The sequence below is a fragment of the Arachis hypogaea genome, chromosome 8 (assembly GCF_003086295.3).
Source record: "Arachis hypogaea cultivar Tifrunner chromosome 8, arahy.Tifrunner.gnm2.J5K5, whole genome shotgun sequence".
Taxonomy (NCBI): domain Eukaryota; kingdom Viridiplantae; phylum Streptophyta; class Magnoliopsida; order Fabales; family Fabaceae; genus Arachis; species Arachis hypogaea.
In genome coordinates, this window is record NC_092043.1 from 50,747,236 (window position 1) to 50,819,324 (window position 72,089).

At 31.4% G+C, this 72,089-nt stretch overlaps 6 protein-coding genes, 1 long non-coding RNA gene and 1 pseudogene across 9 annotated transcripts; 5 read left to right on the forward strand and 3 right to left on the reverse strand.

The window, feature by feature from the left end:
- Positions 1-6,914: 6,914 nt before the first annotated feature.
- Positions 6,915-12,332, reverse strand: LOC112708175 (F-box/kelch-repeat protein At3g23880). 2 transcript variants are annotated; one of them, XM_025760346.3, is made up of 3 exons: positions 12,069-12,323; positions 8,422-11,998; positions 6,915-8,349 (listed from the first exon to the last, which is right to left on the reverse strand). In XM_025760346.3, exon 2 carries the CDS (start codon positions 11,993-11,995, stop codon positions 10,715-10,717), a length of 1,281 nt encoding a protein of 426 aa, XP_025616131.1. In that variant the 5' UTR covers positions 11,996-11,998; positions 12,069-12,323; the 3' UTR covers positions 6,915-8,349; positions 8,422-10,714. The 2 variants fall into 2 exon arrangements, with proteins under 2 accessions (XP_025616131.1, XP_072057902.1); XM_072201801.1 differs by having other exon boundaries at positions 8,422-12,332.
- On the reverse strand, positions 7,099-8,346 carry LOC140174764 (F-box/kelch-repeat protein At3g23880-like). The gene has a single exon (XM_072200277.1). The coding sequence runs from the start codon at positions 8,344-8,346 to the stop codon at positions 7,099-7,101; it is 1,248 nt and encodes a 415-aa protein (XP_072056378.1).
- Positions 12,333-12,645: 313 nt separating the features above from the next.
- Positions 12,646-18,480, forward strand: LOC140174915 (uncharacterized). Its single transcript, XR_011865060.1, has 3 exons — positions 12,646-12,823; positions 13,170-13,254; positions 16,586-18,480. It is a non-coding gene; the product is annotated as an uncharacterized lncRNA (long non-coding RNA).
- On the forward strand, positions 14,791-16,461 carry LOC112705492 (U-box domain-containing protein 9-like; annotated as a pseudogene).
- A 179-nt stretch (positions 18,481-18,659) lies between the features above and the next one.
- On the forward strand, positions 18,660-23,344 carry LOC112708173 (arginine-specific demethylase JMJ20). 2 transcript variants are annotated; one of them, XM_029288687.2, is made up of 9 exons: positions 18,660-19,465; positions 20,003-20,166; positions 20,870-21,032; positions 21,120-21,237; positions 21,393-21,462; positions 21,551-21,631; positions 22,107-22,163; positions 22,264-22,375; positions 22,515-23,344. In XM_029288687.2, the coding sequence occupies exons 2-9, from the start codon at positions 20,056-20,058 to the stop codon at positions 22,979-22,981; spliced, it is 1,179 nt and encodes a 392-aa protein (XP_029144520.1). In that variant the 5' UTR covers positions 18,660-19,465; positions 20,003-20,055; the 3' UTR covers positions 22,982-23,344. The 2 variants fall into 2 exon arrangements, with proteins under 2 accessions (XP_029144520.1, XP_029144519.1); XM_029288686.2 differs by having other exon boundaries at positions 19,009-19,465; positions 20,008-20,166.
- A 1,610-nt stretch (positions 23,345-24,954) lies between these two features.
- On the reverse strand, positions 24,955-31,463 carry LOC112708174 (protein neprosin). The gene is made up of 7 exons (XM_025760345.2): positions 30,878-31,463; positions 30,691-30,777; positions 30,120-30,332; positions 29,015-29,179; positions 28,418-28,471; positions 28,154-28,300; positions 24,955-25,889 (listed from the first exon to the last, which is right to left on the reverse strand). The coding sequence occupies exons 1-7, from the start codon at positions 31,193-31,195 to the stop codon at positions 25,512-25,514; spliced, it is 1,362 nt and encodes a 453-aa protein (XP_025616130.1). The 5' UTR covers positions 31,196-31,463; the 3' UTR covers positions 24,955-25,511.
- A 9,399-nt stretch (positions 31,464-40,862) lies between these two features.
- Positions 40,863-45,204, forward strand: LOC112708178 (uncharacterized). The gene is made up of 5 exons (XM_025760347.3): positions 40,863-41,335; positions 42,265-42,331; positions 42,831-43,235; positions 43,830-44,173; positions 44,470-45,204. Exons 1-5 carry the CDS (start codon positions 41,234-41,236, stop codon positions 44,683-44,685), a joined length of 1,134 nt encoding a protein of 377 aa, XP_025616132.1. The 5' UTR covers positions 40,863-41,233; the 3' UTR covers positions 44,686-45,204.
- Positions 45,205-50,502: 5,298 nt separating this feature from the next.
- Positions 50,503-54,893, forward strand: LOC112708180 (uncharacterized). The gene is made up of 2 exons (XM_025760348.3): positions 50,503-53,201; positions 54,270-54,893. Exons 1-2 carry the CDS (start codon positions 50,885-50,887, stop codon positions 54,857-54,859), a joined length of 2,907 nt encoding a protein of 968 aa, XP_025616133.1. The 5' UTR covers positions 50,503-50,884; the 3' UTR covers positions 54,860-54,893.
- The last annotated feature ends 17,196 nt before the right edge of the window (positions 54,894-72,089 follow it).

The following is a 72,089-nucleotide window of genomic DNA, read 5'->3' on the forward strand; positions in this document are numbered from 1 at the left end:
GTGAATTAATACATAAATATAGTTGCTGATTTAGTGATTGATTTTTAGTATATTTTAAAAATTTGTATACTTCATTTAGTACTAAAAGAAACAAAAATAGGATAATGCAAAATTATTAATTACTTGTTCTCTTCCCTTTTGCCTATTGTGATATTTTATTTAGATAGATTAATTTAATGATTTGTATTGCTTGCATTGTTTCTATACTTCATGAGTTGCCATGAATTCTATTAACAATGTTCAATTTGTTTTTCCTTTCTTGGTAAAATGTCTTACTTTAAGATGGTTGTTTGTCATTATTGATAAAACAATACTTAATTTTGTTAAGTAATATTTATAATAATTTTCATAATTACTAAGTAAAGAAAATACTAAATACTTATTATTAATTTATTTATTTATCATGAGTAGTAAAAAGAATATATTTTTTTCTAAAGTTAAAAGTGAAATTCGAACCCGCCATCTCTAGGTGAATATGGAAAGACTATGTGATTTGAATTATAATTCGTTGACAATAAAAAGAGTATAGTTGATCCAAAATATATTAATTAAAATAATATTAATGAAACATAAGGATAGTAAAAACTAAAAAGCAATGTTCTGAAAATCGGTTTGAACCGGACAGTCGAACCGCGAACCGCTATCAATTACGGTTCGGATAGAAGGCAAAACAGGCACATTTGAAAACCGCCATTGGATCGTTGAACCGGCCAAAAACTGGTCAGTCGAACCGAACCGTGACCCGGCCGATTTTTGAATCTTAACAAAAATGCTGCGTTTTGTTGTGCAGGGATGGCAACCCTAAGGTAGCGTTTGTTTTGAGGTACTGAGACTGAGTCTAAGAGACTGAGACTCAGTATCATGTTTGTTGGTTCAGATACTGGTATTAAAATTTCTGTCTCTGTCTCCAAAATTTCAGTATTTCAGTACCTCCAAAAAGTAGGGACACAGGGGACTAAAATTTTTAGAGATGGAGACTAAAACTTTAATAACATTTTAAACCTAAAATACCCTCATTTCAATTAATTAATTCCAATTTTATCCTTTGTGCAAATTAAATTAGAGTTTCATTCTTGTTTCAATTTCTGTCTCCCATTTTACACCAAACAGAATACTGAAATTTATTTCAATCTCTGTCTCTTAGTCTCTGTCTCTCAGTCTCAGTTTTTTTGTCTCTGTTTCTCCACCAAACACTACCTAAGTTCCCTAACCCCTCTTCCTTCTAGTCTCCAGCCTCCACAACGCGAAGCAGCCGTCCAGAGTCCAGACTGTAGCCCCAATTCGTCTCAACCTCATCGAAGCCGCCGGCGCATGTCCGTCCAGCCACCGCCGCCGTCCCAACTTCGAGCTTCGAAGGCAACGGCGCAACGTCCGTCCAGCCACCGCCGTTTGAGCTTCGAAAATCGAAGCTACCGTCGCCGGTCTCGCCTATTGCCTCCGTCGCACAGGCACTTCTCGCCGGTGCCAGCTCTGTTCCACACCACCACGTCGGCCACTGTCTTCCTAGCCACTGTCCCCAGCCACTTCCACACCCTCGCCAGCTCTGCCCTGTTCCAGCCTTCCAGGATCCAGCTTCTAGCCTAGGTATTAATTTTTTTTTTGTAATTAATAATTGATTTTTGTTACTCTGTTGCTGTTTTTTTTAAATTTCTGAATGTGAAATTGTGAAGGAAAATCAAATAATTGATTGTGTTGTTGAAATTATTGCTAAAAATGGATTTGATACTCTGTTGCTGCTTTTTTAATTTCTGAATGTGAAATTGTGAATGGAAATCAAATAATTGATTTTGTGTTGTTGAAATTATTGCTAAAAATGGATTTGTTACTCTATAGCTGTCATTGGAGCCATTCACATAACCACTTTGGCCTCTCAGTCGGTGGCCTAAGATAAGCCAACTTACAAGATCGGATTAGCAAATCATGAAACCTGCCAAAGAAGAGCTTTCAATCGCATATTGCGCCCATACTAGTACCTTTTGTTGTACCTACTTAGGCCACATCTCCTTTCTTTTCCTTCCCAGCATGTCTGTCGTCTTCTTTCAAAGAGGCCATTCTTGGTCTTTCGTTGTGGGAAATCTTCCTCCTAAAAAAGAGAAATAGTAAAGTGAAGGAGACCCACATGCTCTCTGCTAAAAGGCAAGAAGTTCTTTCTCCAGTAGGCAACATAGGTCAATAATACACCCAAGTATTAATCTTGGGAGCTTTTTTTAACTTTTTTTCATCTCGGGTGGTGTTGTGATTGTTTGATTGAATCATTGAATAACTGTTGCATGTCTTTGTCTCCTGATGAGTTTGATTAAGTAGCTCTTTGATTTTGTGACATGATGAACTCTGAACTGATCCTGCTAAACTGAACTGGATTTTGTGACATGATGAACTGATATAGTTTGTCATTTATTTTCTTTTAAATTAGTTCTTATAGTTTGACTTTTGACATGATTAAGAAAGATCCATTTTGGTATATAAAGATAAAGAGTGCTATAAGATGTTTCAAGATTGAGTCAATATACCAATGAATTATCAACTCAATCTGCTAGAGACGCTAGGGCAGCTCTTTGGGCCTAATACAACTATCTTTTTGGCTGGCGAGCTTCGAAATGGTGAAGGATTTGTTTCTTTTAACTTCATTTTTGGACCCTAATCCTCACAAGTATTATAAGTTCTGAGATCTTTTTTTCTTTACTGGTTTCAGATACCATTCTTGAGTACTTCCTAGAAGCTGCAATGAACAATTTCAGAATTGGTCGCATTGATCAAAATCTGTGGCATCCTGATTATCGCAGCAACCGAGTTGTTCTTTATGTTCTTGTGAATAAATGAAGGTTTCAGAATTAATGAAACTATGTTACTTTATTGTTTATACTCTACTAGAGTGAGACCCTCCTACGCTAGGATTCATTGTAAAAGTTATTCTCCTTCCATGTATTATTTTTTGATATCATGCTCATTTTGAGAAGCCTAACAATTTTGTTTTGACAGATAAAAGTGGATTATGATCTGTGAACCATTTTCAGTGAATTCATTCACAACCACTGTTAAGAAGACACAATATTGTAATGGTTGATGGAACAACTAAAACTCCAATTCTTGCTTGGTTATCATCAAAGGATAATCTCTAAATCCAAAATATTTAATATAGAACAAAGGCTACTTAAATTCTAACATGTAAATTGTAATACAAAGTAAAGTCCAGTGTTGATCAAATAATTCCTAAAGCTAGATACATATGTACTTTCTAAATTATCTATCAAAAAGATTTTAAAATTAAAAGTTAGTCACAAAAATGACTAATTTATAGTTCAAATAAATTTCATGTGTTTATTTATATTTTATTTATTATTTTATTATAAAACAGTTTTTTTGATTCAACCACGGTTGAACTGGTTAAACCTATAAATCAGTGAACCAGTAATTAGAGTGGTTCGATAATTGGTTCAGTTTTCAGAACCTTGGTAAAAAGTAGAAATGATGAGAAAAAGAAGAATCATTGGTCAAGTTTTATAGCTTTTTTTGGGAAGCCAGTTACAGCAAAGACCATAAGAAAAGCAAAGAAAATCATGAACTATTGCTTTAATAAAGAAAACTAGAAAAGCAAAAGACATGGATGGTCGACCCCATTAAGGTTACAAAAGGAATCTTCCATTTCAATAACATATAGAAATATGCAAAAGGTTAGGGAAAATAAAAGTAGTAAATAGATTATCGAAAATATTTAGTAAAAAAAAAGTTAAAAATAGTCTAAATTTATCTTATTTAATATTTATTAATTATTATTATAAAATTAATTAATATTAAATAAAATAAATTTATATTTTTTTATTATGTATTTACAAGTTAGGGAAAATAAAAGTAGCAAATAGATTATCGAAAATATTTTAAAAAAAATTAGTCAAAAACAAAAATAGTCTAAATTTATCTTATTTAATATTTACTAATTATTGTTAGAATTAATAAATATTAAATAAAATAAATTTATATTTTCTATTATGTATTTACAATTTTTTTCTTAGTTTCTAATATATATCACTGGATAATGGTGACGGTCATTGTTTAAGGTTTAAACTTTTTGTCAGAACATGGTATGTGTACTATATTATTTAGGCTATGGATTTCTTACTCCTCATTTGATGTGGGAGTACTATTAACCCACTTAAAAATATTTACAAATTGAATTCCGTTTTTTTATTTTTAAAAAAATTAATAATTAAAATTTTGCCTCTCTGGTTTTGTTTTTTACACTTTTTTCTTTTTCTTTTAATCATAATTCCATAAATGAGAGAGATGACTCTACTAAAACTTTTTCTCTAATGTTTGTGTTCTTACTACAGCTACTACCGTTGTTGTTGCTGCCTGTACTTAGCACCGCCACCACTCCTTCTACTGCCGCCACACCATACTTCCGGTCCCTTTGCGTTGTTGTGCTTCGTCTCTGCCCCTGCGAACTATTCAAATTTCATTTTAATCATAATTTCAGAGATAAAAGAGATGTCTCTGCTAGGGCTTTTCCACTAATGTTCATATTCTTGTCACATCTCTGCAGCCTACACCGTCGCGCTGTTGCTGCCTGCACTCAGCACCGCCACTACTCCTTTTTCTGCCGCCAAACCACACTTCCCAGTCCCTCTGTATTGTTGTGTACTTCGTCTCTGTCCCTGCGAACTACTCAGGTTTCATTTTACGTTATTTTGTTTTATTGCTTTTTCTATGGCAATTTTTGTGTATTTGGAGATTTTCTGCCGTCTTCGCACCGCAATGTTTATTTTAAGGGTGGAAAAGAAAATAAAACAACTACTTCACTTCAATGGCAGATTAAGGGTGTAAAAGAAAATGCATTGCCTTAACTAAACATTGCAATTGGCAACAAGCACAATGAATTTTTCTTTAAAATTTGTGATTATTAATTGGTGTCTGATTGTGTGAAGATTTCATATCTGACTTGACTTAGAAAACTTTTTCTGAAAAAAAAAAAAGACTTGTTCCTTTGATTTAACCAAACCAACACAATTCGAATAGGAATTGCAATTTTTCCTTCCCTTTGTTTTTGATTGAATCAGAACTTTGCATCATATCATATGTATAATTTATATGCCTTTTTGAGCCCATGTAACAACATTGGTTCCTGTTCCGTCCAGAAAAAATGTGATTGTAAGCATCCCCTGGTGATAAAATATACAGAAGTGGTACCCTGTCAATGTTTGAGGTATACTTACAGTAATGTTTTTGTTATTATTAATATAAGTTCATCATCTATTCATTTTTCTCCTCTTATGGTAAGTTTTATCCTAGGCCACTATGATTGATATTTTTTATATCCAAACTCAATTCCTTAATTCTTGCAACGATGTGATTACTTTTAATTATTGTTCTATGTCTAAACAGGTTGACGGGAAGAAGAACAAGGTTTATGGCCAGAATCTGTGTTATTTGGCAAAGTTGTTTCTTGATCAAAAGACCCTCTATTATGATGTAGACCTATTTCTGTTCTATGTTTTGTGTGAATGTGATGATCTAGGATGCCACATGGTTGGCTATTTCTCTAAGGTAAATAATACTTGGCTCTAATCATAGGCCATGAATTTCTTACTCCTCATTTTATGTGAGAGTACCATTAATCCACTTAAAAATATTTACAAATTAAACCCCGTTTTTTTTAAATTAATAATTAAAATTTTGTCTCTCTGGTTTTGCTTTTTACACTTTTTCTTTTTTTTTTAAATCATAATTCTATAAATGAGAGAGATGACTCTGCTAGGACTTTTTCTCTAGTGTTACTAACATTTTTAAAAGGGTCAATAACTCTTTTCTCCTTAATTGTCGTTGGATTGAATCAAAATTTTGAATTCAAGCATATATAAAATCAATCTTCGACATGCATTAAAGTTTTGTGGGTCAAACTAAAATTAAAGTTTGTTTACTTTTAATATTTTACTAGTATAACATCTAGATATTAAAAATTAGAAAAAATTACCAAAAGTACCTATGAAGTTTACGAACACTAACAAAAGTATTCATAAACTAATGAAATTAATGATATATCCATGGAAAATGTGTTACGTATGACAAAAGTATCCAAATCCTAATTTTTTGTTTATTTTTTTAATAAAATTCCCAAACTATCCCCACCCTCAACCTCAACTCACTTTTTTAATCTTCCATAACTCAACATGCACCTTTAAAACTTGCCATAAAATCCAAAACTACTCCTACATCAGATGAAATGAATCTTTTATGGTGGAAATTTTGGATAATAACACAACAGAGGATTGCAGCGCCGAGATTAACAAAAGAATCAATCAATATCGATGAAGAATCAGAGAAAGAATCATAAAGGAACATTTTTTAATCGTTTCATTTGTTTTTTCCTTTTTTTTTTCTTAATTTGAGGAGTTTTTAATCGTTTCATTTGTTTTTTCCTTTTTTTCTTAATTTGAGGGCTTTCTTTGTGTGAAGGGATTGGTGAAAAAAATGGAAAAGAGCTCATCATACTAAATTTATCTGCTAGAAATCGGTCGAAGTCCTCTACCACCACCACCACCATTGATTTTGGCCTGGTCTATTATAGGAGAAGTTTTAGATTCCATGACAAAGGTTTTAAAGGTACAAGTTGGGTTATGGAAGGTTGAAAAAGTGAGTGGAAGTTGAGAATTTTATTAAAAAATTAACAAAAAAATTAGGATTTAAATACTTTTGTCATACAAAACCCATCTTCCATAGGTACATCATTAATTTCCTTAGTTTATGGGTACTTTTGTCAACGTTCGTAAACTTTATGGATACTTTTGGTAATTTTTCTATTATTATAGGAAAGTTATCAGATGTACCTGAAAATATCGGTATTCCAATTGTTTTAACAGTTAATTTTAATTAATATATATTATATATTTTTTTTATAATTCAGATCAACAATTAAAATATCATACCTAAAACTCTTCCATTGTTATATAGCATTTCATGATAAATACATATTCTAATATTCTAATTAAATTGATGACAGAGTCTATAAAAAAAATACGAAAAAACAAGGCATTAATGATAATAAAGTTATGGATTCAAGAGACAGTATAGGATATTCCTCACCAAATGAATAGGCTTAAGAGATTATAGGCTGGGCTTAACTAACCGCATTTCAGACGAGCAAGATGGAAGACCAAAGTGCCAGGGTGAAACTAAGCTTTCATGATAGATGTGAAAGATCCTTGGGCCTGAACACCGAGACAAAGGACGGAGTTTGGTCATGCCATCACCGGAGCTGTCAATATTAGGAAAATTTATGCTGCCATCATTTAAGTTACATAAAACAAACTTGCCATTAGGAGAATTCACCAGTAGAACATCATTTTTCAACATGTACATAGGCTCTAATGCAGAATTTAAAGGAGGATCAAGGAGTAGTGGGTGGCAGGGGATTATGGCCAATTTAGTCCAAGAATGAGGAAGTCCATACTCCTTCATGATCCAGAGAGTCCAATGAGTTTTCTTAGTCTCATAACAAACAGCAAGACAACCCCTCAAGGTAGCCAGTTCGGGAAACACACTGAGATCATCATCTGAATCCCTACTGGGAAGGCAAATCTGACTATAAGTCTCTTTCACCAAGTCAAGCGAAAGAACTGCGACAAAACTAGTAAGACCGCTGCAAAGAAGCCAATTAAGGGTGCCAGTGCCACTTACAAAATGCCCTACCGTATTCATCAGAATAGCCTTGTTATTGGGGTCATGTAGTCTATATGGGAAATCCTGAATTGTTCTCCAGGTAGAGTTTGGGCCGAATGTGAAAATTCTGGTGACAGATCCAGATTTCTTTTCCTCAATGAGGAAAAGCTTATACTTGTCGTTCACATGATCATAACCGAATCCAGAGACGTAGAAGATACCACCAATTTCAAGCGGCTGAGATGTGAATCCGGTGCAGGGGTTCCACAGCATGGCACGCTCGTTATCGTGCAAGCACAGCAATCCATTACAAGAGCCAATGATGAGACGGTGGCGTCGTCCCTCATAGGCAACTACTTTGGTGGGTTCATGGGGACGGTTCTCGAACACAGATCGGATGGAGAAAACTCCGATTGTGGGGTATGAGTACCTGGAGCTATAATAGGCAATACATGGGTGGGTCAAGGCTGGATCCGCCGCCATTGAACGTCGAAGGTGGTCCTTGGCAAATTGGGAGCTGGAAATTAGGGTTCTCCATGAACTACAGACGCTGTTCCTTAATCGAACAAGAGACCTTGCCGGAATCCTCAGCAGGATTTCCGCTATGAGCTCGTCCAGAAGGATAGGCGGTGGTTTTGTGGTGGTACAGCGGAGCAGTTCCGGCCACCCCTCGGGAATGGGAGCGCTCTTCATTCTCTACAACAAAGCAGAAATAAGAAATCAAAAACAATATAATTCTAACAAATCTACTCTCAACATAAAACATACATTGAGATGAGATAGAGGAGGAGGAAGACGGCGGTCAGCAGGGAACAAGGGAAGGAGGCACGGGGCTGCCGCAACTTCTTCGATGAAATTTTGGAACTCCCGACGAATCCAGATCTATCCAATGTTTTTTTTTTTTTTGTCACTATCCAATGTTATTTAACTAGTTAACTGGTTATCTTATCTCTCCTTCTGATATATTCCAACATATTTTTCTTTTTTCTTTTCAAAAAATAATTTTGAATAATTTATTTCTTAATTATTTAATTTTCATAATATCTTATTACAATTATATTCCTTATTCGGTTCTGATTTTCCTGTGGTTAAAGTGACCATCAAAGATTTTATCTTTGAATTAAACATAGACAATACTGACTTGATCAAATTGATAAAGTCTATAAAAAAATATTTTTTCAATAAAAAAAATTTTGCTTTTCATTTATTTTTAGTGTATTTGTTAACTTTTAATAATAAAAATAAAATGTTAACAAAACAATTAAAAAATAATAATTTTTTATTAGTAGATTGTAGATGAAGTACTTCCTGTACTACTGGTAGGAGACTCTTCACATATAGAAGACACAAGGAAGCGGTTATTTCCTTGGTTATTATCTCCTTCAAATCAGAGGAGATGATGATTTAATTATTATTCACCAATCTTTTCAAATGATTAATAAATCAAATCTTAAGGTAAACTTCTGTTTTATGATTAAAATAAAATAAAATTTAAAAATAAATAATAAATATTTTTATTGAATATAAGGATAATTTTTTTATATGAATAAAAGGAAAAAATATTTTTTAAAAGAAAAAATCTAAAAAACAACACTTTTATTAAAATCTGACTATTATTTTATCAGGAAAAGAAAAATGAGTAATGTTATACGATTAGATATAATTTTACACTATTAAAAATATTAATAATAACTAATTAATTACTACAAATCACAAAATCTACTAACTCTAGTACTGTTCAAAAAAACCTAAATAAAAAAAAGTTAATTTTAATTTTAAAAATTAGATTTTTAATTAATAAAATATAATCAGTTTTTTTTCAGTTTTGTCAACATTTACCCCAATTCTATTTGATTAAGCTGAAATGGCTAACAACAAATATTTGTATTTTACCATAGATGTGCTTTCACTTGGAAACTCCACACACATAGATGGGCGATGCTTGGAACTCCAGAAGAAAAAGAAAAATGAAGCTACAAGAGTGAAGGTATATCCCTGTTTTTTTGAAAAATGGCACATAGAAACTTAATGTTGAGAATGTCTTCATTCAATAAGGCATGCTTGGCTAAGGATTCAAGAGAAATAGTTTTATTTAGAAGTATAAAATTGAGATGAAAATATAAGCAATACTAACTTCTATGCTTAATGTCTAATTGTGGAACTAAGTTTCCTATCTATTAGTCACTGCTTGGCGTTGGTACCTTTTCTTTTGTGGCAAGAATAAATAAGATAGAATTGTCTAGGCACTAATGTCTCTTGAACTTGCAGAACATAAGAGTAGGTGCACACACACGCAGAACAAAGACCCCTTCTGGTTGCCCAATGCTTAGAAAACAAAAACTACAACATGAATTCAAGAATGAGGTATATGAACGAGGACCCTTGGATATTGAAGATCTTGCAAACCTTGGGAACCTGTCCGTACTACGGCTCTAGAAGCATGGTTGTGAGAGCTGATCTTGTTGTCCTATTTACTTCTGAATTTAATTGTTCTGTTCCCTATTTGTGCAGCTGGAGAATGTGCATTGCGTAAGAAGAGGCCTCCTTTATGAAATGGTCTAAAAGCTAATGTGGTTGCCTCCTTTTAGAATCAGAATTGCTGCTATACCAACCACAAGAGATTAGAACAATCCTGCAAAGGGAGGCATTCTGGCAGCATAGGAGGCAAACTGAGAACAGCTGGGGACTTATCTATTCTGTGTGGTGTTAATTACTATTTAATGTGAAGTCCAATACCACCCGAAGGTAGTCTTGCGAAGTTTGCACAACTATAAGCTTTTGACACTCGGAAAGAGATTCAAAATTGTAACTTAGAATTGGGGGTTGTCCAATCCATCAACAAAAAAAAAAAAGTTATTATATTGAAACAAATTTTCTATTTTAAGTCTTTTAACTTATACAGGCGGTATATGTTAACAACATATTCTAACTAAATCGAAGCCAGAGTCTATCAGTCTATTAAAAAAATACCAAAAAACAAGGAACCACATTAATGATAATAAAGTTATGGATTCAAGAGACCGTGTAGGATATTCTTCAGCAAATGAATAGGCTTAAGAGATTATAGGGTTGGCTTAAATAACCGCATTTGAGATGAGCAAGTTGGAAGACCAAAGTGCGAGGGTGAAACTAAGCTTTCATGATAGATGTGAAAGGTCCTTCCGGCTGAACACCAAGACAAAGGAGGGAGTTGGGGCATGCCATCAGCGGAGCTGTCAAAATTAGGAAAATCTATGGTGCCATCATTTAAGTTACACAAAACAAACTTGCCACTAGGAGACATCACCAGTAGAACATCATTTTTCAACATGTACATAGGCGCTAATGCATAACATGAAAGAGGTTCAACGAGCAGTGGGTGGTGGGGGATTATGGCCAATTTAGTCCAAGATTGAGGAACTCCATACTCCTTCATGATCCAGAGAGTCCAATGAGTTTTCTTAGTCTCATAACAAACAGCAAGACAACCCCTCAAGATACCCAGTCGGGGTAACACTCTGAGAGCATCATCTGAATCCCTACTGGGAAGCGAAAACTGACTATAAGTCTCTTTCACCAAGTCAAGGGAAAGAACTGCGACAAAACTAGTAAGACCGCAAAGAAGCCAATTAAGGGTGCCAATGCCACTTACAAAAAGCCCTACCATATTCATCAGAATAGCTTTGTTATATTGGAAATCCTGAATTGTTCTCCAGGTACATTTTGGGCCGAATGTGAAAATTCTGGTGACAGATCCACCTGATTTCTTTTCCTCAACGAGGAAAAGCTTATACTTGTCGTTCACATGATCATAACCGAATCCACAGACGTAGAAGATACCACCAATTTCAAGCGGCTGAGATGTGAATCCGGTGCAGGGGTTCCACAGCATGGCACGCTCTTTATCGTGCAAGCACAGCAATCCATTACAAGAGCCAATCATGCGAAGGTGGCGTCGTCCTTCATAGGCAACTACTTTGGTGGGTTCATGGGGACGGTTCTCGAACACAGATCGGATGGAGAAAACTCCGATTGTGGGGTATGAGTACCTGGAGCTATAATAGGCAATACGTGGGTGGGTCAAGGCTGGATCCACCGCCATTGAACGTCGAAGGTGGTCCTTGGCAAATTGGGAACTGGAAATTAGGGTTCTCCATGAACTGCAGACGCTGTTCCTTAATCGAACAAGAGACCTTGCCGGAATCCTCAGCAGGATTTCCGCTATGAGCTCGTCCAGAATGATAGGCGGTGGTTTTGTGGTGGTACAGCGGAGCAGTTCCGGCCACCTCTCGGTGGTTGTGACAACCTTGCCCTTCCTCGCAACACTATCATCATCATCATCAGGAATGGGACCCCTCTTCATTCTCTACAACAGCAGGAATAAGAAATCAAAAACAATATAATTCTAACAATTCTGCTCTCAAGATAAAACATACATTGAGATGAGATAGAGGAGGAGGAAGACGGCGGTCAGCAGGGAACGAGGGAAGGAGGCACGGGGCTGCCGCAACTTCTTCGATGAAATTTTGGAACTTCGGAATCCGGATCTATCCAATGTTACTTCACTAGTTAACCAGTTATCTGATCTCCTTCTAATATATATATATATATATATTGAGAATTTTTTTTTCTTCTTTTCAAAAAAGAATTTTAAATTTTTTTTTTCTAAAGTTAGATTCGAAATCGCGATCTCTGAAATAAATATCGAGAGACTTTATAACTCATTCTCTAAATAATTTATTTTTTAATTAATTAATTTTCATAGTATATTATTACAATTATATTCGTTATTCCGTTCTGATTTTACTATGGTCAAGTGACCATCAAAGGTTTTATTTTTGAATTAAACATAGACAATATTATATTGATCAAATTGTTAAAGTCTATAAAAAAATATTTTCTCAATAAAGAAAGATTTGTTTTTCATTTTTTTTATCAAAGTTGTGTAATTTTATTATTGAAAATTGGTCCAATTTGGACTACAGGCAGAATTATAATAAAGAAAATAGGAAGTTCCAACTTTAATAAAATGACTTAAGCATAAAGAAACTGAAAAGGTAAAGTAAAAATTCAAGGGTCTCATATTCTCTCATACACACTTTTTCTGGCCATCTCCACCATAGTTCTTGAAGGGGTGATTTTACCTTCAAATACCCAGGCGTTTCTTGCTAACCAGATTTTGCCATAAGAGGTTTGCTGTTACTGCTCTTTTTTCATTCGGATTTTTCTCTATTCTCAATTCTTTTTCCAGCTGAATCCACCACTTCCATGGTTCTCGAGCTTGAATCTGCATGGCAGATTTGAACATTTCCAAGCTTCAGTCACATTTGGGCACTCCCAGAAACAATAAAAAACGCTTTCTTGTGACCGATTACATTTTGGGCACCAGGGTTCGATGGATTGTATTCGGGCGTTCAACCTTGATTTCACAAGGAGTCCATCGTGCATCAGTTTCCAGAGCAAATTTTTTATTTTCGGTTGACAATTAATTTTTCATATGCTCCTCATAAGTCCTTTCTTTTGCATTGTTCTGGCAGGTATTCAGTTGGTGGGTGGTAGAAGTTAAAGGCTAATTTGTATCTTGAAGCCACAGTGAAGCCGCCCCCTTTCTCCAGCATCCAGGTAACTCTATCCTCTGTCTCATGAATTGGAGTGTTGATTATTGCTGTAGCTATTTCTGGATTGAAATTGGACTGAATTAAATTTTGGTTCCATGTTCTGTTTGAATGCTGTAATTGTGAAACCCATTCTATATTAGCAGTCATTGTCGTGGTAGTAGTAGGAGTAATTAAACCATAATCCTTCACCCATGAGTCTTCTCTGATGTTAAATTTCCTTCCTACTTCTCATAGTATACCTTTTTTCTAGCACCTTTCTTCCCTCGATAATACTCTTCCAACCCTATGATGAGTTATTACCAACCTCTGCTCTTAGGAAGCTTGAATATCTATAATATTTGCTCTATAACACTTTATTGATGAGAGAAGTAAGTCTGGAAATTAACCTCCAACCTTACTTTGCGAGCATGGCAAGATTAAAAGCTTTCAAATCTTTAAAGTTTAGTCCCCCTTGCATTTTTGGTCTGCAAGAAATCTTCCATCCGATTTACTGCATCCTGTTTTCTGATCTTTTCTGCCCCAACCAAAACTGGAGTATAGCTATCTGAATCTCTTCAATTAGTGTCTCCGGTAACTTGAAGCAACTTAGTGTGTATATGGTATCGCGGTTGCCACCGCCTCGCGTCAATAGAGCCCTCTTCCAATGGTTAAATTTCTGACACACCCTATCTTTAATGTAGTTAAATGTTACTTTCTTTAATCTCTGAACCACTGCCGGTAAACCCAAATATTTTTTTGATTGCCAACACGAGGGACAAGGAGAATCTTCGCCAAATGGTCTCGGACTAGAATTGGTGTGTTCTTATTAAAGAAGATTGATTATTTGTCCAAGTTTACTTTTTGGCCATTAAGTTCTTCTCAACACATGTGGTAAAGAAATGAGGGTAAAAAGAAGGTTCAGATTTCAGGAACGATGGTGTGAAATAAAGAGGTAATTAATTTAATCAAACAGGTATGAATAATAGATATTTAAGGGTGTTCAATGTTTAAGCTAGATTTATTTTTCATTTATTTAGTGTATTTGTTAACTTTTAATAAAAAAATAAAATATATTCAAATTCTGCATTGCCATGTAGATCGGTACTTTGTGAGACTCCGCAATCATTTGGGACCAGCCAACCGAGATATATTCAAACTCTGATGGTTCTGACTCAAGAATGGAAATCTGATGGATTCTTACCATCATCACATAGAATAGGCTTCTGAAAAAAGTAGAACATCTGATTTTACTATGGCCATCAATGATTTTATCTTTGAACTAAATATAGACAATATCAACTTGATGAAATTGTTAAAGTATATAAAGGAAGGACGTTTTTTTGGTAGGAAAAGTATTTTCTGATCCTTAATGGACCAAGTAACGAAGTAAATTAATGAGAAACATGGGATCGGTTCACAAATAGGCAAAAGTAGCGATCAGGGATAAATTTCGGAAAAAAAAAAACAAAATGACAGGGAGGAAGCGAGAATCCATTAAATGTTTTATCCACGATTCATGCCCACAAGCACGCATCTCCTTCAGCATATTGATGGCTCCTGAAACATCCTTCCTTTTACACAAGCGGCGGAATTGAAGGAGAAGCTGAGGGGGCTGGTGAAGGCCATCGTGGAGGATGATGACTACACCACGCGCCACGCTGAAGACGCCATCGCCACTCTATCGACTCTTAGGGATTTGAAGAGAGCATCTCCCTCATCCTTCGATGATTTCAGCTTCCCCGTTCCTCCTGAATTTCGATGCCCCATTTCCACCGAGTTGATGACGGATCCTGTTATCTTGGCCACCGGACAGGTCACTCTTTCCTCCTTTCCCCTTCAATTTTATTTACTTTTTTTTTTCTCTTCACGTTGTTTTATTTTTATTTTTTTTATGTTCTTCCTTTTTAGGCATCTAACCGCTTCCACATGTTCCTCGCCTCTCCGACAACCCAATTGTTCTGTTCATTATTGTTCTGTATTTTTTATTTTATTTGTTGGTAAATTTATTTATTTTTATCTGCTAATGGTAAATAGAACAGAGTGGTTCCAATTATTGACGTAATACAGAATTATGGATTGTGCCTTGGAATCAAAATCATCCCTTTTCAACTCATTCCTTGAGTTTTGATCCATTAGTGAGATCAATTTCATATTTTTTTTGGGGTGCACTGGCTGCATGTTTAGTTCTTGTTTGGATTTGTTCATAGATTGAGACTAGGTTATTGTGTGCATTGGGAGAATAATGGCTCTGAGGCTGAGCTTTCCAATAGTTGTAACAAGAGAGTAGAAATCTGGGGTGGTGTTTTCATTCATTGATGTGTTGTTGCCAAATGCAGACTTATAATCGGACATACATTCAGGGGTAGTTGGATGAAGGGCACAGAACATGCCCTCAAACCCAACAAGTCCTTTCTCACACTAATCTTACTCCAAGTTACTTGGTCTGGGACATGATTGCGCAGTGGTGTAAAGAGCATGCAATTGAGATGCCAAAGCCGGTTCAGGACATCAACCAAGTAGTAAGTAATGCGGATAGAGACCACTTGGATTCATTACTTCATAAGCTATCATTGTCTGTCCCTGATCGGAAAGAAGCTGCAAGAGAGCTTCGCCTCCTAACAAAAAGAATGCCTTCCTTTAGAACCCTCTTTGGGGAGTGTGATTCCGCAGTTGCTCAGTCCATTATCGCCTAATACGGCTCATGTTCACCCCGATCTCCATGAGGACTTGATTACAACTATTCTAAATCTCTCGATTCATGACGATAATAAGAAAGTATTTGGAGAGGATCCAACTGTCATTGCTCTTCTCATTGATGCCTTGAAATCCGGAACAATTCAAACAAGGAGTAATGCCGCAGCAGCCATTTTCACATTATCGGCTCTTGACTCCAACAAGCACATCATTGGAAAGTCTGGAGCCATCAAACATTTGCTTGACCTTTTAGAGGAGGGACAGCCATTAGCTGTGAAAGATGCTGCCATTATGTTTGTAATATTAGTCCAATAATTTAGAAGTTCGTTTTCCCTATGAATTTGTCTATTTTTAAGCTTCTTTGAGATTAAGATGAATTTGTCTATTTTTAAGCTTCCTTGAGATTAAGATACTATAGCATGGCCTTTGTTCATGTCCTATAAGATCTTTATTTTAAATATTTGGGTTTTTCTCTTTTGGAACAATGATCACTGTAATACTTCAATTACCTTTATGCCATACCATTTTTGCTTTTCAATCTATTACTCTGCTTTATTAACATTGAAGTGAGTTATATATAGTTACATTTCTAATATATTGAATTATTTGCTACTTCCACAATTGTTTATAACTTTGTATAAACATCATTTTCATTCATGCAGAGAAGAAGCAGTGCTGGGGATCCTGGTGGTGCTGCAGATAGAGTTCTGAATTACTCATTTAAGGCTTCTAATTTTGTGGAATAAAATTTTGTAATAACATCAAATTTTACAACCCTTATTACATTAAGCCTCTTGATTGTTTAACAAAATTACCAATTACACTTCAGTCAAAGGAGAAGAAATTTATACACCTGAATCAAACAACAAAGGAAAATCCAAAAAGGGATAGAAAGTCACAAATTTACTTAAACACAACATCCTGTATTTGCAAGTTATGTTACACAATTGACTCAAGAATGTAGAAATCCGGCAAACTGAGAGAGGGAAACAGAATTTTGACTCGTGTCTACGAAACTGAGATTGATTCCAATAAAGCATCCACATAGTCTTTAAGTTTAACTTTGGTGATTGCACCTTCTCTCATGCTTTCTGGAACTTCCTGCCCATTCTTAAAGAGGATCAATGTTGGTAGGCCATAAACTTTGTATTTTTCGATTAGCCTAGGGTTCGCATCATGATCAATCTTCACCACTGTTAATTTGTCTTCATATTCCTACAATTTATGATACAAAACATTTCCGTTTGAGAGAATATCCTTAAGAACATTCAGCAAGAAGCTCTGTTCATTGAACTAAAAATCACCACCTCATATGTAAAGAGATCACCATGACAATATGTTGTATTTCTTAAAAGGTGGCTTCTGTGGTGGCCATGTATCCTATAACTAAAGGTAGCTAAGTATTGACTATCCAACCAAAGCTTGACATTTGGCAGGAGTGTTTGACTCCCTAATCAATAGTTACATTGCATAGTGTGCGGTAAAAATTTTTCAATAACCATAATCAAATCCAGGCACACATTCTCAAGTGATCTTTGCATTATTGTGCCACCGTTTCGGTTCTATCCTTAGCACTGCCATCACGTATTCGGTTGCTGCTTTTCTTGCCTTCGCCAGTCTCTTCACCACTACCGCAGCACACGAAATATCTCTGTTCATCGCTGTCTTACCATCAGCACATGTCGCCACCACTGTTAGCACTCTCAGGCACTTTCCCGCCATGAAATTGATGGAGGCGGTGCTTTGCAATGTCTTTGAAACTGTCTTGAAAATTTTCGAACGGAAAAGCTCGGCTTTCGCTGACTGAGACATCGAAACCGAAGCCAAAAGTGACAAAATGACACCATTAAGCTCCTCAGCTCCGTCGTTCAGAAGCTTCACGAGCTGCTACAATAATAAGCCTAGCATTTCTACTTGCACGCTTCCACCGTTTGGATTGAAAATTGCCGGCGAGAAACTCCAAAACTCTAACCGATGTGACCTTCGATTTCAAAGATCCCTTCTCAAGAGTAAAAGCAATATCAAAAATGGAATTTTAATTTTAAAATTACAAAATTGTCATTGGAACACTCAAACTTACCGCATATTATAATTATTAATTAGGGAGTTGAACCGGTTTGCAATTTTAACACTCAAATTAAACCAGACCAAGTCCAAGTTAAACCGATTAGTAATTTTATCAAACTTTGATTCAAATACATAATTTCTAATAAATGTCGTACGAATATCATCTTGGCCGTTGAAATGGCATCCTTCCATCTGGTCTACCAAGGTCTGAAAAATACTTTTTCCAACAAAAACAAAGCCTGAGATTTATATTGCTCATACTAAGTGCTTGTTCTTTTTTTTTTTAAAGCATCCAATTTATTTTATTCATCTGAAGAGGAATAAACAAATATTGTCCAAAGTGAAGGACATAAGAGCGAACAAAAGAAAGAGAAGGTTTTCTAAGGTATTTCACTCACAGATGAGATAAGATAATTAAATAAACTAAAGAAGATTGAAAAAGTTGAAGACGGAGCTAATATTGAAGATGCAGCGGACCAGCAAGAATTTCTTGGTGATGTTTGGCAGCGTTGGTGACAATCAGAGGAGTAGCTCGTTGCTCAAATACTCTTTGATTTTGTTCCTTTCCGTGAGCAGGAGCTTGCTACCTTGGTTTGGTTGGTGTTCTAGAAGACTCACTATTGAATTCTAGAAGACTCACTTTTGTCATATCAACTTCGCATTTTCAAAAAAATATTTTCATCTTATTTTATCCAAACATAATTTAATAAATAAAAAGATTTTTTATATAAGATATATAAACATAAAATTACTTTAATTTTTATAAAAAAATTTAAAAAAAAATATCATTTAAAAAAATATTTTTTGAGAATAACACCCAAATAAGTTCTAATTATATTCACTAAATTTTAATATATTTTAAATATTACAATTTCTTCTTTATAAAAATCAGAAGTCTTTAACAAAAAATATTGAATATCTTTGACATTAAGGAAATAAGGATTTAAAAATTTTCTTTCTAAATTAACTTGTAACTTATTTTTCTCTATTAAAATTAACTTTACATAAAATATAATATAATTTTCCATAAGATCTCATTACTTTTGATTTTTACCAAGAAAAAATATTCTTAATCTTCTTATCAGGCTAGGCCTGTTTTTAAATTTTCATGGCCCAATTTTCTGAAACCAGACTAAAAAAAAAAATCATCTTCTTCTCCGAAAATTGACCTAAAAATAAAAATAAAATTTTTAGTTTACCAGCTGAAAGAAGCAGGTTGTGAAATTGATATTTGATTGTGTGAATTGAATTGTTTGATAGGGATGAACATAAAAAAGGGTGAGATTGAGAAGGTGAATTGGAAGAATTTGAGTTACAGTGAATTTGTTGAGAGATTCATGCAAAAAAACCAACCTTTGTTGCTCAATGGATTCTCGGAACATCACAATTGGAGAGCTTCAGTTGATTGGGTCACCCCTCTTGGCCACCCCAATTTTCAATTTTTCTCCACAAATTTTGGGAATTCCAAAGTTCAGGTACATTATCCATTGCTTCTCTTGTTCAGTGCAATGTTTTCAAATTCAAACCCTAGAACTAATATTAGGTGCCCAATTTTATTTATTTTTTACTTTACAGTTGATTCAAGTTTTATCTAAGTTTGTGGAGTTTAGGTGAACTCTTGAATTTGATTACCTTGATTATTAAATGATTAGTTGATTGTAATTGGGTAGCAAGAGGAGTTTGTGTTGGTACTTTGGAATATGTAATGTTGTGCTTTCTTTTTTGTGTTTTTTTGGGAAAGTTAGTTTTTGTTGGATGTAATATAGTAAGGACTAAGGATGATTGTAATAAAAATGGAATGAATTTGATTCCTAAAAGTAAAAATGGTGAATGGCTATATAATCTTTCGTGCTTTGTTTTGTTGTTTGAGATTTGGTTTCTTAGATATGGTTGATTATTGATTAGTTATTATGGATGATTATAATCAAATGGTCTGAATTGGATTCCTTAGAGTGGAAAAAAAAGGGTTGTTGAATAGCAATAATGAGTCAATTTGTTTGTGCTTGTCAAAGGGAAGGTTGCAGATTGTGACACAAGAGAGTTCACCGATCAGAAAAGGGAGGAGATGCTTGTTTTGGAGTTTATAGGACGTTGCCTTCAAGATGTTGAAGGTTCTGCAGTCCAATGTAGCAGTAATCACTCTGTACCATATTTGAAGGATTGGCATTTTGTAAAGGTATGCCCTATGGAGCTGGAGCCTAGTCTATGTTTCTGATATGCATGTCGTCATTGAAGTTTCACCGTGTGGGTTTTGGTCCCTCCTCAAAAATTTAGAGATAAACTTTGTATAATAACCTGAATTGGAATTCGGAAATACATGCATGAGTCTTTTTATCTCACCCTATTTTTGAGGGGACACCAAACTCTCCAGAAAAGTTAGTATTTTATGTTGTCTCATTCACAAACATGGCATCATTCATATATCAATATGAGACTCTGATTAGTGAATGAAATAAGGAAGCCTTTCAGCAGGGTTCGTCATGCATTTTGTATGACAAAAATTAAGTGTTTATCATTCTCGTTCACTTTGTATCTTTTCATTAAGGCTCTGGTGCAATTAAATAGGATTGTCACCGTTGCTTTCCTTGAATTGCAGTCAATAAAGTTTTTGGCTGTTTGTTTTACTATTTATTTATAGTGCAACCTTCCTATATATCAAGTTGCAAATCTGTGTTCTGTGACCTAGTAGCTTCTTTATATAATAAACACACACCATTAGCAAGAACAAACAGAAGTTAACAGGAGACTATTTGTCTCATTGGCATGGAGAATCCTCTCCTTACATCAGATTCAGAGGCTCAGAGCTTTTATGTGTTAGATATTCTTGCTTTTGCAGATGACATTTTCCTCACTGGTTTCGTCTTTTCTCTCTCTCGCAGGAGTATCCAGAATATGTAGCTTATAAAACTCCAATGTTCTTTTGTGATGATTGGCTTAACCTGTATCTTGACAACTACAGAATGCATACTGATTCTGACACATACCAAGAAAATAACGAAATATGTTGCTCTGACTATCGTTTCGTATACATGGGAGTTAAAGGTTTGATTGGTCTAGTAGCAACTAATGTCAGATGATTATGTACTAATCTTACCACTATTAACCTCTAGCTTTTTATTCTTCTCGCAGGATCTTGGACTCCTCTTCATGCCGATGTTTTCCGGTCATATAGCTGGTCGGCAAATGTTTGCGGAAAAAAGAGATGGCTTTTTCTAGATCCTTCCCAACATCATCTTGTATTTGACAGGTATGAATGCATTTCTTTTGCCAAATACAAACTAATGATGTTGTTTCAGAAGACATTGATCCCAATGAGACAACGCTTGGTTGTTGTTTCAAAATACTTTATGAATTGTTTTGTACATAGTTGTCCGAGCTAAGTTGCTTTCAACTTTTATTTAGGAATATGAAAAATTGTGTATATAATATCTTTGATGAAGTATCTGACTCAAAATTTCCTGGTTTCAAAAAGGTAAATTTTAGCTCTCCATCTTGTCGTAAATCCTATTTATTCCGAGAAACTTCTGCATTAGCCTTCAGCAATTTGCCCATGTATGCAGGCTATCTGGTTAGAATGCATGCAAGAAGCAGGTGAAATTATATTTGTTCCCAGTGGATGGTACCATCAAGTTCATAATTTGGTATGCCCTAGCTTCTTATGTTTATCCATGTTATACAATTACCCTCTTGCTTTTGAAATCGTTTCCTACAATCCCTTTAAAGTTGGAATTTTTTATGGACCAAATAAAGTAATTCTTCTGTTGGGATCACTTAGCTCACATTGTTTACTCCCCTGTTTAAAAGATGTCGATTGCATTACATGGTAGAGGCAGCGATATAGCTAGCTTCTGAAAGATGGAGTTTTGAAGCATATTATGGTTTCTTTTTAGCTTTTTTTTTTTCCCCGGTTTTTTCAATTTTCAAAGTTTGTGAAGAAAAATGCAAAAAGAATATAATCATGTTTTCTTAACAAAATCCTAATACCAAAATCACTGAACATGAAAGCAGAAACAGAATATGCCTCAGATTTTTTATTCTAAACAAGAATCATCAGTTGAACCTATCAAGGATATTTTAGATGATGTGATCATTAAATGGTATTTCTTAACATTTCAGGAGGATACAATATCTATAAACCACAACTGGTTCAATGCGTATAACCTTTCATGGGTGGTAAGTTGAGCAATGTGATCAACTACATGTGTGGGAGTCAAATTTAAAGAGAAATATATAATTGACTAAATTTGCATCATAATTTTCTGTACTATTATAGTGGAATTTACTTTTGAGGGACTACAATGAGGCCAAAGAATACATAGAAGACATCAAGGATGTATGTGAGGATTTCGAAGGTCTTTGCCAGCGCAATCTTGCTGCTAACACGGGTATTAATGGCATAATCAGTTATCATTCAAAGATTGATTTATTTCATTGAAAAAGAAATTTCTGATAATTCAATTACGGATAAAGGGACATATATTTTATGATTAATAGTAGTGGTGTTGTTATTATTATTTGAAACAGGGATGAACTTTTATGACTTCTTTACTTTCATATCACGCTTCACCTTGGCCAACATTGTCTTGCTTTGTTATATAAATGGAAGACATGGAAATATCACTCAAATCTCATCAAGAATAGCTCAGCATTTATTGATGAATCTTGGATCCATAAGGAAGGTTGCATCGGAGATGAAAGACAGGCATGCTCTAAAAGGGAATCAGGATCGCGCTGTGGACATTATAGAAACACTTGAAGATCCTAGGTTTTGCAAATTGTGCATGGATATAGGAAGAACATATGCAATGATACATGAAGAGTCTCATTTGTCCTTTGATTTTGAGAGCGCTTCGGCTGGTGAAATAGCGGATCTCACTATTTTGAAAGCATACACTTCATCTGAGTTCTACACACCTGAAGATCTTGTTGAATTTATAGACAATGCTGTTGCAGAACATGGTGACTGTTACATCAACTCATCTGTAATATGACCATGATGGCATGATCAATGCGTTCCAAAGTTCACATTTGATAAGTAATACCATGTTAGATTTTCCGTTTAGAAAGCTGCAAACCATGGTTGGGCAAAAGCTACACTCTTCTCAGAGTCCTCACTACTGTTGCGAGGACTCCTTTGATCAACAATCTATAAGAACTTCTGTAAGCGCTCGTTGAGCCTATCGCATCACTAGCCTCTTTCTACATGCCATGGTTTTGAAGTTCTAAACGGAAAACGATGTTACGGTTGCACTTGAAGTAGGATCCAGCAACTGCATTCTTACAATTTTTAACTGACCCTTTTGGAACTTGTCCATGTTTGAGTAATCTATACTCATTACTGTGTTTAACTGACCCATCTTGCTTATTCCGCATTTCATGCTACATTTAAATTCTTAATAGTTTTTGTTTGTCTTTCATGAGTTACCCTGCTTTCTTATGTGGTCCATGTTTCAGAAACCAATGCTTCCTTGATGTCAAGCTCTCAATGTTTCTGTAATGAGAGAGAGAAAAAGAGTTGTTTGGTGAAGTCCTAGAAAACTAGGGAGTTGAAGCCTATTATGTGTTTCCTGAAGTAGTGTGATTTTGAAGGAAGGTTAGTAAGATTCTCACCCCAATATCTCATAGGGATACCTACACATTCGGTGTTTTGTTATTAATTATTAAAATATTTGCACTGTAGCATCAAAGATATGAATTTAATTTTGATACACTATCAGTATAAAACAGTTTTACACGTGCATCCAATTACATAATGCCACATCAGTAAAAGATAACTACTTTTCACATTAATCGCGTGAATAGTGATACAAAAGAATGGATGTAATTGTACGACTGTGTAAAATGTTTACACTGTTTATACATTAAAATTAAACTTTAAAGATATACACATAAAATTTGCTTGAATTAGTAATTTTCTGTTAATTGAGATTTGAGAGGAACAACTTTTAGGGTTAAAAGCTGAAACATTTGAATTGAACTGAAGTAGACTAGCACTTTTTATTTTATATATGCACTTGTCTTTTTGAAAATGAGGGCATGGTAGGGGACCTTCATGTGTCACTCACACATGAAACATAGAAGTGTCAATTCTTAGCACTTGGGTAAATAAACCTTAGTCAATTTCTTTCTTTTTTGTCTGGTGTGAATCATCTAAGAATAGTAAATAAAATGATGCATTGCTGACATTGACTCTCACCTTTTGTTGTGTGTTACTACTAGTCTACTACTACTGGTTTAGATTGAGAATGATGCTTCTTTAGTTAATATTTAAAAAATATTGTTAAAATTAAAGTTAAATTTTTCAAAATTTTAGTAACACTTGGTTATTTTTATTTTTTAAATTTAAAAATAATATTAAATAATAAAAAATGTTCTTTTGTTTTAGCAACACTTTAAAAAATGTTGCTAAAATTTTATAGTTAGGGTAGTCACTGTATCTATAGGCACTAAAATTATCATCAAGCCAAAGTTCAGAACAAGACAAAATTATTATTATTATTATTATGAAATGTTTTTCCCAATATCCTAATACATAGCATGATGCCTTCATATTTGTTCATTGGAAAGCACAATATGCGATTGAAAACAATTGTTGCAATTAATTGGTCTTGGTTCACTGACCTAAAAAAATTATTTTAAATTTTCTTTCCCATTGCAACATTCGTAGTAGTAGTTTCTATGACACATTAAAATATTCTTTTCAGTTTTTCAACTCTTATAGAGGGATGCAATTTGAAAAATAATAATAGAATATAGCATAGAAGGTTAAATAGCCAAGTCTTTGATATTTTCATAATACTTGTTTGTTGATCCTCCACATGATTTTCAGCTGTTAGATACATAAAAAATTTGCATTGGTTTTTTTATGTGGAAAATTCATAATGTTAGTCAAATTCAATTTCATCATTCACTATGTTTAAGATAAGATCTCTTTAAACAAAGAAATAGTAACAGCTAGGAAGAATTGGAAAAATCAAACTTGAACTGTCACTAATTAAATTGTTAGTCAAGAATACAAACAAAACAAATTACTCTATAGATTATCACTAAAGCATGTGAAGCATGCCATGAAAAAAGTAAAACCCTAGACAGTGAGACAAAAAGAAAAAAAAAAAAAGACACACACATATAGAGAAACCATCAAAAATAATTTTACACTATCAATTAATCTACAGAATTTGCAACTAACCATTATAATTTGATAGTGTAAAGTTATTTTATCATATAAACCTACGTTTAGTGACGGTCTCAAAGCGATAATATAGAAGCGTTGTGAAATACGCATATTTAAGAAAAGAACAAATTTTCTCTAGGAAGAAAAACTCATATACAGTTGTTTTCATGTGAGATTATACTAAATTTTCATCTAACGATTTTCAATTATCGACTTTATATGAAGACAACTGTATATGAGTCTCCATCTTTTTCTCTATCTCTACTGTTTCAACGTCTACGTATTATGTCACAAAACAGTTACCAAACGCGATGTGAATGCATATAAATTCGACATTTGTATATGTTTTAAGGACATCGGACATTTCGTCCGGGACCTCCATAGTAAAAGTAATGTCCCCAAACATTGTTGCTTCCTTGCCTAATGTCATAGCAATTAGAATGATCTGCTAATTGGTGAATGTTTGAGAGAGGTAGCAAGTTGTTGTCCCAATCAACAATTTGCAAGTTCCTAAAATATGCTGCTTTTCTAAAACCTTCACCAGCAAAGTGGCCACTCCCCATCTGAGTTCCAGTGTGGTAACCCCTTGAACGAGAGTTCACAATTTCTCCACCAAATTGAACCATGCTTGCATGGCTTCTTAAGTGGCTAAACATGGTTGCTGGCCAGTAACCAACTAATAATCCTGAACCAAATTCCAGCCACCAGTGTCCATGTCTTGGATCCTACACACACACATAGAGGGTTATTTAATTTAAACATGTTAATTGTACACCAAAAGTCGGTCACTAATCGGTTACAGCATATAGAAATACGTATTTGGAATCTCATAAATTTTAGAGGAAACGACAAATAGGTCTCTGACCTTTAATCTCAAAGGCAAATAAGTTATCGACTAATTAAAAATACAAAAACATCTCTCACTTTCTAAAACGTGAGACTTCTAACCCCTATGGGAACCTATTTGTCTTTATATATTTTAGACAGAAAAACTTAAATGTCTCGTATTTAAAAAATAAAAAATGTTTTTGTATTTTTTAATTAGTCAGAAAATTATGTGTCTTTGAATTATAAATTTAGGGACTTTTTTTATTATATTACTATATACAAGTTTGATTATTTAGTTGGAGAAATGTGTGAATTAATACATAAATATACTTGCTGATTTAGTGATTGGTATTTAGTATATTTTAAAAATTTGTATACTTCATTTAGCACTAATAGAAACAAAAATAGGATAATGCAAAATTATTAATTACTTGTTCTCTTCCCTTTAGCCTATTGTGATATTTTATTTAGATAGATTAATTTAATGATTTGTATTGCTTGCATTGTTTCTATACTTCATGAGTTGCCATGAATTCTATTAACAATGTTCAATTTGTTTTCCCTTTCTTGGTAAAATGTCTTACTTTAAGATGGTTGTTTGTCATTATTGATAAAACAAAACTTAATTTTGTTAAGTTATATTTATAATAATTTTCATAATTACTAAGTAAAGAAAATGCTAAATACTTAATATTAATTTATTTATTTATCATGAGTAGTAAAAAGAATATAGTGTTTTTTTTCTAAAGTTAAGAGTGAGACTTGAACTCGCGACCTCTAGGTGAATATGAAAAAATTATGTCATTTGAATTATAACTCTTTGACAATAAAAATAGTAAAATTGATCTAAGATATATTAATTAAAATAATATTAATGAAACATAAGGATAGTAAAAAGTAGAAATGATGAGAAAAAGAAGAATCATTGGTCAAGTTTTATAGCTTTTTTTGGGAAGCCAGTTACAGCAAAGACCATAAGAAAAGCAAAGAAAAGCATGAACTATTGCTTTAATAAAGAAAACTAAAAAAGCAAAAGACATGGATGGTCGACCCCATTAAGGTTACAAAAGGAATCTTCCACTTCAATAACATATAGAAATATGCAAAAAGTTAGGAAAAATAAAAGTAGTAAACAGATTATAAAAAATATTTTATAAAAAAATTAGTGAAAAACAGTCTAAATTTATTCTATTTAATATTTATTAATTATTGGTAGAATTAATTAATATTAAATAAAAAATTTTATATTTTTTATTATGTATTTACAAGTTAGGGAAAATAAAAGTAGTAAATAGATAATCAAAAATATTTAATTAAAAAAATTAGTCAAAAACAAAAACAGTTTAAATTTATTTATTTAATATTCATTAATTATTGTTAAAATTAATAAATACTAAATAAAATAAATTTATATTTTTTTATTATGTATTTACAATTTTTTCTTAGTTTCTAATATATCACTGGATAATGGTGATGGTCATTGTTTAAGGTTTAAACTTTTTGTCAGAACATGGTATGTGTACTATATTATATTTAAAAAATACTAACATTTTTAAAAGGGTCAATAACTCTTTTCTCCTTAATTGATGTTGGATTGAATCAAAATTCTGAATTCAAGCATATATAAAATCAATCTTCGACATGCATTAAAGTTTTGTGGGTCAAACTAAAATTAAAGTTTGTTTACTTTTATTATTTTACTAGTATAACATCTAGATATTAAAAATTAATTAAGTAATGTTATTACTTGAACATTTAAAAAACACAAGATCTAGTGATAGAAAATAGAGTTAATTACTTTATTAGGTTTTATTGTTTGATCAAATTTACAATTAAATTCTTATATATATTTTTTAATTAATTTTTTATACCAAATTTTTTATTTTAATTTAATTTCTAATCACAGCAGACGTTAAAAAAAATTCTGAATTCAACGCATGTAAATATTTTTTAACGTTTGTTGTAACTAAAGACTAAATTAAAATAAAAAAATATTAGTATAGAAATTTAATTAAAATTTGGTAAAATTATAAAGACTAATAATAGAGTAATTATACCTATAAAATAATAATTTAATATTGAAATGTTCAAAAAATATTTTTTAAATTAATTATTGATATATCTAAAGTAATTAAGAATTTAACCAAGAAATTATGCTCACCTTCCAAACCATTAGGCCAATATCAAATTGTTTGCTATTATATGTAGATCTTGGTGAGATTGCTGCACCTATTGCTATCCTATTGTTAGTTTGGATAAATCCAGAACACAACAAATTGTAGCACCCAGTTGCTTGATATGCATCTGTCTACATTTTTATTATAATTATTATGTGAGATAATAAAGAGAAGAAAATTATTGGGGGTTTGAAAAATAAATAAATAGGAAGATAAAAATAAAAAATTGGCTTAGCAATAATACTTACTGTCCAATAAGTGAAGAACCTAGGATTGCTGTCTCCATATAATTCTGGACTTACCTGAAAGTGTTATCATGGTTGTTTCAGCCACAATAATCAATAATAAATAATAATTCTAAATTTGTCGTTAAATTACTTATCTCAAAAGTTTAAACTGATAGAACCTCTTTTATATTTGCTTAATTTTTGTATATATTTTTTTATTTGTTTTATGCTACTTTTTTTTCAACTTTGAAGTTCCCCAAATAATCGAACTCTAAAATATTCGAATATAAAACTTTGATATCGTGTCATGAAATCACTCATTCTAAATGTTTAAGCCGATACTTATTATTAGATTATGAAAAAGATTAATATGCATTTTTATAAATAAAAAGATATCATGTATAAAAGTATATTGAAATAGAATTTTATTTTGATGCATTAATACTATAAAATCTTTTACATAATCGTCCAATAAATTACATCTATTTTTTTAGATAGTCATTTAGAATGTCAATATAAAATTTTACCGATATAATGTTACGTGATTTTATATATATATATAAAATTGTTTTATATTAATAATATATCAAAATTAAATTTATTGAAATAAATGTGTACCTGCCAACCAGCTTCTATAGTATTAAGATCAAAACCAAAGGAGCCAGCAATAACCCAAATCTGTGACAAACTGAATTCATATTGATCTGTAACTCTTGGTGTCCATACATTTATGTTTGCTTTTGCTCCATAATATTGATCTCCATTCAGAAAAACAACTGCATGCTGCATTCAAATTAACATATGCATAAATAATAATTACTCTATCTTACCCTTTTTTTTATATATATAAAAAGATTGAATTGTATTTATAAAAATATATTTTAGTATTTATGTATTTTATAAAATATGGCACTGATCACATTTATAAATATTATATTAATCTAGTCAGTTTAGACATGATAAATAAATCATAAAGAAGATTAGTGTAATTTATTTTTTTCTCGAGTTCTTGTTAAAAAAAATTTAATTTTAATATACTGACAGTGTAAAATATTTAATCGTATTTATTTTTTTAAATAATTATTTATACAGTCAATAAAAAAATAATTATTTTTACTGATACGACGATATACAATTAAACGCATTATATCAGAATTAAATTCATCTAATAAATATGTAACCAATATAGATACAAAGAGAGGATCTTCATTTTGGTGATGATTTTGATAGGGCTTTAAGGTGCATATAAGAGGACAACCTTTTAATAGTGGTGTCCCTTCATTGTCTCTCATATTGATGATAAATACGGAAAAAGTAGTGCTATTCTTTTCTTACTGGCAATGAAAATAAAATAAACTAAAATAAATTAAAAAATAATAATAATAATGAAAGAAGAATGTAGGGTTTTAATTTGATTGACAACACTTATTCAACTTACAAAATGATAAATAAATTAATCTCTTTCATAATAGTCTCTAATTTGAGTTTCTAGAATAAAATTAGGTGAAAATTCAAGTACAGTCGATTTCACGTAAAGTTGAAATTGATATCTGAGAGCCGTTAGATAATTTGATTGATTTAACTAAATTTTCATCTAATAACTCTTAAATATCAACTTCATATAAAGTTTAATGCACCTGAATTTTCACCATAAATCTAATCTTATTGTAATTTTTCGAGATAAATTAGTCGAATTTCTGATAATAAAATTCGAATAACTAACCTCGTGGCCGTTACCGGTTGAGTCTCTCCTTACATGTTTTCTTCCAAATCTTCTAATGGAACTTGCTCTTAAAACATCTTCCTCTTTTGTTCTTCTAATTGGAATAGTTCCATTAGGGCATTCTTCACCAGAATCACTCCATAGTTGAAAGCTTTTCATTTCCATTTTTCCATTGTTCTTGTTCTTGTATCCCTTCGGTCTCTCCGGCGGATCCTAAAAAAAAATAATAAAGACAAAGTCAAATCTCAAACCAAATTTGACGTTGACTACATAAATTAAATAACGACATAATATATTACTAGAAAAATTTTAAATTCTTTTAGAATATTAGTGTTTTAATAATTTTAACTGTTGATCATAATTATAAAAAATATATATATTAATTAAAATCAACTGTTAAAATTACTAGAATATAAACACTGATATTCCAAGAATTTTAAAAATTTTCTTATATTATTGATGAACCCTGAATCATGAAAGGAACAGGAATAGAATTTTCCATAATCATGAGAATGTAAGAACTATAAAATCAAATCAAATCAAAGCATGGAAATCAAGATGATGACATTACCAATGGTCTCTGACCTCTAAGGTTAGGATGGTCAAAAGCTGGTTGTTGATGAGACAAAACACAATCAATCAAATCACCATCTGGACTCTACAACACAAGAAAACAAAACCAGCTTTGGTCAAAACCAAGACACAAAAAACCAAACCAAAAACATGTTATAAGAAAAAGAAAAAAAAAAGACAAGTACCTGAATTGTTTTGAGAGCAGGTTTATTGATCTTGGCCAAGTGTGCTCTAATCCTTCTCAGCTTGAGTAACTCAAGATTTGATCTTAGAGTTTGGTTATTAGACTTCAAGTTCAATAATGGTTGGTGAACATTGCACAATGCTGGAGTAACAATGATAAGAAGCAAAGAATGTAGAAGTAGCAGATTTTGTAGTCTAATGTTTTGGTATTGAGAATGAGAATGAGAATGAGAATGATGATTGTGTTGTCTTGTTCTTGTTCTTGTGTTGAATTGTTTCTGATGATGATGATTATTGCAATGTGAATATACCTTCTTCATGTCTCTATTATTATTCACAAAAACAGAACAGAACAGAGAAGTGAAGTGAAGTACTAAACAGAACAGAACAGAGACAAAGGTGTTTGATATTTTTTTTTGAGTTTCTTCTTCTCTTCTCACACCCTTTTTTTTTATAAATATAATTATGAAAATGAATAAAGAATAAACAAGTTCTTCTTCAACTGGTCCTCATTGCTTCCCTTCTTCAGAGAGAGAGAGAGAGAAGGGTTGTATTGATTTTATGCTCCCCACACACACCATGGAAGATTTAGAAACCATACATATAATACTTATTATAGGTGGGGTTGCATTGCACCTTCCAAACTTACAATTTTTTTTTATTTTTATTTTTTTGTTGAAGTATATTTTTTTCACTAATTAATCTAGCTTAACTGATATTAACTCTTTATCAAGGTCAACCCTTGTCGGATATAGGTTGATTGGATCACTTAGTAAACAATCATATAGAATGATAATTTATTTATTTATTTATTTATTTTAATTTTTGTGTTTTAATGCAATCAGTAAGATTATTTATACATCAGACACTCTTGATAATTATATAAAAATATAGTTATTATTATTTAATTATGGATTTAAATTATTTTTAATCAACAAAAAATACATATTAGTTGTTAATAAAATACTAGTGTCAAAATAATATCTATTATAAAAAAAATTGGATTAAGTTAATAATATCTTATCAGCAAAACTTAAATAGTACAATCACTTTCTCTATTATATTAGTTTAGATAGATTATTAAACTTCAAAAGTATAATAATTGAGAAAAATAAATCCTTCTACTTACTAAAGTAAAAAGCTCAATTATAATTTTTTTTATAAATTATAGTGTACTAAACAAATAAATATAAATATAAATATATAATCATCGTAATTAAGCTTACAATTTAGCATTTACCTCTTATATATTTTATTTGAGTTTAATTTATTTATTATATTCAACTTCTATATATAATATATATTCCAAAAGTAATTTTGTCCAAAATAGTAAAGTAGACATTTATTATGAGGAAGACTTAACCAAAGATATGAGTAGTTATTTTCACTTTCATTCCACCTTCAAATATATGAATATGAGTCACATTTTGTGTTGTTGGGTACATAACATAATGATGTAGCACTCTCATCTGCATAAATCAGCTTTAACTCAAATTATTAATTGCTAGGATTTGGCCCAAGAAAAAAATGACACCAAAGGAAGATAGCACGAAATCGTTTATGGGCCATGCCTAATCATTTTTGTTCAATTATGTCATTATGAGGGAGCCTCTATATAGTTTATTAATTTTCAATCAATTTTTACATTTTATTAAAGTTTTTTTTAAATATTTGATAATAAAAAAAATTAATCAAAATAATCAGAATTTATCTTATTTAATATTTATTAATTGTTGGTATACTTAATAAATACTAAATAAAATAAATTTGTGATTTATTTTTATCTTCCTAATATTACTGTTTTTTTTCATTTTCTATCGATTTATCCTATTTTTTCTATATATATTTTTTTAAAAAAAGAAATAAAAAATGGAAGTAATTATAATTAAGTTATTTTGAAAAGAATATGAATATTTATAATAAAGTGAGACTTAAATAAATTTGTTGTCGTAATAAAATATTTATTTTTTCTTTAGTTATTACTTATTAGTTTGTTCCGTTAAATATTGACTAACACCTGATAAAATAAGGTTTCATTAAGTAATTTTTTTTTGGTCTTCTTGAACAATCTCTCGTTAACAATGTTGCTTTTGCTTACATCTTTTTTTTTTTGTGATGTTAGAAAAACAAAAAAAAATTTAAATTTATCTTATTTAGTATTTATTAATTTTAATAATAATTAATAAAATTAAATAAGATAAATTCTAATTATTTTTTGTTATTTTTTTACCAAATATTTTGTTTATTATTATTATTATTATTATGTGAAGAATAAGATTTATATATAGGGTAGTTGGGACCAACAACTTAGGATATAAGATATGAATATTCACTATAAATACTATGTCCAAATTTACCTAAGTGATGAGCTTTGATTAACCAATGTGAATGTGTCAAAGTCCTTTTAATATTATGCCGACAATTTGTAGATGGTGTTGTTAATGGCAACCATAACATCTCCCATGCTATGAAAAATGGAAGCAAAACAAGATAGAGAAATCTAGAATATCATTAGTATTGTTTTGAGCAGCATGAGCTTTTTTTTTTTTAGCCACACCACCTTTTTCCCTTTTTCTTGGGTGGTGATATTGCATTTTTTTAAGTATATTTTTTCATCATTAACATTTATGTTTAGTTTCAATCTTATTAACAGTAATATTTTTATATAATTATTGTTCTAATTTTTCTTTCAGTATTTTAATTATATTTAAAAGTTTTTAATTTTAATCTGGTTTTTAATATTTTAAATATATTTTAATTTTAATCTTAATATTATTTATTATGAGATTCGTTTATATCTTAATCTAAAATAAAGTCAAACTCATTAAGAATAAAGACCTGTTATGAATGACTTCCTCCACTTATCCAACACAACAAGAAGGTCCAGTTTTAATTATTTAAATAAGTAACTATTTTTTGAATCTCTTTTACTATTTCTATTTTTTCTAAAAGATGGATCTCAACAAACTCCCAAAATAAAGGGAACGACTATCCATTTATAAAAGTAGAACTACTAAAAAAATATAGTTATCTATTTTATTATAAATACAGAGACACTTTTATAATTCTATTTACATCCCAATTTACTAAAATTCTATCTAAATCCCTTTGCTAACTTAAGTATTGAAGTTAGGTATCATCCCACCTTTTCACGAAGAACTTGAACGGCAGCATCTCAGCACCGTTTTAAATAACTTTCGAAACAGAATTCATAATAGATTAAAAAAAATGGAAGACTAATGGAATAATAAAGCGTAGGTAACATTACCATTTGTTCAGAATAGATATTAGTTCATCATAGTTCTTTTTAGAAACTTATTAGTTGATACTTATATTTATTTTTTAAAGACTTATAATGCATTACAAAAAATTTTTTAGAAACCTAGCTTCTCTTACTTAAAAAATATTCTATAAAAAGTACGAAAATAAAATAGAATATGTTTTTTAGTTATTGACTTTTCTTAGTCAATTATAGGTTGACTCTTAGACACTTCCTTTTCAATAGTAGCGATAGTTTGACATTTTTCGCAAGTGATTAAATGTACTCTTAGAAGAAAGTTGATAACCAATGCTCAAAATTTTGTTCTAAAAAATATACATTGGAATAAAATTCTAACCTAAGGATTTAATAAAAGTCATGTTTTAAAAAGATATTTAATGAAAAAAAAAAGTGACATCTTTGTTTTTTCAAAAAATGATCGAACCATAAAAAAGTGTTAAAAGGATAAGGTTGCATAATAAGAGGAAAGCACGTTGCCACATTAACCTTTGTACTTTACTATAATTAAACAATTTAATCACCATACTTTTAGTTCATAATCAATTCCACAAATGGATTAAGAAAGATATTCTTCCATATCTAACATGAACATGATTATATATTAAAATTTTCTTGTATATAATCAAATTGGATTGATTAAGTAGTTAGTTTATTAATTTGTTTAAATAAGTATTAAAAATTTGAATCTAATCTTATACATGTAGTGATTTATTAATTAACTAACGATAGCTCTAATCATATCGCGACAAAATATCATAAGAAATAAAAAAATATCTTGTATGTAAAGTAGTACAAAATTCAACATATAGTCCCTTGCACTAGTTATCTTTTTTAAGGTTGTACCTATCAAATAATTAATATTGATTATGATACTATACCTATTGAGTAATTAGTTTACTTTAATGTAATATTAGTATTCTTTACTATTTCTCTCTTTTTTTCACAAACACCCACTAACTCTGTTACCAATTATATAAAAGAAAAGTATACGAAATCAAGAGATTACTAGCTAAAAATTAAATAAAATTATATTAATTTATATTAATTATTAATTTTAAATTTTTTAAATTTAAAATTTAAAGAATTTTAAATTTATTAAGTAAACATAATTAAAACCTATAAAAACCTTCCTCTTCTTTCTCACATTAACCTATCCACCTCTAACAATCCCACACGCAGACCTCTCTCTCACCAATGCTGCTGTAAGCGTCAGTGACTTTCATGCTCTCCGCGATGCCCTCAACAAACGCATCCAAGACAACTGCTTCAACACAAAATTCACCTTCGACTTCGTCACCGACTAAGACAACGCTCGAAGCGGATTCATGCGCTTTGGGTCCCGTTCTGCGATATTCGTCGTTGACCGTCGCGGCTCCTTCGAAGCGCGTGCGCAAGAAGAAGGAGCTAGTGAGAGTCTCCGAACTCATCCTTCACGAGCAGTTTCATTTCCATTTGGTCGTGAGGCGAACGAGAATGATTTACGACTCGATCCGCGTTCTCTGCACCATCGAGAAAGAGAAGCGCGTCCAGGAAGAGAAAAGAGCTGTCGAGAAGAGAGCTGCCGCCGCCGAGGAGGAGAGGATATATTGGCGACATGTTCCTCTTTCGGATGGAATTGGGTGTCCTTGGATTGCACGGTTAGATCCAGACTGGCATTGATTACCTGGCAGCTTCCATGAGCCCCCAACAATGAGCCAGTTGCAACGAGTGTTATTGTTTTCGGTGGCTACGAGGATGATATGGACGAAAGAGATGTCATAATCTACACTGGACAAGGCGGGCAGGCCATGAAATATAAAAAAGCATTGATTTAATATGAAAAAAATCATAATAATTAACAAAAAAATATTCAGTTATATTGCAAAAATCATTAAATATCTATAAAATTTAAAAAAATAAAATTCTTAAAAAAATAGAGACATTCACATTTGCAGTACAAAAAAATTCGAAAAATATATAAAAGAACATCCATTTAGTATGAAAAAAAAAACATTCTAATACTTAGCAGAAGAAACATCTATATATATTAACTCGTAGAGATTTTGGATTCACCCAAAAGTATTTGACTGATTTTTTTGCTAATACCCTTTTAATTTTCTAGCATTATTATTATATAAATTAATTCGCAATATCAAACCTATATGAATATATATCATTCAATAAAGAAATTAAATTAGTTTCCTCTTCAAATCATTCCATGACTTTTAATATTACCACTCATGAACCCTAAAAATTTATATTACTACTATCAATTGATGAGTTTGTCATTTCATCTCTTTTCTTATTCAGTTCAATATTTTCGTTATAGAAACAAGATTATTCCACGGTTAATTATTTTTGTTAAATTTAATAATTTTTTAAGGATTAAATTATTGTTCGTTTCTTTTAAAATTATTTTTATCAGCAATAAATCTTACGACTACCATTTTACTAGTTAATTTTAAGAAAATAAAACATCAACATCGACATAATAGTGTCTTTTGTAACTAACTTTTGTTCTATCAAAGATTTAAAATTCAAGTCTAATTTTGATAAATTGAAATTAACATTTGTTTTGAGGTATTGAGATAGAGACTGAGAGACTGAGACTTAGTATTATGTTTGTTAGTTTAAAAATTGGTACTAAAATTTTTATTTTTGTCTTTAAAATTTCAGTATTTCAGTATTTTCAAAAAGTGAGAACACAGGAGACTGAATTTTTTAGAGACGGAGATTGAAACTTTAATAACATTTTATACATAAAATACCGTCATTTCAATTAGTTAATTCCAATTTTACCCTTTGTACAAATTAAATTAGAGCTTCATTCTTATTTCAATTTTTATCTCCCACTTTACACTAAATAGAATATTAAAATTTATTTCTAAATCTCTATCTCTCAGTTTCAGTCTTTTAATCTCTATCTCTCTACTAAACACTACCAAAAACCTAGTTAAAACATGATCCAAACATCATGGACCATTTTGAATTTCAGTGCCAAAACAAACTAGTGTCTTTGGTTGGATAATAAGGAGGAGAAAAAACACCCCTACTAGTTTCTCTATATTGAATAGTATGTTTATCTAGGTTCCAAAATGACCAAAAAAATGAGAAGAATAATTAGGAAAGAGTAGGGTGAAATATGGGGTTGAAAAATTGATGACAACGGACACTCAACTCTTTTAAAAGTAGTGACTTTAGCTTTGATTGTTCCCATTACATTTCATCTTGTTTTTCTCAAAACTGGCCCAAACATATTTATTTACATTTAATGCAATATTTATGCCTTTCATTAATAAATCATCAACCCAACCCAATTTACATAGCTTAAAATACGCGTTTCCATGTACCAATTTAGCACTCTAATAAATACTCATCTTTCACACTTTCAACTTCCACCTACTAGCACTTTTCTCTATTTTATATGTACCTATTTTGGTGATAAAAAGTAAAAACAACTACCAAGCATGAAAGGTAAATTAAATCACCATATGACTTCATTGTACCATCCTTTTGACTATGCTTTATTTTTTAAATTATTTAGCATTAATAATACATATTTATTATATTACATATAATCTAATATGAATATAAAAAAATACTTCATATATATTAATAATAAAAAATCAAATTAGTCAATGTATACTATATTTATATATTTTTTAACTAAATAATCAGATACCAAAATGTCAAATATGTCATGATAAAATAATTAAATGTTGTGTAATAAATAAATAACCAAACTTATTTTTAGTAGTATAATAAAAAATATAAAATATCGAGTACGTATTTGTATACATAATAGTTAATCGGTGACAATTTTTTTGTATGCATGTAATAGGAAAATACTATTTATATATCAAATATTTTTTTACGCCCATATATAAAAAAATACAGTTATTATTGTGTCGTATTTAAATTATTTTTAATTAATAAAATAAAGAAAATATACATTTTATTATTAAAAAATACTGATATCAAAATGATATTTATTAAAAAAGAGGTGCATTATCCATTAAATCATTTATATTCGTGTATAATATACGTTAAAATATAAAATATTTATTAAAATGAGTTAAATAATATATATTTAATATATAATAGCTAATTGTTAGTATGTATATAGTATTTTTGATATTTGGATAAATAAAATAAAATAGTTGAGGTAGTAAAAAAATTCAATAATATAAAAAATATTATTTTATGAATATTAAAAACTAGTCATCACATATATATAATTGTTTATTTATATGTGTTAATATATTCTTTTAGCTAAGTAATTAACCACTAAAATAATTAATTTTTTAAATGTTTCAACCTTAATTTCAACTACCTTTAAACTATGAAAACCGCTTTTTGGACCATTTTGTATTTGGCATTGTCTCATGTACGGATTTTAAGTGAATTTTTTGTATGTTAATTTTTATCATCATATTAATTAAATGCTCTTATTATAGGTGTTTATGTATTTAGTCTATTTTCTTAATCTTAACAAATTTATAAAGTCTATCATAAAAAAAAGTTGTATTTATAGGAAATGGATTTTCTCAATTTTTTTAACATTTGAGGGAATAAAGTGTAATCTCTTATTATTAATTTTATAAATAAGACTAAAAATAAATATAAGAAAAAGAGTAATAAATAGTAAAATTAAACAATTGACATCATTCAATATTTTTTCCACCGAAAAGATCCATTCCTATATTTATATATATAGAAGTTCCATGTGAAAAAGTCAAATCTCATAATAAAAGAGTAATAAGTAAGAACCAACCCACCTTAAAATGTTTAAACAAACTATTTCCACTCACTCAAAAATTTACCTAAAGTGGCTAGGGCACTAGACAAAGCCTTCAAATATGCCTCCACATTTTCCAATTCAGAGACATGTAATGATGGCTAGAGGCCATTTTTTTTATTAGATGTGGTCAAAGACTTAATTAGTTCAAGCGATTGAATTAGATGTCTCACAAAAAGTTACATCAAATTCAAATTTTAGAATAAACTTAACAAGTAAAATATAAAACCATATTAGTAACACTAATAGATTAGTAGAGTGTGTGTATTGTTAAGACAAAAAGTATATACAACTGAAATTTTAATTGAGTGGTTAAATATATTATCTTTTAATATATTATATTCGAATTTAAATTTTGACGGTGTGTGTGAATGTGTCAAAAAAAAAAAAATATCTATTTAATATTGATCACTCTATGAAAAGACATATTTTAGGGTCAACTAATGCTCAATACTTAATTACTTATACCCGCACGCTTACATTGTGCCTTCAATGAAAAAACTAGTTTAGCCTTTTGGTTTTTATTTTCATTCGTTCTTTTTAGTATTTTTTGTTGTTTTATTTTGTCAGATCTTATTAATACATATATAGTTTAAAAAAAGTAAAAAATAAGGTCTTTTATGTAACTCTTATAATTTACAATTTTTTTATTATTATATTATAAGTTCAACAAAATTATTAACTCATTCGTCGTAGATGTTCATAAATTGTTGAAAATGGTATGTCAAAAGTCAAAATGAAAAACACCCTGTACTTATTAAAGAATGAATAATTGAGTTGGCTATTTAACTAACTCAATTTTATTCTTTTTTTTTTTAAACTTTTTTTGGTATACATTGGGGGCCAAGGCCCTTCTCTTTTTCTATTTCTTATAAATTTACGACTCTTGCCAATGAGCCTTAGCTCAAGTGGCACATACTCCTCTTTCTTATTAAGAGATCTTGAGTTTAAGTCTCATCTAGTGCAAACTTGATCAAAAAAGAGGATATCATGTGTGTGTGGATGTAGTGTGTGTGAGTGCCAAACTTAGGATTGGGAGTTGTCCAATCCATCGGAAAAAAAAAAAAATTTACGACTCTTATACTTCACATCCTTTTTATTTAGAAAAACTATAGCCCACCTAAGTTTTTGGTTATAGAAACTCAAACGCTTACTTTAGTTCACTCGGCTGGAAAGGCCCCTGTTTATTTTTTTTTTGGGTCATGAAAAGGCCCCTGTTGTCTTATAAGCTTTTGCCCTAATCCATGCTTTTCGTTTGGGCCATTACTATTAAAATTATTATTAAAAATAGAGAAAAATGAAATAATTTTATTACTCATATTTTTCAAATATATACTATAGAGTTCTCTTTAGGACAAAAAAAAAAAAAAAAGAAAAAAAGAAGAGTATATTGAGTGTTTTATTTTGTTTTCTTAAATTACACAGAAAGAAAATCTTAAATACTCAAGCATAGTTGCTTCCAATTTTCTTTATAACATTTTTCTAATAAAATAATTAATTACTAAAATAATATATATTTTTATAATAATTAATTAGCGACTCATTTTTTATATTTAATTAATATTTATAAATAAAAAACTTTAAATTACAAATTGAATGTAAGAAAAGAATATTGTTTAATGAAATTTTGTTCCTTTTATTTCACTTTTTTAAGAAAATATACTTAAATACGTTTCTAACAAATTTTGCATTAAACGTTTTCGTCTCTAAAAAAATATTATATATTAAAATTTTTAAATTTTATAAAATAAGAGATGTATATTCTTTTATCACACATTTAAAAATTTATTTATCCAAATAAAAACAATATGTTTAACTAAGATAAGAACTTATATATTTTATTTTTGTAAAATTTTAAAACCTAATATAATAATCTTTTTTAGAGGCAAAAAATGTTTTAAGATCTATTTGAGTATATACTTTTTGTTTTAATTTCAAAGCTAAATCTGTTCCTAAAAAGACAAAAAGAAAGAAACAAAAATGTAGAATATGTTGGAGGGTTCATCATCCAAAACCAGAAAGAGAAGCCAAATCGGTTCAACACATAAACACACCACACTCTCTTCACTCTCCACTCTTGAGCTCAAATTCAAACGCCGAATATAATATAATATTATTTAATTATTATCACTAATTCACATTAATATTAATTTAATATTAATATTCCCCCAAAATCATCAAATATGGCTTGATGTTCGTTCAGGAATTGTTCTTCTCAGGTTGAGCTTAATTCGAAGCTACTACAGCTTCTACAATCACACTAACTAACATATCATTAATATAATTATTATTATTGTTTTTATGATTATGATTATGGGAAGCAGTAGCAGAATTGGTTCATCATTTTCTTCTTGCTTAGTGGCTCCTCTTCCTTCCCCTTTTAACCGTACAACACTTTTCCAGGTACGTTTTTATATCAATCACCCCTAATTATGACCTGTGTTAATTTGTTTTATTAATTAATTTCATGTTTAGGGTGTAATTATTTGTATCCATTTTCGTTCCATGAAAACTTAGTGCTTGGATTGACTAATAGTTACTTGAATAGGGTTATGTATGTATGGCTTATGCATTTGTTGATTATGGTTATGCTTTTGCATGAGGTAGTGTGCAATTTGGCCCTCATTTGGTGATAGCTATTCTTAGTGTTAGTGCTCAAAAGAAAAAATTGAAAGAGGAAAAAGCTGCTATAACTTATCTTGTGTGTTTAGCTAGCTGCTGTCTCCAATTTGATGGTTTAGTGTTGTTATGGTGACACACTCGACGGTAAGAGCGCGCTAGGAGCATCCAAGAATTTCTCCCTAGTTTTAAGCCTTGATTGATTTCAACTATACACAACTTATTGGATTTAGATAGACAGCTTTTGGTTTTAGAGGACAGTTCAAATCTGTTGGATTTCGGTGTAGCTCTTGAAGTTGCAGAATGAGGATCTCCCTGTTAGTATTGGATTAAGACTGGATAGGGTTTCACTGCTGAATTTTCGTTCATCAGTAGAACTTGGACGAAAGTGGAAGATATGTAATCTAATGGTCGCAGTTCACTTGGTCAAATGGATATATGCATTCCAATAGTGACTGTATATATAGTTATTTTTCTTCAACATGGTGATGATAGGCATGGCATGTATAAATCTCAAAGATGTCTACTTAGAGCTTTCTATATATTTAAACTACTAATCAAGCAATTGTGTAACTTGCTTTGCTACTTTAGTAACTCACTCTTGCTATCTTCTAGTTAAACTTCATTTCATTATCCTGTTCTGCTTCATTATCTTCGAGTATTGCTTGATTTACTCTTCAACTTGTGTGGCTTTCTTTTCATTCTATATTCAGTCGAGATTATCACAAGGGTTGTTTGTCAACAAGCAAACTGCTGCCCAGCTGCAAATATATGCTAAAGGTAGCTTGCTTATCTATTCGGTGATTCATGAATCTCTGCATTCTGCAGTAAGCTTCTGTCAGCTGCTTTTTCTTCATCTTTAGAGATATGAAACTTACAAGTTATTCCTTAGATAAGTCAGTTAGCTCTAGCTCTAGATGGCTCTACACGTTTAAACTTTGGTCCATGTGCTGATTAGATCTTGGGGTTGAAAAGTGCAAATGACCCCTGAACTTCACACTTCAGTGAAAATTCCCTCCAGTAAGAACTGTTAATCATGGTATTATTGGAGGTTTTAATGCTGAAAAGGCTTTACATGTGCATATTTCATGAGAGTTCCATCAGATATTTAATTGTTTGCTTAATGGAGGGAATCCTTTGGCACAAAGTGTGAAGTTCACAAGTCTAATTTGTACCTGCATCAGCGCAAATGATGTGACCTAGGGGTTTCCTGACATGTATGAAATCCTCTGGATGTGTTCTCAGTTAACGTTCTTTTTTGTATTTCTATCATGGTTAGACAAATCATGCCAGTTCAAGTTTATATATGGAATTCCAAAGTTAAAGGCAAGGTTCCAGAAACAGCATAATGCTCTCTCTGTTGTCTCTGAGGATCAACCACAAAGCACTGAGCTTGATGAAGCTGCTTTAGTTCCAGAAAGCGAAGATGCTATTGCTGAAGACATATCTACCATTGGCAACTCATCTTTTAATTTATTGGGAAGTGATGGAAAACCAGGCTTTATATCATTCTATAACCGTCCATATGGAAAAGACAAGGAGACACCATCGTCAAAATCAGAAAAGAGTCAAAATAGCATCTTGTGGTTTGTGGGTCCTGCGGTCCTTGTTGCTTCTTTCATTTTTCCTTCACTCTATTTGCGCAAAGTGCTCTCCATCATTTTCGAAGACTCTTTGTTAACAGGTAAAGTTTCGATGGAAGAAAGCCTCTCTGTTGTGTTTGTTCATTGTATGTGTTTTGGTGATGCATTGTTTTGTCTTCACTCTGCAATACTGTTCTTGCATTTGGATGTGGTTCATATTAAGTAACTTATTGAACCGATGTGGGTAATATGTGCCATCTGCTGGTGAAGAAACCTGTGGAGCAAAGGGGAACTAATTTCAGTTGGGGTATTTAGTAATTGGATATTGCTAGGGGAGCATTTTGGACTTTCTGAACGTGGATATGCTGCTCATCGATTAATTTGGAATTATTGTTTCTTGATATAAAATCAATTAACAATAGTCATTGGACTGAAAAGGAGACTTAATTAAACCACAAGCATAATTCATCATAAATTTTGGGCTGAAGTTGATAAAACTTTTACAAATATTGAACCTGGTTTAGAAATTCAATTTTTTAGTCCGAGTAGCGGGGAAAAGCCTGACTTAGTAGTTGTAGTAATGCTTGGGGTCTGCATGTATAATTGCTTGCTTGAAATCTTTTTAGTTCTCTTTCTTTCTTTCTTTATACATATTTGGCTCTCTTCTCTGAACTGACTGCTTTCTTCATCTACAGATTTCCTCATATTATTCTTCACAGAAGCAATTTTCTATTGTGGTGTTGCGGTATATCTTTATCTACTAGACCGATTAAGGAGACCCATGCAACAAGAAACCGCTACAACCAGTCAAGATACTCTGCCCTCTCAGTTGGGACATCGCGTCTCTTCTGTTGCTACCCTGGTGCTTAGTCTCGTAATTCCTATGGTCACTATGGGTTTGGTCTGGCCGTGGACTGGTCCTGCTGCATCCGCAACTCTTGCTCCATACCTGGTTGGTATAGTTGTCCAATTTGCATTTGAACAGTATGCAAGATATCGAAAATCACCTTCATGGTCTGCTATTCCATTAATCTTCCAAGTAAGTACAATCCAATTCCATGCTGATCAAATTATGTACAATCCAATTCCTTTTCCTTATTGAGTTTTGCCTGCCTAATTGATACTCTAAATTAGCATTTTGATTCTCTAGGTCTTCTTAATTGGACGAATTGACTAAAAATTTCATTTGATGAGTCATGTATGAATAAGGAACTAAGGACTATGCCTAGATTCAGTGAGATAAATCTGGTGCATCTGATACTGAGATAACTCAATGATACAGATCTTAATGCAAATTTACATCAACAACTTCTACTAATAGATTGTTATTGACAGGTGTATAGATTGCACCAACTAAATAGAGCAGCACAACTGGTGACTGCTTTATCATTTACAGTTAGAGGAGCTGAGATGACCTCACACAACATGGCTATAAATAACTCTCTGGGTACCCTTTTGAATGTCCTACAATTCCTTGGTGTGATTTGCATTTGGTCCCTGTCAAGCTTCCTCATGAGATTTATACCTCCTACTTCCACCGCGGCGCAGTAAAAGTAAACAATTTCCTTGTAAAGTTTGTTTACAACTTGGAATTGATCCTCTCATGTTGATTTTTCATACGAACTTCCATGTGTAATCTCTCACCTTTCATTCTGCTTGTCAAGTGTTTTGTATTGATTCCACATTTTAAATGAAAGGTAAAAGATCACACCTAACAAGGATATGTGAAAAATCAACCTAAGAAGATCCGTTTCCCATGGATCAAGGCACCTCTTACCTTCCACAAAATGTTAAAATCTAATTGAACATTTATACACGAATCCTCTTGACTCATCCAGAATAAATTTGAGGTTGCAAGATATTGTAAATGAGGGCTCACAATACAGAAGAAGCAAACAGGAGGAAGAAACATTTGTAGAATTGTAGTTATACTTTTGCATATCATGTTTTATATTAAGTACTATGCCTTAGTAGATATTCATTTTGGGAATAAGATCACAATGTATTTTAATTAGGGTGCCTATTCACATGAAGATGTTTTTATATAAAGATGATAGTTAAAGATATAAATACTTATTATATTAAGTAATTTAGTCAAATATGTCAAATAATCTAATAAATTAATAATTCACAAGTTATCATCCCCACATGAAGAAGTCGTCTTCAATTAATTCAGTTCATTATTTACTATATTTTCTTTTAATTAATTGTGGTTTTTCCATAAGAGTTGCATGTCATCCTATGTGTTAGGATTTGGTTGAATTAGTCCCACATTGCTTAGGATAGCAAATGGAGTGGGTGGCCTAGGCTATAAATATGAGGCTAAGTTCTCCATTTGTTTTTGCACCAGTCAGAAACACTTTAAGCTTGTATCTGATTTTTCTTTTCCTCTGTACTCTTTGATTAGAGAGTGTTGTGAGGTGTAGTTAGATATTTGCTTTGAAAGAGTGTGGGTGTACTGGGGTGCCGGTGAGAGAAAGAAGTCTATGTGTTGTAACAATTTTCACATAGTGATATTCTCTGGTTGTCATTTGACAACGGCCGTGGTTTTTTCTCCGGTAATTGGAGTTTCCACGTTAAATTCTTGTGTTGTGATTGTGTCTATTTTATTTCTCTGTCAAAGGTGTTTTCTCAAGGGGGAATTGTGTCTTATTCCCAACAAGTGGTATCAGAGCTTCGGTTCGGTGGGATTTATTCTTAGTATGCTCTGTGGTTGCAGCCTAGTCTAATCTCTTTGGTTGCTGTTGTTGTTGCTGGAAGGCAGTGTGACTCTGTGAGAGTGCAGTTTGGAAAAGGTTCTGGCTAAGGAAAGACTTGGTATTTAAGTGTGTCCATTGTGACCCACCTCTCTTTCCTGGGGACCCTTCCTAGTGCACGGTCTACAGTTGAGTTATAATATTCCAGTATACGGTTGCAACAATGTCAGGATATTCAAGTGCTGTGAAGCTTGAAATAGAGAAATTTGATGGAAGAATCAATTTTGGCTTGTGGCAAGTACAAGTCAAGGATGTGTTGATACAATCAGGTTTGCACAAGGCGTTGAAGGAGAAGATCTCTGGTTGCTCTCTCTATGAGAGAAGATGATGTTCTCTAGAAGACAAGAAGTATCCTCATGGTATTACCGCACTGCCATGGATAAGGATAAGTTGTGGCAATCGGGTCCACAATTGCACACGGGCATTGGTTGGCGTTGAGATGCAAGGTGTGTGGCGGAGTTAGGTCGATGGCTGAAGAACTTCCAGGAAAAGCCAATTTGGAAGTTGCACCATGAATTTTCAGCAAGGTTTCGATCTGTACCAAGGCGAAATTCTTGGAGTGGTCTAATTCCAAGTGAGTATACTTTCATGGTGGAGTATGATAGTTCTCTGAACTATGATTGTCGGTATAGACAATGGCAGCAAAGAATTGTCGGTGTTGACAATGGAAGCTGAAGATGTGTGACTATTTCAATCAAGGTGGAGATTGTTAGGATTTGGTTGAATTAGTCCCACATTGCTTAGGATAGCAAATGGAGTGGGTGGCCTAGGCTATAAATATGAGGCTAAGTTCTCCATTTGTTTTTGCACCAGTCAGAAACACTTTAAGCTTGTATCTGATTTTTCTTTTCCTCTGTACTCTTTGATTAGAGAGTGTTGTGAGGTGTAGTTAGATATTTGCTTTGAAAGAGTGTGGGTGTACTGGGGTGCCGGTGAGAGAAAGAAGTCTATGTGTTGTAACAATTTTCACATAGTGATATTCTCTGGTTGTCATTTGACAACGGCCGTGGTTTTTTCTCCGGTAATTGGAGTTTCCACGTTAAATTCTTGTGTTGTGATTGTGTCTATTTTATTTCTCTGTCAAAGGTGTTTTCTCAAGGGGGAATTGTGTCTTATTCCCAACACTATGATCCAGGGAGTTAAAGTTGTGCAAGGTGGTAATTTTTTGTATTTTCACCTTCAAATCAATATTAACTAAATCTATGAATAATCGAAAGAAATTAATGTATTTTTGTTAGATGTGTAACAGCCATTATATGAAAATCAAAGCATCCATGTGTGCTCAGTTTTGTATTTTTTGTAAAAAGTGCAAAGATATTCAAATGTTTATACACCCCAGCGTTTTCCAACAAAAGGTTATAACTTGTATACCAAACTTAAACCTTAATAATAAATTATAAGCTATGTAAATCAATTAGGGTTATTCAAGCAGTCACTTCACTCGTCCGCTTAAACAAGTGTCAGGGATTCGAATCTCGCTTTGTGTATACTTAGATCCGCGACGAATTAGTCTTTAGTTTGTCGGGTCGGAGATACCGAAGGCATCAACCATCAAGAGGCTTTCGGTGGCCAGCATGGTGAAGTGATTTGTGCATACTAGCCATTAATAAAAAACACTTTGCTAGCATGTGTTGATGTGTATATTAACTATATATGAAGATCATAGTGATAATATATATGCACTCGCCATTGTATCCCAAAAATGTGGAAGCACTAAGTTACTAGTGCTTCATGTCGACATTATTTATTTGTACTTACATATCTTACAATATCATAAATAAATAGTTTGCTTGTTCTTGAATCTTTAGAAATATTGAGCCAAGATGGTGATAGCACTGAAATATGAAAGATTACGTGCCTTGTTTTTATGTGATTAGTTAACATATATATAGAATCTTTATAAAAATAAAAAGTAAAAACTAATCTCATGCGGATGCAACAAAAGTCAATTAGGCAAAAGAACATCTTGCCAAACAATTTTAGGGTGCGTTTGGTTTGAGTTTTCATTTTCTATTTTATAGAATAAAAAAGATAAAAATAATAAATTTTTATTTTTTATTTTTAGCTCCTGTTTTCACTTTTTTCTTTTATAAAATCTAAAAAACAAAAATATTAAAAATAAAAATAGAAAATGACAAACACACTTTTAAATTTTTAAGGAACACCACATTCTCTAGTCTATTACTCTATTTCATTTCATTCAATAGTTGAATGTTAGCTGATTCAAACATATGCTATAGTAACTAACTTATTTTGGTCACGACTCAAAGACAAAGTAATCTTTTGAATCGCATTACGATTATGATTATCATTGGTATAACATACCTAATTTATAGATGGATTTTTTTTTGTTTTAGTTCAGTTTTTCTTAATTTTAAGAGTAATTATTTAAATTATTTTTAGAGATTTTTAAATTGGATACTTTAATTTCTTGAATTTTAAAATAGACAAAACAATTTTCAGCGTTTACTTCCATTTGACAATATAGTCTCTAACTGCTCGATAGAATGTTAACTCCCACACGTTGTCTTTATCTATGTAAGATGGACAAATTAGTTTACATAATGAAATATAAAACAATTCTCAAAAAGTTTAAAAAATCTGAAAACAATTATTTCGATAATAAAAACAGTCCCTCACATACTAGAATAGCAATATTTATTTTGTTTTCTACAATGAGTTGACAAACAACTTTTTATTATTAGATGAGTGTCAAAATCATAAAAAAGTCTCTCATTTAAATTAGAGTAATTATTCAAATCAGTTCATGAGATTTTTAAAATTGAACATTTTAATTTTTTAAATTTTAAAATATACAAACAGTTTTTAACATTTATTTTTGTTAGACAATACAGATTCTTTCTAATTTAATTTGAAAAGTGAGGTACAAATAAGTTTCTAAAAATTTTAGAAATTTCAAATAGTTCTTGAAAATTTTAAAAATTTTAAAACAGTCATTTTGATTAAATAAATCAAATTTAAAATAATTAGTACTATTTTGTGTATTTTAAAACTTATAAAACTAAATTGTCCGATATTAAAAACCTTAAAATTAATTTGGGTAATTACTCTTTAAATTAAGTGCTTGTAATTCACCAATCCTCAAATAGTTTTAACACTCATTAACTTGTAACCTCAAGTTATTGTGTTTGTTTTCTCCTATGTTTACTTGTTTAGTTATCATATTTAACATGGAATTAAGGAGGAAGAAAAAACACAACCACCTAGTAAGCTGCAACAAGACATGACGCCACAAAACAAATCTAATCTAAGATAAAGGATATGTTCTGAAATCTCAATCTTTAGGGACACTTAAGAATGTGATGTGCTTCACACGTGGATAAAGCAAACACAAGTTAACCAAGGAAAGCAATAAGCTAGCATAATGTAAAATTCATAATATTATGGTGATTCAACTTTCTCATATATAATGATGAATTCATACTCACTTTCTCAGATACCATTATGCACGCTTGTAATCTTAGGCTCTTATTATTGCCTTTTCTTTCTTTGTGGATATTGATAACTCTAAAAGCTTCTTTTCACACTAAGGTGACAGTAATTGGACAGGTTCATGTATGTTATACAAATATTAACATACTTGGAGTTGCAATTTCGCATCCATTAGACGACATAATCGGTATAAAAGTATTATTCGTACACCAAATATTTTTTGTATTTGTATAAAGAGAACCACTTAGATATAAACGTTTAAAATATTTTTTTAAGATATTTTTTAATAATTAAAATTTAACACATAATCAATTAAATCGTGTTATTTTTATCAAAATTTAGCCAAACAAATTAATTTAACCAAAAAAATAGTGAATAAAATTTTAAACTAATCTAAATTAATATTAATTTTTATAGAAAATGACTACAATACCTTAATTATAGAAAATGACTAAAATACTCATTATATATATTAATTTTAAAAATCCTAAATTTGAATCCTTTACCTGTCTGCCGTCATAGAGTTATGATTTAGAGTTTTCAAAATTAATATATATAATAGAAGTATTTTAGTTATTTTCTATAATAAGAATATTGTAGTCACTTTCTATAAAAAAAATATTAGTTTAGACTCTTCAAAATTTGATTCACAATTTTTTCGGTCAAATTAATTTGTCTGGCCTAATTTTAATAAAAATAATACGATTTAATCAATTATATGTGCTAAATTTTAATTATTAAAAAATATTTTTAAAAAAAGACACTTTAAATATCTTTATCTAAGTCAGTCCCTTATATAAATATACGGTTGTTATTAATTAATAAGACGAAGAAAATCTACGTTGATTGTTAATAAGATACTGGTGTTAAAATAGTGTTTATTATAAAAAAAAAATTATAAATGTAGCAAAATTGTAACCAACTTATGCATATTGGGTTGACAATTTTGAAGTAGAATTGACCATAGCACTTGCAATCCTGTTGACTTACGACAAAACTTCTTTTCAATACATTTAAGAATTTGTATTATGATTTTTTTTTCCTTAAAAAAGCAATATTAGTAGAAGGATAGAAAGTGACCTCATTATGATGTCACCTTTTTCTATTATGCATGAGTGCACCATTAATGAAAACCACCATATCCTATGCTTAACAATTTAATTACACATGCCACAAAGTAAAATATTTTATTTGTTGCCAATACTGGAAAGGATGAAAAAGTTGTTGAAACTCAAAAGGTGTAAAGGTATCTACACTTTTATCAGATAAATTGTAAGTTGAACAAGTTCATAATCTACCATATCTGCAAAAAACTCAAAACTCTATTTTCACACTTAGCATGGCTACTCTTCCACTAGAACTACTATTAGTTTGATTATGATCTTACATCTTCTTATAGAATTTCATGTACAATAGTTGCTTATTGCTTCTTCCTTCATACTTTCCTTCTCTGCTTCTCAGAATTTGAGCCTTTGTTGATTCTTTTTTGCCTCTCAGAGCTTACCCTTTGGATCATTTTATCAGTTTCTTAAATCCTTAGAATGAAACTCAAATTGGTCCAATCCAAAATGGATTCCATTTTCATGTGCCATTGTTTTCTATTGTTTACCATATTGCAAACAGTTTTTGTTACAACTCTTGGAGATAGTGAAACAGATTCCTATTGGCTTCTGAGAATCAAATCAGAACTTGTTGATCCATTAGAAGTCATGAGAAACTGGTCTCCAAGAACAAATCTGTGTAGCTGGAATGGATTAACATGTGAAGAAGTGGATGATAATGATGATGATGATGATGAGACGCATGTTGTAGGCTTGAATCTTTCTAGCTCAGGAATTTCAGGTTCTATCTCTGTTGATTTCAGCAACCTCATTCATCTTCAAGAGCTTGATTTGTCTTCGAATTCTCTCACCGGATGCATCCCTTCTGAGCTTGGTAATCTTCAAAATCTAAGAACATTGCTACTTTACTCAAACAATCTATCTTGTAAAATTCCTGCAGAGATAGGTAATTTGAACAAGTTGCAAGTTCTTAGACTTGGAGATAACATGCTGAAAGGCGAAATTCCGAATAGCATTGGAAAATTGAGTGAGTTGAAAGTGTTGGGACTGGCCAATTGCAACCTTAACGGAAGCATACCAACTGAGATTGGTAACTTGAAGCATCTAACAACACTTGATTTGCAGGTTAACAGTCTTAGTGGCATCATACCCCAAGAGATTCAAGCTTGTGAAGAGCTCGAAAATTTTGCAGCATCCAACAACATGCTTGAAGGAGAGATACCCTTTTCTATAGGGTCACTCAAAACATTGAAGATTCTGAATTTGGCTAATAACAGTTTATCTGGTTCAATCCCTTCATCATTGAGTAGTCTTTCAAACTTGACATACCTGAATTTGCTTGGAAACAAATTGAATGGCGAAATTCCTTCGGAACTCAATGGTTTGAGCCGGCTGCAGAAGCTTGACTTGTCCAGAAATAACCTCTCTGGATCACTGACACTCCTTAACAGCAAACTACAGAATCTTGTAACTATGGTTCTGTCGGATAATGCTTTAACAGGTAGTATCCCAAGTGGCTTCTGCTTCAGAGGTTCAAAACTTGAGCAGTTGTTCGTGGCAAGGAACGAGCTATCTGGGAAGTTTCCATTGGAGATACTCAACTGCTCCTCGATTCAACAGTTAGATCTTTCGGATAATCGCTTCAACAGAGAACTTCCCTCCGATTTGGACAAACTACAGAACCTCACAGATCTTGTGTTGAATAACAACAGTTTCACCGGTTCTCTGCCTCGAGAAATCGGAAATATTAGCACCTTACAAGGTCTTTTCTTGTTTGGCAACTTCTTCACAGGAAGAATTCCAGATGAAATTGGAAGACTTCAGAGATTGAACACCATTTACCTTTATGATAATCAGATGAATGGACCTATACCAAAAGAGTTAACAAACTGCACAAGCCTAAGGGAAATAGACTTCTTTGGAAACCAATTTTCTGGGAACATACCAGAGAATATTGGTAAGCTTAAGGACTTAGTTGTTCTCCATTTAAGGCAGAATGAGTTTTCAGGTCCAATTCCTTCAAGCATGGGACACTGTAAGATGCTACAGTTGCTGGCATTAGCAGATAACAAGTTTTCAGGTTCAATACCTTCCACATTCAGTTACCTTTCAGAACTTAGTACCATTACCCTTTACAATAACTCATTTGAAGGACCTCTTCCTAATTCACTCTTTCTTCTCAAGAACCTAAAGATCATTAATTTCTCACACAACAAGTTCAGTGGAAGTTTGTTTCCTCTCACTGGCTCAAATTCTCTCACTGTTTTGGACTTAACCAACAACAGCTTCTGGGGTCCAATCCCTTCTAGTCTAGCAGAGTCGTCGAACCTCGTTCGTATCCGGCTCGCGCAGAATTGCCTTACAGGAAGCATTCCTTCTGAATTAGGCAAGCTTTCAGCTCTCAACTTTCTTGATCTGTCATTCAACAATTTAACAGGGGATGTGCCACCACAACTCTCACTGTGTCATAATATCGAACACCTTCTGCTCAATAATAACAGATTCACTGGTCAAATATCTTCATGGTTGGGAAAACTGAAAGAGCTTGGTGAATTAGACCTCTCATTCAATGACTTCCATGGCAAGGTACCTAATGAGATTGGTGAATGCTCAAATCTACTTAAGCTGTCTCTCCATCACAACAATCTCTCAGGTGAAATCCCTCATGAAATTGGAAACCTCACTTCTCTCAATGTCTTGAACTTGCAAAGTAATAGCCTCTCTGGCCTCATTCCATCAACAATTCAACATTGCACAAAGCTTTATGAGCTAAGGCTCTCACACAACTTCTTAACTGGTAAGTTATACTAAGATTTTTCTTCTATACATTTTTCATTTTCAATAACATATTATATACTCTTATGCTTAACATAAAATATTTAGTAATAACTCAAATCCGCTCCTAACAAAGTTTTAGCCAAACACTTTAGTCTTCGACAAATTAGTCTTTATGTCAGATTGTTCGTCTATATAAAGGAATTGATCTGAGAATTTTAAAAAATTTTAAAAATTATCATATCTTTCGACTATCTTTCGATTGTTAATATAATATATAAGAACCACTCCTACGAAGAGTACTGCATCCTTGATATTTGATTTGTCTAACTTTTTAGGCAAAATTTAACGTGAGAATTAATGTCTTAAAAGATTAAAAACTGATTTGTTAATTAAAATTCGTTGAAGATTAAATTGTTCGACTAAAAACTCTTTGAGAATGAATTTAGGATACTATATATTCTAAAATTATACCTTTTATCGTATGGTATCTAATATTTATACATGTGTCGATGTGACATATTAGATAATTTTACAAAGAAATTATGTCAAATATAAATTTTTTTCTTCGACTATCTTTTAATTGTGAATATATAAGAACCACTATTACAAAAAATAATATCTTATTTATCTAATATTTTAGACAAAATTTAATATGAAAATTAATACGTCCAACAAAATAAAAAATTAAAAACTGATTTATTAATTAAAATTCGTTGAGAGTTAAATTGTCAAACTAAAAACTCTTTGAAAACGAATTTAGGACATTATTCTGCTCGAATTTCGCTAGGGAACCAATGAAATATTTGTACAATGTGTATAATAGGTTATTTATTTGGTTCAATATGAGTTAAAAATGAACATTCAAAATAAAATACTACTAATTTCTCAAACACAATACACTCATACTATCCAGAATAATCATTCGAGTATCAGGGATAATAAATATATCTGATATCCTACTGAATGTAAAATTCATAAATTCTCATTGTACACATTGTATAGATATTCCATTGGCTACTTATACTTCCTCTGCTCTAAAATGATATATTGTAAGGAATTGTATGTGTATTGTTGATATGCATATTAGGTAATATACCATTTGAGCTAGGAGGGGTAACTGAGCTGCAAGTAATATTGGACCTAAGCAGAAACCAATTTTCTGGGGTGATTCCATCATCCATTGGAAACCTAATGAAGCTTGAAAGACTTGATCTTTCTTTCAATGAACTTGAAGGTGAAGTTCCTCCTTCACTTGGCAAACTCACAAGCCTCCATGTTTTGAACCTCTCAAACAACCACCTTCATGGCAAGATTCCTTCAACATTTTCACAGTTTCCAATGAGCTCATTCCTCAACAATGATGCCAACTTGTGTGGACCACCATTATTGGTTTCTTGCAAAGAATCTTCTAGTGAGAAAATTCAGATGTCAAACACAGAAGTGGCAGCAGTAATAGTTGCCATTGTTTTCACTTCAACATTGATATGCTTAGTGATGTTATATTTGATGTTGAGAATCTGGTGCAATTGGAGAAAAGTAGCTATTGTTTCAAGTGAAGAAGTTGATGAGAATCATAAGAAGGAAGAGAGCATTAGATTCTGCTTTTCTGATCATAACACAAAGAATGGAGAGTATTTGAATATGAACTCCAATGATGCTACCTCTCTTTCATTTTAGTCTCTGAAAAAATAGTATTTTTAAATTCCTTTAATTAGTTCATCTCTTTTTATTTCTTTATTTTTAGTTGTGTTTATATAAATTTTGATCTTTTTAAATAGTCCAAAATATATTTATATAAATATCAAAAAACAAATATTTTTAGTTTTGCAGACATTTTTTTATATAATATCAATTAGTTGATAAATTCAAAAATTTTTAAAATATAATATGATAACAATTTCTATCTTGCCTATTTAATTTGGCAAAAAGGGTGAGTCATGTGAGATATTACACATATAATATTCATATATACTTAGAGTTATTTTGAATCTAGAGTGTACATTCCTATCATTTAGTTGGAATAAGGTAATTTTTTCGTTTCTCTCTATGGTCTTTTTTTAATATGTGTATAAATATTTATTGACTTAAACCAACGTAAAGATGAATGGAATAAAATTTCATGAAATATGAAAATAAAAGTAAATTTTAAATATATTACTTTTTTTTATATAAAGTTAATTTTGTAAATATAAGTATATAACTAAATTTTATATTTAATTACTCTCTTTATTTTTATAATTTTATCAAATTTATATTAAATTTTTATATTTTTTAATTGGATTTATACATTACTTTTAATTTTGTAATTATATATTTTTTTATATTAAAAATATTAAAATTAAAAAAATATTCTTTCCAAAAAACATGTCAAAGATTTGATTAGGTTTTGATTGTGAATATTTTAATTTGTGAAAAAATATTCTATTAATTTTAATATTTTTTATACTGTAATAACTTAATTATAAAATTAAAAGTAGTATAAAAATTTAATTATAAATTTGGTAAAATTTAAACCTAAAATATATTATCAATATAATATAATTCAGCAATAATTTGATGGAATAGTAGTTATTAAAGGATAAATTTAGAAAAAGAATAGCTAAATATTACTTATCTAAAAAAAACTATCATTTGTATCCATGAATTTTACTGACAAAAGTACCCATCAAATAAGAAAACTAATTTTGTACCCATGAAAGATGGGTTTCGTGTGACAATAGTACCTAAACCGTAATTTTTCGTTAACTTTTTAATAATATTCCCAAATTACCCCTTCTATTTTCTTCCCCAAATTCTAAATTTCACAACCTTCATCATTCATTTTTCTTTGCCACCGTTAGTCGTCATTCCCTCAAGACCCAAGCACCTGATGTCTTCCTCCAACTTTTATCCTCAACTTCTATCTCTCTTTGTTCCAATCCTAATTTGTTCTCTAAATCTAAATCCAAATCAACTTTAACATAATTACCCTGGTTGTTTCTTTCTTCTTTGGATGCAACAACAACACTAAGAAAATACATCCTTTGACCAGGAGGAGAATGCAGGGTGAAGAAGGACCCACACTCCCAAGCCCACCCTCGACAACGACATCATCAGCAAGTGCTGCTCCTCCAGCGAGTTCCCAGCGAAGCTTCTCATCTGCAACAAATGCGACCGAGGCTATCACATCTTCTATCTCTGACCTATTCTTTCTTCCGTTTCCAAAGTCTCTTGGTTCTGCGCCTCTTGTTCCCACAGTGACACCAAGAAACCAAAATGTATGGCTTTTTGTTAATTTTAAACTTCTTTTTCTTTTTCTATACCAGATCTACAAATTCATAATATTTAAACAATAATCTCATATAATTAATAATCTACAGTTTTTAATCTTTTTAATTTTTTTGTAGCTGGGCAGCAGTAGAGAAAGACGAAAGGTGAGGGTTGTGAAATTTGAAATTTGGAAAAGAAGATAGAAGAGATAATTTGAAAATTTTATTAAAAATTCAACGAAAAATCACAGTTTGGGTACTATTATTACACGGAACCTATCTTTCATAGGTACAACGTTAGTTTTCTTGTTTGATGGGTACTTTTGTCAGCGTTCACAAAATTTATAGGTACAAATGGTAATTTTTTCATCGTCTAAAAATTAATAATAAGAATAGAATTGAAATATGAGACTAAATTAAATTTTATTAAATGTTAATAATAATTTTAAGAACATTAGGAATAAACTGAGTATTTTTGTTTTTTCATACTTGCTACTGTTTTTTGATGATATATAACGTTAAAATATTACAAAATCGTCTTGCATATTTAGAAGTATATAAATATGGAACGAGAATATTTATGTTTTTCATTTTTTATTTTTAAAAGCCGAAATTGAATTAGTTATGCTAATACCCTAGAACAATTCTTGATTCACACAGGATAATCTTTGAATAACAGAATAAACCAAGCCAAAACGTTAACAATTCTTTTTGAATGTTTACTGTTTAGATTAATCTTTTTTAAGAAGTATTTTTTTCTCTAATTAAAAACCATTTTTAACAATCCTTTTGGTTTTTTTTTTATTTATTTAAATTATTTTTAACCCTTATTAGGTCGAGTCAAAGAATGGCGCCACCTAAAGAAGTTGAATCGATTTGCCGATACATTTGAGTTACATGCATTTCTATAACACAAATTCTAAACCATAAAATATAATCCAATACACATAATAAATTCAAAATCATAGTATGTATTATATATATATTTGATTTGATACGAAAAAAATATAATAATAATAATAATAATAATAATAATAATAATAATAGAAATTAAAATTAATAATCAAGTAATATAAATTCAAGAATATTATGTGTGTAAAAAAATAACTATTAAATTAATTATTTGTATATAATACATAATATTTTTTATATAAATTTTAGTTGCATAAATTCTAAATTTTAAATACTACATTTTATTGTTAGATACATAAAATTTTACCGAATAATTATTAATTGATTTTTTAATATACCGATTTTGAAAAATAATATTGTTTTTTATTTTTAATAGTATTATTTTATTATAATTTTTATATTATATAAATTTATAAAAGATAGTAATATTATCGAAATAAAGGTACGTTTTTGCATTATAATATATTTTTTGTGATTTAATATGGATGATCTGAATTAATGAAATAATTTATTTTAACATATACAATTTTTGATATAAAACTGTATCAAATATTTTCTATTTTCAAAAGCATAATTTATGATCTAATAAATTAAAATACATAATTTTTTATAAATGAGAGTACTCAAACGTATTCTTTAAATACTATATTTATACTTAATTATAGAAGTATTATTGATATAATACTTCTATAACATTTTTATCTTTATCTAAATTATTCATTAACAATTTTTTAATTAAAATGAAAAATAGATTGTTGGATGTCAGTAATTCTCTCAGTTGGGACTCCTTCAGTAATTCACAGGTGGGACTCTTTCACATTATGAGCTTAAATTGATTTTTCCAACTTTCTTTGTGAATCATCTTCTTCTTCTTTTACAGGAGATTTCAAATGAATCCCTTCTCTCTATTTTTTTTTTTCGGAAGAAGATGAGCTATTACCACTCGGAGGTGATTTACTTAGTAGCATTAACTCCGAGCACATCTTCAAAGAAGTGAAGATAAGATCAAAAGAAAAAAAATAAAAAAACACAAATACAAATCAAGGTTACCAGATTTTCAAAAATAAAAAATAATAAAATAAGTAAATAAAAGAAGAGGAGATGAGATTGAGAGAAGAAAACCAGAAAAACACAAACATAAATTATTAATGAATAATTTAGATATATATAAAAATATTATATCAATAATATTTTTATAATTAAGTATAAATATAGTACTTAAAGAGTACGTACTCCTATTTATTTATTTTTGTTTTCTTTAAAAAAATAGCAATGTTATCAAGATATTTAATCTTTTGTATCAGTTTCGATCTTTAGAGACATAAAACAGAAAGGTTCATTTATAGAATAATGTGAATATTTGCCAATCAAATGAGATCCTCAGAGAATGAGGATAATCGAAAGACCAATCTTGGAACCATTGACGATATCCTCCAAAATTAGAGGACAATCTTACTCTTTAATTCCAAGGAATAGAATTACGTAATGGATCACACTAGAGAGACAATGGTTGAGTTATAAAATCTAAAATAATCATCCGAATACTAGGGATAATAAACATAAACACAAACACAAATTATTAATGAATAATTTAGATATATATAAAAATATTACATCAATAATATTTTTATAATTAAGTATAAATACAGTACTCTAAAGTACGTACTCCCATTTATTTTTTTTTTTCACAATTTTTATCTTTGTTTTCTTTAAAAAAAAAGACACAAAATAGAAAGGTTCATTTGTAGAATAATGTGAATATTTGCCAATCAGATGAGATCCTCGGAGAAGGAGGATAATCGGAAGACCAATCTTAGAGCCATCGACGATATCCTCCAAAATTAGAGGACAATCTTACTCTTTAATTCCAAGGAATAGAATTACGTAATGGATCCCACTAGGGAGACAATGGTTGAGTTACAAAATAAACATCTCTTGTACTATCTAGAATAACCATCCGAATACTAAGCATAATAAATACAAATACAAACACAAATTATTAATGAATAATTTAGATATATATAAAAATATTATATCAATAATATTTTTATAATTAAGTATAAATACAATATTTAAAGAATACGTATTTCCATTTATTTATTTTTTTCTTTTTTTTTTCACAATCTTTATCTTTGTTTTTTTTTTTTTAAAATAGTAATGTTATCAAGACATTTAATCTTTTGTATCAGTCTCGATCTTTAGAGACACAAAACAGAAAGGTTCATTTGTAGAATAATGTGAATATTTGCCAATCAGATGAGATCCTCGGAAAAGGAGGATAATCGGAAGACCAATCTTGGAACCATTTACGATATCCTCCAAAATTAGAGGACAATCTTACTCTTTAATTCCAAGGAATAGAATTATGTAATGGATCGCACTAGAAAGACAATGGTTGAGTTACAAAATGAACATTCTCTATATTATCTAGAATAACCATCCGAATATTAGGGATAATAAACATAAACACAAACACAAATTATTAATGAATAATTTAGATATATATAAAAATATTATATCAATAATATTTTTATAATTAAGTATAAATACAGTACTTAAAGAGTACGTACTTTCATTTATTTATTTTTTCTTTTTTTTCACAATCTTTATCTTTGTTTTCTTTAAAAAAAATAGCAATGTTATTAAGACATTTAATCTTTTGTATCAGCCTCGATCTTTAGAGATACAAAACAGAAAGGTAGAAATTAATTGTGGGATTTACTAAGGATCGAAACTCTTGACCTTTTGAATTTAGCACTCTAATACCATGTCATGATACCACTCATCCCAAAAGTTTCAACTGATGAGAAAAAGTAACACTAATTATTATATATTTAATATTCTATTATACATTATACAAGTATTCCATTGACTACTCATACTCTCCCTTACGTAATAGAGCAGTTTTTTAGTCTCCACAATAAATGCCTAATCAGCATCAAGAATATTATATCTGAAATAATAAAATAAAATTATTACAAGATGAAATAATAATACATAAATAAATTACTAAACATATATACTATAATTTAGATATACATAGAAATATTATATCAATAATATATTAATAATATTTTTGTTAAGTTATTATACTTTATATAATATATATTCTTTATGTATTCTCACTAAAAATTATAACAAATAAATTTATATATATTATTGATAAAAAAAATAATTTAAATAAATTATTTTTATTTTGTATTACTTTTGTGATTTTAATATAATTATTTTCTCCATGTTAATTAATTCTTGTTGATTATATTTTGGTACAAAGTTTCCATCCACATGTGATGCACAGTATAAACATGACGGCCATATTTTACACAAATTGACAGTGTGTCTTGAAGCACAATCTACAATCTATGTGTGCTTTAAGCTGCTTCAATAATTATAAGAGGCTTATGTTTTTTTTGGCAGAGCTTTTTTCTATATGATTTGAAGAGAAGAGTTTTTTCATATATAAAATAAAAAATAGCGTTAAGGAGAGAGGTCATACCACTCAAACAAAATTCATAATCCTTAAATATATTTCTCTGATTCTCAGCGATATGTGTGTTTTTTTTTTTTTTTTCTCTCGATCTCTTTTTCCATTTTTCTTGTTTTCGAGGATCTATTAACTTTATTTTATTTGTATTTTGATTTGTGTTTATGTTCTTTTGGTTTTCTTTTCTTGATTTCATCTTCAATTTTTCTTCAATTTTTTTATTTTTGATTTGTATTTTTGTTTTTTTGGTTTTCTCTCAATCTCATCTCTCTTTTTTTTTTTATTTTAGGAACTATTAACTTTATTTTGTAATTGTGTTTTGATTTGTGTTTGTGTTTTTCTAGTTTTTTCTTTTCTGAATTTCATCTCCAATTTGTTTCTTGTTCTTGATTTGTTTTTTTTTATCTCATCTTCAATTTTTCTCTAATTTTTTTATTATTTTTCAGATGCGAGATATACAAGAAGATTCTAGAAGCAATATTATTTGGTGAGAGGATATTATCATCATGTTATAAGCGTATTATATTGTCATTATTATTTAATGGAGGTCTTAGATATACTATACATAATTATCAAGATGCAATAACAATATGTCGTTTTATTAGTTAGAGACCTACTACACATATAAGTCTTTTTGACTTACAAGCTATACAAGTTGGCTCAGCCTAAACAAAAACCACGCGCAACACTCTTTTAGAATGGAGCGTCCAGCACACGCGCCTCACACAATGCTTGCGGTTTCCAAAGCACGCTCATTATGGCACACTCTTCCTCTTCTTGCTCAAACAAAACGCAAACCGTCAAGTTTCAAACCACATTCGAAAGCGATTCTGAAGAAACTTTCCAACTCCTCGCGAAGATTAGAAGAAATCAAAATCAAAAGATACAAATCTCAATAAAAAATCAGCAGAAAAAAGGAAGAAACATTATTCAAGGTAACGTACTGTTTTACTGTTCTTCAAGGTGTTTCACATTTCTGTTTCTGATTTTCAAATCGAACCACTATATCGTGAGTATTTCTCGCTCTGTTTCTTCTAGGTTATTCTAGGTTTTACTGTTCTTCTTGTTTTAGAACTCATATTACTATTCTGATGAAACTGTTCTTCGTTTACGCAATCTTACATACTTCTAGTGAATACTTTAACGTGTGTTATAATCTGTTTGGTACATATTTTGTGTATGTATATATTTTTTAAGTAGGTTTATGCATATTTACATGAAAGACTCTTCCTTTTCTAACTGAGTTTTGGGTGTATATGACGAATTTTTTGGTGTATTTATAGTTTATTTTTTTGTGTATATGGTCTATTGTCGGGTGTATATCTCTGACTTGGCATCCAACTGTTGCTTTCACTGGCATTTTGAACTTAAATATATTTCTGAACTCATATAATCCAAAAAATGTAGAAGTGTATGGGACTGGTATATATATTAGGAGTTTTGATCTCTAACAGTTAGTATTATGATTTTGCCTGACCTTGTAGTGTCATTTTATGGATGTTTGGCTGAATTGTATACGATTTTGAGCTGATTTAATTTCGTTTAATTAAAAAAAAATGGATATGGGACTGGGTTTGGGTGTATGTAGCTGATGTTGGGGGTGTATCTGACTGATCTATGGGTGTATGTATCTGATTTTTGGGTGTATTATTTATCTCTTTACAGCATCTCATTTTCATTGCAGTATGGGGTGTATTTGACTGATCTATAGGTGTATTTTTTATCTATTGACAGCATCTCTTTTTCATTACAGTAAAAATGGCAAGCAAAAACCAAGGTGAAAAAAATACAATGTAAGCACAAATTTATGTCTTAGAACAAGTCATTTTTCCTTAATACATATATATCTTATTCTAATGACTCCAATTTTGCTTTGTTTATAGCAAACCAAGGACTTGAAGTGTGCAACCCACTTGTTGAGTGAAAAATTTGAAAATATGAGCGAGGAAAAGAAAGCAATTGTTCGGAATTTAGGTTTTGGTAGACGGATGCACATCCCGCCACTAAGGGTGCATCACAAACTATTAAAGGAGTTGGCTAACTCCTTTAAACTCGGGAAAAACACACTAGAAATCAGCTACGGTTCATTTAGAGTTTTACCCAGCACAATAGGGGCTGTGCTTGGTCTAAACGCATCAGGTAACTCATGAAATAAACATAGGTGTATATGAGTGATGTTAGGGTGTATATAAGGGATATTGGGGTGTATATGACTAATGTTTGAGTGTATTTCAAGTGATTTTTATTGTATGTTGTTTTCTTTTTTGTAAGAAATCTATTTCCTCAAAAAGTCAATTATAAAGAAATTTCTAAAGAGAACAAACAGATTTTTAGAAGATTCCAAGGGAAGACTCTAAAAAGTCTGACGGATGAGATGATGAGCATTGGTGTTGGCAATGAACAGGATCATCTCATGTTCGGGAGGATTTTCATCCTCTATATACAGATGGCGTTCCTGTTGCCAACCACAATTAACAAAATCTCTCCTGTACATCTAGCTCCTATTTTCAAGATGGACAAAATAAAGGAGGCCAACTGGGGAGCACATGTTCTGAATTTCATTATCAAGGGCATCACTAATTACAATCTGAAAAAGAAGAAATCAATTGATGGCTGTCTGTTTGCCCTGATGATAGTCTATTTCCATCTGTCGACAAAAAAAGAGAAGAAAGGAGAAGAAAGAGCTGCACAACCATGGATTGCCAACTGGAATAGAGAGCAATTGGTTGAGAGGATGAGAGCTGAAATTGATGAACATATGTAAGTAAACAAAATATCTTAGATGTATTTTATTTATGTGGTTGCTGTTAACTAACATTTCTACTGTTTCAGGAATTTGTAAAGATGGCAGAAACAAAGGAAAAAATGAAACAAATGAAGAAAAAGGAAAAAAAAGAAAAAACCAAAAAACAAAAAAAAGGAAGGCAAGTTCATCATCATCTGAGAGTGAAACAACTGAAAGTGAAGTCTATTCTATTTCTGAGTCTGAGACTGAAGAAGACTCAGAGGAACCAACAAGGAAACAACCCACCCGAACAACAAAAAAGTAAGTAACATTCTTGGGTCTATTTTGTGTCTTTATTTGGGTGTATTTTGTGTATTCATTTGGGTGTATTTTGTCTTTTTTAATATCTTTTTAAATAATGGTTGTTTGCCTTTCAAAATGGAATCCAAAAAAAGGAAGAATATTCAGGAGGATTCTGATTCAGAATATGAATCAAATGATGAGTAATGTTCTAAAATTATTATTGCTTTCCTTTCGATTTATTATTAAAATTTCATGTATTAACTGAGCGTCTCTTATTGACTTTCAGAAACAAAGAATCATCATCAGTAGAGAAGCAAAAAATAAAGACAAAGACTCAGAGAACACTCCAAAAGTAAGCACTCTTTGGATAGTATTTGCTGATCAATTTTATTTTGTATTTCTGATTCATACTTGTTTTTTCCTCCCAGGAGACAATCCAAAAAGAAAAAGGTCATTGTTGAGGATTCATCTCATGAACAAGCTCAATCTTATCATGGGTAGGGTATTTTGTAAGCTATATTACCGTTTATCATCAAAATTATATTTGTTAACATGTTCTTTCATGCATGTTCTGTCAGATCTGAATTGGAACTGAAGAATTAGAAGAATTCTTACGGGAATCTAAGAAGAAGGAAAACAATGAAAAATTTGCTGCACAGGGGTATGTCTTGTTGGGGTGTATATTTCCAATTTTAAGGTGTTTTCTTTGCTAATAATTGTTTCTGGTTTGCCAAGGAGAAGGAAGCTGACCTGCGATCGACAGAAGGTCACTATGTCTCATTTGAAACGTAAGAACCTTTATTTGATAAATTCTTGTTATCCTGATTTAACAGTAAGGTATTTTTACTGAATAATATCTACTCTATGTTTAGAATACTGGAGGTAAACTTAGGAAGTGATGATCCTTTGTCTCAAGGACACACAGATCAAAGTAGCATAAACAAACTGGCAGAGAGCATGTAATTTCTCTTTCTAATAACTGTTGCGTTTATTCTTTTATTACCTTCTACTTCTAATTCTGTATATATTTTTTTTAGAAAAAAAGCCCTTTAACGTTTTATTCAAGAAAAAAAGGCAAAAAAAAAAGCAAAAACTGAAACTATATTCTCAAAAAACAAAACCTGTCTTTCTTTTGAATACTTCGGGTGTATTTTTGACTTTCTTAGGGTGTATTTCAGGGAGGAGACACATGATGATTGTGCAGGAAGAGACACAGTCACGAACAGAAGCGCTTTCAATGTGAATTTTTTGAGTAAATTTCAACCTTATAACCATTTTATTTTCATGGGCTTTCTTAACCTTTTATTATTGTTTTGTTTAGACTTCCAATTCAAGTTTGTCTACCTCTGTCCCAGACAACCCCAATGCCACAAATTGAACAAACTCCTGTAACAGAAAATGAACCAACCCCTATGCCAGAAAATAAACCAACCCCTGTGCCAGAAATTGAACCAACCCCTGCAAAGTCTCCAATTGAAAAAAATAATGAAGGAACTACAAAATGGTAAGGAATAATCTTGGGGTGTATTTGGTTATAGTTTGGGTGTATATTGTCCCTTTTAGGGTGTATATGATCCTTGTTGGGGTGTATATTTTAACGATTGATCTCTGACTAGTTTTTTTATAACATGATTAATTTTATGTAACCCTGCAGCACTCCAGAACCACCCCCAAAACCTGAAGAAAGCACACCCACACTTCCACCAGCTCCATCTAAAATGTAAGTTCGGCAGAGTAAAATCCAGGTTTCATTATCATTCGTATATTCTTATTCTTATAATACGTTATATGTGATCACGCAGTAATTCAGCCCCAGAAGACGCTGCTGCACTGATGATGATGGCACGGACAGCATCGTACATTCCTAAAGAAGGTTCGATGCCATCATTCAGCCTTGGCTTGACTGATTCAAGCCAAGAAGAAGCAGCAACGCAAGAGGGGACAGCAACGCAAGATAGAGAGGGCGAAAACTCCTAAAACGCCAAAACTACTAGAACAATTAGGGGATCTGGTGGAAAAAATTGCAAGCAGTAGGGTGAAAACAGAAAGTAAAAGTCCACATATTCAAAAGCAGAGTGGCGGAGAAAGTTTCGAGAAGTTTGAAACTCTTGCGAAGACGAATGAGAATATGGCTGAAATGAAAGAAAAATGCTACATCTGAGCCACACGAGTGAAGACATATGGAGATGGACAAACTAATGAGTATGACACCGTGTGCATACTCAATGCCCAAGATAGATACATTTTGTCAAAAGTCCACCTCGCATCACTCAAAGCTGATTCACATATAGAAGCTGAGGTAATATTAGATTAACATTAATGTTTTTATCACCAAAATTAACTGCAATGTTGATTGATGTAAATTGATTTCGGCATCTTTTTATAGATTGTCTTTGCCATGTGCCTCATCCTTAACAAGCAAAACATTAAAAGGTTTCAAGAAGAAGTATACTGTCTCCCCCCTGATATTGTGGTAAGGGTTACTTCAACAAATTTTGGGTGTATTTTCTGTACTCCTTCAGGTGTATTTTCTGTGTTAAATTGGGTGTATTTTCTGTGTTCAATTGAGTGTATTTTTTGTGTTTAATTGGGTGTAAGTTGTGCATTCATTTGGATGTATTTTATGTATTCATTTGAGTGTATTTTCAATATTTTATTTGTTGTTTCACAATTGTTGTAGAACATGGCCATTGGAAATCATCCAAATGGGAAATTCTTACAACCTAAAACCAATAAGCCATTTAGGGTGGAAGACTACCCAATGTTTATTCCCTTCTTGGACCTGAAAAAATTAGCATCACATCCATATGTAAGTTTTCATTTGTAAAACTTCTTAGTACCATTCTTTACTTATATGCCAAATAAAATAAAACACTGTTCAATGTGGGCATGCTTCAAATTTTTGCACCTGTTTGCCATTCACACCATTGGTGGTTATGGGTGGTTGATACAAGAAGGCGAAAATTTTATATACTCGACCCATATAACAAGACATGTCCATCCGAAGCCAGAATGGAGCTTAATAAATTCATTGTAAGTTGGTTCTGTGTTCTTTACTTTAATAGTTGGGTGTATTTCTATTCAATATAAGGTGTAAATATATACTCCTTTGGGTGTATTCTTTTATTAAATTTATTCATATATTACTGATTTATTTTGTGTTTTAAGGGATATGTAATTTCAAGAATGAGAGTATATGCTGGGAGCACCTCTGAAGAGAAAGGACAAGGACAAGGAAATTGAACCACCATACATTAACATCTCAAGCCAAAAGACAAGGTATAAATCTTTCACTTTGAAAATTAAACTTTCCTATATGTAATTTGTAATTTATTTTCTTTGTTTTTAACTATGATTGTGCTATTTATGTAATAAAGTGGCATGAGATAATTCAGCCCGAAAATGTTAAAAGGGGGAAGTATGAGTGGGACAATTAGACCCAGGTAAATGTGTTTAAAACTATATAACTCTGTATTACTTTACTCAATTAACATGGTTGATTAAACAGAATATTCTTTTAAACTATAGGACGAGGTAGACCACGATAGAGTAGAATATGCTTTCCGGATTCTATTCAATAAAATGAATTAAGACAAAGCTGAAGTCATTAGGGGGAGTAATGCAATAAGACTGTCCAAGCCATCCTCATTATTATTGAGTCCATATTGTCAGATAGATTTTAATGATATTGACACTGAGTAATGTAACTGTTAGGAAGTCTTGTAACAAATTGAACACATGCTGTAAAAATTTTCCAATTATAAACCAGTTCTATTCAATGAAGTTTTTTTCCATAACTAAACTGTTTGTGCTGTATTCAAAAACTCTGTATTACAGGTGGTAAAATATGAAGGAAAACATCAAACCAGATATAAACCCAAAACATAACATTTTACACCCAAGGAAAGTTGAATATACATCAAAGGAAAGTTGAATATGCACCCAAACTTCTATCCCCTGATGCTTTACCCTAAACCCTAAAAACCCCTAAAAACCATAAACCCTAAACCCTAAAAACCATAAACCCTAAAAACCCTAAAACCCTAAACCCTAAGCCACCCGACCTATGATACACCCAAACAATTTCAATATACACCCAAACTTCTATCCATCGATGCTGGATTCCTAAACCCTAAAAATCCTAAAAACCCTAAACCCTAAATCCTAAAAACCCTAAACACTAAATCCTAAACCCTAAAAAACCTAAACCCTAAACCCTAAAAACCATAAACCTTAAAAATATTAAAAACCCTAAAAACTCTAAAAACCCTAAACCCTAAGAACCTAAAACCTAAACCCTAAACCCTAAAAACCCTAAACCCTAAAAACCATAAACCATAAACCCTAAAAACCTAAACCCTAAAACCCCTAAACCCTAAAACCCTAAAATCCTAAACCCTAAGCCACCCAACCTATGATACACCCAAAACACAGAGTTTTACACCCCAACAATTTCAATATATACCCAAACTTCTATCCATTGATGCTGGATTCCTAAACCTTAAAAATCCTAAATCCTGAACCCTAAACCCCTAAACCCCTAAACCCTAAACCCCTTAAACCCTAAACCCTAAACTCTAAAAACCCTAAACCATAACAAATAAAAAAAACAACAATTTATAACATGAACGGCAGCAGCCGAAATATATATATATATATATATATATATATATATATATATATATATATATATATATATGAGTGTGTGTGTAAAATGTAAAACACAAGAAAATTCAGAAATACATCCAAAAAATAGTGCTTTACAACCATATTCTGTAATTATACACCTAAAAAGTTATCCCCTACTGCTGGTTGCCTGAACTGATAATTCATAACACGTCCTTGATATTGGCTGGAATTTAGACGCACCACTGATGCAGCATCAAAGGCGTTTAACTGGAAATAATAAACTCACATATTAGCAAAACTATTAACAAGAAAATTAAACTCGATCACCACATATTTAAAGAACATCACTTTTACCTTTTTTAAAACTTTTCTTTTCTTCTTCTTTGAGGCATTTGCAATCTGTTTGTCCAACTTTGAACCTAGCCTATTTTTTGGATGTCCTCTTGTTCGAACCCTTGGAGGGCTTTGAAACTCGTTAACGGATTATAAGTTGGCATCTTCATGAGATAACGAAGATGTCCCCTTCCTTTTGGCTTTCAATGCTTCCATCTCAACCATGACGTTATCGTACGCACGGTGCAGAATGGCAGTTAGCTCCTCCGATTCTGATGCAAATTCGCAAATCTTTTGCGAACGAAAAACTAATTTGTCAAACCTCTTGCTTCTTGGCTCCAACAATGGCTCATCATGGCTACTCTTGATGTGTGTGTGTCGCCTCTTTACCTTCTTGCTCCATCGTTCTAATATATATCTCGATGACACTTGACTTACTCGTTCAAAGCTTAACACACTTAGTGCATGATGACACAATATCCCTCTTGACTCAAATAATAAGCATTGACATTATACATCGGCTGCTACTGAGTCATAAGTAACCACAAACTTGTTGAATATTGAGCTGAAAACTTGTTCTCCAACTTCGTATACTGAATAGCCTAGAGCGGAATTTGTTAATCTAGTGATGCAATTCGCCTTTCCTCTAAATTGTGCTTGGACTTTCCTAAACTTTTGATGAGTGTACACATCTTGAAACTAAGCTTCCATGGAGGATTTGGTTGCACACGGTATGATCGTATGAAAATCTGCAGCATCTAAATTTCTCTCTGCTTACTCGCTGCTTCCGAGACAATTATTGTATTGTTTGACAAATTGAATAAGCGAGCTGTTTCGGGTAATAAACTTGTTAAAAAATGAATGCATGCTCTCGCTCTTTTGTGTGCTTTTCATCCCTGTCCAGAAGTGGTGATCGAGATAGATTGGAACCCATATATGACGGTCTTCATAAAGATTTGCATAATACACCCAAAAACAGACTATAAACACCTGAAAAACATGCAATTTACACTTCTGCTGTAGATTTTAAACAACATTACCTGAAAGCCACTTGTTGTCCACAAGACCAAAATTCAGTAGAAAATCATTCCAATTCCTATCAAATGAATCTTTATTATGAGAGTTCCAAACAACTTGGCTCAATTCTTGTTCAATTTCAGCATGTCTCTTGTACCCATTTAATTTGCTTGGATCTTCTTCGTGATGTGCCAAATACTCCAACGGTGAATTGTTGTTGGCATACAAGCCTCTATAGCCCTTTTCATTGACGCGCATTGATCGGTGAGAAACCCTTTCGAAGCATTTTCCCCCATGCAACGAAGCCAACATTGAAATAACTATTTGAATGACTCAATTTCTTCGTTTTTCATCAAAGTGCATCCAAGAAGTATTGACTGACCGTGGTGATTCACCCGACAAAAGAACCACAAACCAAATTATACCTGAAACAAATTAGGACATTGCAGAATAAAAAATCATTATGTACACCCATACAATGAATTTATACACCCAAGGAACATCCAATATACACCTCTGCAGCAGATTCATAGAACAAAATTAATTTAGCAGCATAAACAAGAACAGCATATTACCTATTTGTATTGTAGGTAGTGTCAAATGAAATAACATCTCCGAAATACTCAAAGGCAGCTCTGTTTCTTGCATCAGCCCAAAAAGCAAGCTTAATCGATTGATTGTCCTCGAGTTCGAGCTCGAAAAAGAAAGTCTAATTCTTCTCTTTCATTCTCAATAAATATTTCCCAAATTCCTTTGCATCTTCTTGTTCCAAAACATTCCGCACTTCTCTCGTGATATAATTCCTCACATCCTTTTCAATAAAATTTAACTCACAGTGACCCCCAGCTACTGCAACGAATGATTGGAATGTTTTGCTTGGTCTGATACCGGCCTCCTTGTTATTCTCTATTGTACGACAAACGGACATGCTTAGTTCCCTGTGCTGTTTGAGCATCTCTGCTTGAGTTGGACAGCAAGTGTGTGAATGATGCAACACGACATTCGAAATGATCCAAGCACCAACATCCTTCAATGTGTGTATATAAATTCTTGTAGGACAATTCAAACCAGCTGTGGGATTTGTCTTCTCGGTCGGAGATATTTTAGATTTTCATTTTCCCTCTCTGCTACATGTAATCAATTGATTCTTAATTTTGTTTTCCTTTTTATTTGTGCTCTGAACCCTTGTAGAAAAACCTGCAGCCTTGGCATAGTCCTTGTAAAATTTCGCAGCATCTTCAAGGGTTTTAAAAGTCATTCCAATCTTGGGAATAAGCTGGTCATCAACAACAGAGAGGGGCTGCAAAATACAACATGTTAAAAACAAGAAAATACTATAGAATTTATGCACCTCATAAAAAAATAACACTTGAAGTAAATACACCCAAGGACTCCTGATCTACACCCGAACAACAACAAGTCAACAAAAATAATAGAAAAATTCATAAATTATAAATACACCCAAACTTCCCTAAAATACACCCGAAAATTTCTGATCTACACCCGAGCGTATGCTATAAATTACAGATAATTAATCAAAACTAATACATTAGATTCAATTCACAGATTATGTTCACGCATTAATTTCACAGTCAATGTTCACGAATTATTCAGCTAGACAATCGTAGACGAATAACTGCATCAAATTCAGAGTAATCGTAATTAGCTGAATCTAACTCAAACCTCAGGAACTTTATTCGATTCAAATTCAAAATCCACTTTGCCCTGATTTAGCTGACAATCCGATGTTGAATCATCCATTATCTTCAAAACGAGTTCAAACTTTGTTTTCAGAAACCAAAAAATCGAAAAAAAAATGAAGCTAGAGTTACAGTGAGAGAAACTCATATCAATGACGAAGAACAAACCAGTGATAAACGTAGGTAAAAGAACGATCAAAAAGACAAGGGAAGAACGCAAGAAAGAGAATAAAAAAACTTGACAAGAGATTCGAAGAAGGTAACGAAATCTTTTAAAATTAGAAGTTATATATTCGCGCGTTAATTAATTTTAATTGAATTAATATTCTGTTATATAGCGCGTGAAACGTACATAACATTAGGAGCGTGTTTAGGGTGTTAGTTGTTTTTGGGACTTGTAACACTTGTAAGTGTTAATCGCTTGTATGCTAAGATTAATTCCCCTATTAGTTATTCAAATTTTTTTTAACTTTTTCGTATAATCTAAAGTAGCTAGAGTTAAAAGATTTTTTAAAGAACAGAAAATTAAATACAGACCAAACATCATTTATGAAGC

Bases quoted from the DNA above. Each gene is read 5' to 3' on its own strand.
- LOC140174764 (XM_072200277.1), bottom strand. From the start codon at position 8,346: ATGAAGAGCGCTCCCATTCCCGAGGGGTGGCCGGAACTGCTCCGCTGT.
- LOC112708175 (XM_072201801.1), bottom strand. From the start codon at position 11,995: ATGAAGAGGGGTCCCATTCCTGATGATGATGATGATAGTGTTGCGAGG.
- LOC112708173 (XM_029288686.2), top strand. From the start codon at position 19,253: ATGAACATAAAAAAGGGTGAGATTGAGAAGGTGAATTGGAAGAATTTG. The intron at 21,033-21,119 runs GTTTGATTGGTC...TTCTTCTCGCAG, and splicing joins CGTATACATGGGAGTTAAAG to GATCTTGGACTCCTCTTCAT. The intron at 22,376-22,514 runs GTATTAATGGCA...TATTTGAAACAG, and splicing joins CAATCTTGCTGCTAACACGG to GGATGAACTTTTATGACTTC.
- LOC112708174 (XM_025760345.2), bottom strand. From the start codon at position 31,195: ATGAAGAAGGTATATTCACATTGCAATAATCATCATCATCAGAAACAA. The intron at 28,472-29,014 runs GTACACATTTAT...TAACACTTTCAG, and splicing joins CTATAGAAGCTGGTTGGCAG to GTAAGTCCAGAATTATATGG. The intron at 25,890-28,153 runs GTGAGCATAATT...GTGTGTGTGTAG, and splicing joins TTGGCCTAATGGTTTGGAAG to GATCCAAGACATGGACACTG.
- LOC112708178 (XM_025760347.3), top strand. From the start codon at position 41,234: ATGATTATGATTATGGGAAGCAGTAGCAGAATTGGTTCATCATTTTCT. The intron at 41,336-42,264 runs GTACGTTTTTAT...TTCTATATTCAG, and splicing joins ACCGTACAACACTTTTCCAG to TCGAGATTATCACAAGGGTT. The intron at 42,332-42,830 runs GTAGCTTGCTTA...TATCATGGTTAG, and splicing joins GCTGCAAATATATGCTAAAG to ACAAATCATGCCAGTTCAAG.
- LOC112708180 (XM_025760348.3), top strand. From the start codon at position 50,885: ATGAAACTCAAATTGGTCCAATCCAAAATGGATTCCATTTTCATGTGC. The intron at 53,202-54,269 runs GTAAGTTATACT...TATGCATATTAG, and splicing joins CTCACACAACTTCTTAACTG to GTAATATACCATTTGAGCTA.